The sequence below is a fragment of the Bos taurus genome, chromosome 8 (assembly GCF_002263795.3).
Source record: "Bos taurus isolate L1 Dominette 01449 registration number 42190680 breed Hereford chromosome 8, ARS-UCD2.0, whole genome shotgun sequence".
In the NCBI taxonomy this organism is placed as follows: domain Eukaryota; kingdom Metazoa; phylum Chordata; class Mammalia; order Artiodactyla; family Bovidae; genus Bos; species Bos taurus.
This window is the reverse complement of record NC_037335.1, coordinates 104,709,827-104,781,915: the sequence shown is the minus strand read 5'-3', so window position 1 is coordinate 104,781,915 and position 72,089 is coordinate 104,709,827.

The window sequence follows — 72,089 nt, the reverse complement described above, 5'->3', positions numbered from 1 at the left end:
TCTATTCCTTTGGTGTATATGTTTAGCTTTGTATCAGTGCCACACTATAGCTTTATGGTAAGCTTTGAAATTGGAAAGTGCATTTCCTCTAGCTTGGTTCTTCTTCTACAACATTGTTTTGGTGACTCTGCATGCTAAGTCGCTTCAGATGTGTCCGACTCTTTGTGACCCTATAGACTGCAGCCCGCCAGGCTTCACTGTCCATGGGATTCTCCAGGCAAGAATACTGGAGTGCGTTGCCGAGCCCTTCTCCAGGGAATCTCCCTGCCCCAGAATCAAACTTGCATCTCTTACATCTCCTTTGTTGGCAGCGATGTTCTTTACCACTAGCGCCACTTGAGAAAACTTTTGTAACTCTATATGAATCTGAGGATCAGTTTTTCCATTTCTTCAACAAACACTGTCAATTTTAGTGGGAATTGAATTGAATACGTAGATAGCTTTGGACAGTAGTGCCATCCTAACACGGAGAAGGCAATGGCACCCCACTCCAGTACTCCTGCCTGGAAAGTCCCATGGACGGAGGAGCCTGGAAGGCTGCAGTCCATGGGGTCGCTGAGGGTCAGACACGACTGACCAAACTTCACTTTCACTTTTCACTTTCATGCATTGGAGAAGGAAGTGGCAACCCACTCCAGTGTTCTTGCCTGGAGAATCTCAGGGACGGGGGAGCCTGGTGGGCTGCCGTCTATGGGGTCACACAGAGTCGGACATGACTGAAGCGACTTAGCAGCAGCAGCAGGCATCCTAACAACATTGTCTTGTAATCCATGAGCACAGGATCTTTGCATTTGTTTTGTCTTTTAAAATTTCCTTCAGAAAAGTCTTGTTGATTTCAGCGTAAAAGTCTTCCACATCCTTGGTTAAATTTATTCCTAGGTATTTTGTTCTTTTGAATGCTATCATAAATGAAATTGTTTTTATCATTTCCTTTTGGGGTTGTTCATTGTTAGTATACAGAAATACAACTGATTTTCATCCATCTATCATACTGTCTTCCAAAATCTTGTCATTAGGGACACTTCTGTGGCAGAGAAGGTTAGAAAAATCGTAGGATTTGGGGCCTTGAAAAAATATCCAATTAAAGCAAATTATTCTTTTCTTTTTTTTATTGAAGAATAGTTAATTCACAATGTTGTGTTAGTTTCAGGTATACAGCATAGTGATTCAGTTATTTTTTCTGATTATATTACATTATAGGTTATTATAACATGTTGAATATAATTCCCTGTGTTATACATAAATCCTTGTTGCTTATCTATTTTATGTGTAATCGTTTGTATCTGTTAATCCCATATTTTAATTGGTTCCTTCCCACCTCCCTCTCTTCTTTGGTAACAATAAATCTGTTTTCTATGTCTATGAGACTGTGTCTGTTTTGTATATAGATCCATTTGTATTATTTTGTTAGATTTCACATATAAAAGATACCGCATTCGCTTGTGTCTTTCTCTGACTTACTTCACTAAGTGTAATATTCACTAGGCCCATCCATGTTGCTGCAAATGGCAATATGTTATTCTTTCATTGACTAATATTCCATTGTGTGTGTGTATGTATATCATCAAATCTTCTGAAGCGAGTCATCTGCCAACAGGCGCTTACGCTGTTTCAATGCTTTGCCTGTTGTAAATAATGCTGCTATGGACATTGGGGTACATGTGTCTTTTTGAATTAGTGTTCGATTTTTTTTTCTGGATATATAACCTGGAGTGAGATTGCTGGATCATATAGGAGCTCTATTAGTCTTTTAAGGAAACGCCATACTGCTTTTATGGCAGCTGCATCAATTTACATTCCCACCAACAGTTTAGAAGGGTTCTCTCTTCTTCACACCGTCTTCAGCATTCATTATATAGACTTTATGATGATAGTTATTCTGGTATGTGATTTGTGGTTTTGATTTACATTTATCTAATAATTAGGGCTTCTAAGATGGCACAGTGGTAAAGAATCTGCCTGCCAATGTAAGATACACAGATGTGAGTTTGATCTCTGGGTTGGGAAGATCCCACGGAGGAGGAACGGACAACTGATTCCAGTGTTCTTGCCTAGAAGCCTGGTGAGCTACAGTCCCTGAGGACACAAAGAGTGGGTCAGGACTGAGTGATTGAACACAATAATTAGTGATGCTGAGCATCTTTTCATGTGCCTGCTGGCCATCTGTATGTTTTCTTTGGGAAAATATCTATTTAGGTCTTCTGCCCATTTTTTTGATTGTTTTATTGATATTGAGTTGTTGCTACAATTTATGTCAGAGAGTGTTTTGCCTGTAAAACTTCCAGGAATTTTATGGAGTCATGACGTATAGTTAAGTTTTTAAACCATTTTGAGTTTATTTTTATATATGATGCAGGGGAGTGTCCTAATTTCATTGATTTACATGCAGCTGTTCAGCTTTGTCAACACCACTTTGTTGGGTAGACTGTTTCTCCATTGTATATCCTTGCCTTCTTTGTCATAGATTAGTTGACCTAGGTACATGGGTTTATTCCTGGGCTCAAAGCTAATGGTTTTTGAATTCACCAGTATAACAGGGCAAGGTTCAGTTCCCAAGAATAAGAGGGAGGTAGGAAGAGGAGGGGAATGGTGATAGGGGCATTGCAGGTGTGTGTGAATTATCTATTTCTCTCTGGTACCAACAGAGGTAAGCCTTGAAGATAGAAAGTTTTATCAAGTCCTGCCTACATGGCTAGAGGTAAATCTCACTTAATATTTGGAACATTTATTTTAAAAAAATATCTCTGTCTCCTCTCTTACCTAGAAAGGGCTGGACATTTTCCTTGAAATTAGTTCACATTGCCAAGTAGTATTTTTAAAAACTATCTTTTAAGGTCATTTTTTTCCTGTTGAAAGTCCATCATAGGAAAAAAAATTTCAGATTTCAAATAAATAGATATATAAAAATACACATTTCCTTATGGAAGAATTCCAAATAATAAATGTATTATAGGAGGAAAGCAAGAAGTAGAAAATAACCATTAGAACATCACAGAAATAATAGCAACAGGCAAGATCCATCAAAGTTTGCTAAAATGGGTCATGGACTGTTAAGCAGAAATGGGATATTTGCACAATGTCAAAGAATCTACCAAAATGTTACATGATTATAAAGCAAAACTATTATGTTTGCAAGAAATAGTTCTGTCATCACTCACCATAGCCAAATGGTGGTGTATCACTCTAGCCAATAATACATATTGACATTGTACCCCTTGATGTATGATATAAGAATCTTGTAGAGTATGAACCATGTGTATTCCTTTGCTTTAAGTTTGAGGAACGCCTGACAAGATGGAAAATTTCATCAGATCCTACTTGCGTGGTTAGAGATAAATCTCACTCAAAGTTTGGAAGACTCACTAAAAGCAAAAATATTTCTGTTTCATGGAAATAGAAAGAAAATTTCCTTGAAATTTCATTTACAAAAAAGTAAAGTATGTTGGAATAACATAAACAAAAAGTTAAAAAGATACACTGAAAAGGGGTAAGTCACCTCTGTGGTTTTCTTATTGGGAAGTAATACAAAACCTGAATATAATCACAAGAAAATAAAAAAACCAGGTAGAGGGATTTTCTACAAAATAACTAAACTGACCATTACTCTTCAAAAGTATTAAGGTCATGAAAAACAAGCAAAATCTGACAAATTATCAGGATTAGAGGTGTCTATTGAAACAGGACAACTAAATGTGATGTGGAAAACTGGATTGGCTCCTAGAGCAGAAAAGGAACTTTAGTGTAAAAACTACTGAAATCAGTAAACTCTGGTGAATGATATTATGAAAAGTGAAGTGAAAGTGTTAGGTGCTCAGTGTGTCTGGCTTTGCAAACCCTTGGACTGAAGTCTGCCAGGTGTCCCTGTCCATGGAATTCTCCAGGGAAGAATACAAAAGTGGGTAGCCATTCCCTCTCCAGGCGATTTTCCTGACCCAGTGGTTGAACCCAGGTCTCTTGCATTGCAGGTGGATTTTTTACTGTCTGAGCGTCAGAGAAGCCAGCTTAATAGTATTCAGTTCAGTTAACTTCAGTCACTCTTTCATGTTTGACTCTTTGCAACCCCATGGACTGCAACATGTTGGACTTCCCTGTCCATCACCACTCGTGCAGCTTTCTCAGACTCATGTTCACTGAGTTGTTGGAGATGCCACGCAACCATCTCATCCTCTGTTGTCTCCTTCTCCTGCCTTCAATCTTTCCCAGAATCAGGGTCTTTCCTAATGAGTCAGCTCTTCGCATCAAGTGGCCAAAGGATTGGAGTTTCAGCTTCAGCATCAGTCCTACCAGGGAATATTCAGGGTTGATTTTACTACTGACTGGTTTGACCTCCTTGCTGTCCAAGGGACTGTCAAGAGTCTTCTCCAATACCACAGTTTAAAAGCATCAATTCTTCAGCACTCAGCTTTCTTTACAGTCCAACTGTCACATCCATACATGACTACTGGAAAAGTCATAGCTATGACTAGACAGATCTTTGTCCGCAAAATAATGTCTCTGCTTTTTAATATGCTGCCTACGTTTGTTATAGCTTTTCTTCCAAGAAGCAAATATCTTTTAATTTCATGGCTGCAGTCACCATCTGCAGTGATTTTGGAGCCCAGGAAAATAATGTCTGTCACTGTTTCAATTGTTTCCCCATCTATTTGCCACAAAGTGATGGTACTGGATGCCATGATCTTAGTTTTTTGAATGTTGAGTTTTTCTTTTTTATTTTTTTAATTGAAGGATAATTGCTTTACAGAATTTTGTTGTTTTCTGTCAAACTTCAACATGAATCAGCCAAAGGTATACATATATCCCCTCCCCTTTTGAACCTCTGTCCCATCTCCCACCCCATCCCACCTGTATCAATCCTAGATTGATACAGAGCCCCTGTTTGAGTTTCCTGAGCCATACAACAAATTCCTGTTGAATATCTATTTTACATATGGTAATGTAAGTTTCCATGTTACTCTTTCCATATATCTCACCCTCTCCTCCACATCCCCATGTCCAGAAGTCTATTCTCTATGTCTGTTTTTCCACTGTTGCCCTACAAATAAATTCTTCAGTAGCATTTTTCTAGGTTCCGTATATATGCGTTAGACTATGATATTTATCTTTCTTTTTGTGACTCACTTCACTTTATATAACAGGTTCTAGGTTCATCCATGTTATTAGTACTGACTCAAATGCATTCCTTTTTATGGTTGAGTAATATTCCATTGTGTATATGTACCACCACTTCTTTATCCATCCATCTGTCAGTGGACATCTAGGTTGCTTCCGTGTTCTAGCTATTGTAGATAGTGCCACAGTGAACAATGGGACACATGTGTCTTTTTCAATTTTGGTTTCCTTAGGGTATATGCCTAGGAGTGGGATTGCTGGGTTATATGGGGGTTTTATTACTAGTTTTTTTAACAAATCTCCATACCATCTTCCATAGTGGTTGTATCAATTTACATTCCCACCAACAGTGCAAGAGTGTTCCCTTTTCTCCACACCCTCTCCAGCATTTATTGTTTGTAGACTTTTCCTGATGGCCATTCTGACTGGTGTGAGATGATATCTCATAGTTTTGACTTGCATTTCTCTAACAATGAGCAATGTTGAGCATCTTTTCATGTGTTTGTTAGCCATCTGTATGTCTTCTTTTGAGAAATGTCTGTATAGGTCTTTTTTCCACTTTTTGATTGTTGTTTTTTTTTTTTTTCTGGGATTGAGTTGTATGAGCTTCTTGTATATTTTGGAAATTAATCCTTTGTCAGTTGTTTCATTTGCTATTATTCTCTCCCATTCTGAGGGCTGTCTTTTCATCTTGCTTATAGTTTCCTTTGCTGTGCAAAAGCTTTTAAGTTTAATTAGGTCCTGCTTGTTTACTTTTGTTTTTATTTCCATTACTCTAGGAGGTGGGTCATAGAGCATCTTGCTTTGATTTATGTCATCGAGTGTTCTGCTTATGTTTTCCTCAAAGAGCTTTAGAGTTTCTGGTCTTATATTTAGGTCTTTAATCCATTTTGAGTTTATCTCTGTGTATGGTGTTAGGAAGTGTTCTAATTTCATCCTTTTATAAGTAACTGTCCACTTGTTCCAATACCATTTATTGAAGAGGCTGTCTTTGCTCCATTGTATATTCTTGCCTTCTTTGTAAAAAATTAGGTACCCATAGGTGCATGGGTTTATTTCTGGGATTTCTATCTTGTTCCATTGGTCTATATTTCTGTTTTTGTACCAGTACCATATGTCTTGATGACCATAGCTTTGTAGTATAATCTGAAGTCAGGAAGGCTGATTCTTCCAGCTCCATTATTCTTTCTCAAGACTGCTTTGGCTTTCAGGGTCTTCTGTGTTTCCATATGAATTGTGAAATTTTTTGTTCTAGTTCTGTGAAAAATGCCACTAGTAATTTGATAGGGGTTGCACTGAATCTGTAGACTGCACTTGGTAGTATAGTCATTTCCACAATATTGATTCTTCCTACCCAGAAATGGGATATCTCTCCATTTGTTTATGTTTTCTTTGATTTCTTTCATTAGTGTCTTATAATTTTCTGTGTACAGTTCCTTTGTCTCCTTAGGTAAGTTTACTCTAGATATTTAATTCTTTTTGTTGCAATGGTGAATGGCATTGATTCCTTAAATTCTCCTTCCGATTTTTCATTGTTAGTATATAAAATTCAAGTGATTTCTGTGTATTGATTTCCTATCCTGCAACTTTACTAAATTCACTGATTAGCTCTAGTAATTTTCTGATACCATCTTTAGGGTTTTCTAATACCATCTTTAGGGTTTTCTATGTACAGTATCATGTCATCTGCAAATAATGAGAGCTTTACTTCTTCTTTTCCAACCTGGATTCCTTTTATTTCTGTTTCTTCTCTGATTGCTATAGCTAGGACTTCCTGAACTATGTTGAATAATAGTGGGGAAAGTGGACACACTTGTCTTGTTCCTGATCTTAGGGGAAATGCTTTCAGGTTTTCAACATTGAGAATAGTATTTGCTGTAGGCTTATTATATATAGTCCTTACTATGTTGAGGTAGGATCCTTCTATGCCCATTTGTTGAAGAGTTTTATTCATAAAAATGGGTGCTGAATTTTGTCAAAGATTATTTTCTGTGTCTATTGAGATTATCATATGGTTTTTATATTTCAATTTGTTAATATGGTATATCACATTGATTGATTTACATATATTGAAAAATCCTTGCATTCCTGGAATAAACCCAACTTGATCATGGTGTATGAGCTTCCTGATGTGTTCCTGAATTCTGTTTGCTAAAATTTTGTTCAGGATTTTTTCACCTATGTTCATCAGTGATATTGGCCTGTAGTTTTGTTTTTTTGTGTTTGTGTTGTCTTTGTCTGGGGTTGGTATCCGGGTGATGGTGGCCTCATAGAATGAGTTTGGAAGTGTTCCTTTTTCTGGAATTACTTGAAAGAGTTTTAGAAGGATAGGCATTAGCTCTTCTCTAAATGTTTCATAGAACTCTCTCGTGAAGCCATCTAATCCCAGGCTTTTGTCATTTGGGAATTTTTTTTTTTTTATCACAGCTTCAATTTCAGTGCTTGTAATTGGGTTGTTCATAATTTCTATCCTTTCTTGGTTCAGTCTTGGAAGATTGAACTTTTATAAGAATCTGCACATTTCTTCCAGGTTATCCATTTTAGTGCCATATAGTTGTTCATAAGAGTCTCTTATAATCCTTTATATTTCTACATTGTTTGTTATAACCTCTCCTTCATTTCTAATTTTGTTTACTTGATTCTTCTCTCTTTTTTTCTTGATGAGTCTGGTTAGAGGCTTGTCAATTATGTTTATCTTCTCAAAGAACCAACTTTTAGTTTTATTAATCTTTATTATTGTTTCTTTCTTTTTCACTTATTTCTGCTCAGATCTTTATGATTTCTTTCCTTCTACTAATATTGGGTTTTTTATGTTCTTCTTTTTCCAGTTGTTTTAGGTGTAAAGTTAGGTTATTTATTCAATGTTTTTCTTCTTTCTTGAGGTAGGATTGCATAGCTATAAACTTCCCTCTTAGAACTGCTTTCACTGCCTCCCATGGGTTTTGAGTTGTCGTGTTTTCATTGTCATTTCTTTTTTGATTTCCCTTTTGATTTCTTCAGTAACCTGTTAGTTATTTAGAAACGTGTTGTTTAATCTCCATGTATTTATATTTCTTACAGCTTTATTCTTGTAATTGTCATCTAGCCTTGTGGTCAGAGAAGATGATTGATACTATTTTGATTTTCTTAAATTTATTGAGGTTTGATTTGTGACCCAAACTATGGTCCATCCTGGAGAATGTTCCATGTGCACTTGAGAAGAAGGTGTATTCATCTGCATTTGAATGGAAGATATCAGTGAGATTCATCTCATCTAATGGATCATTTAAGACTTGTGTTTACTTATTAATTTTCTGTATTGATGATCAGTCCACTGGTGTGAGTGGGTGTTAAAGTCTCCTACTATTATTGTGTTACTGTCAATTTCTCCTTTAATGTCTGCTAGTGTTTGTCTTATGCATTGAGGTGCTCCTATGTTGGGTGTATAGATATTTACAATTGTTATATCTTCCTCTTGGATTGATCCATTGATCCATTGATCCATTGATCATTATGTAATGTCCTTCCTTATCTCTTGTAATCTTCTTTATGTTAAGGTCTATTTTGCCTGATATGAGGATTGCTACTCCAGCTTTCTTTTGCTTCCCATTTGCTTGGGATATATTTTTCCATCCTCTCACTTTCAGTCTATATGTGTCTTTATGTCTGAAGTTGGTTTCTTGTGGACAGAATACATATGGGTCTTATTTTTGTATCCAGTCTGTGTCTTTTGGTTGAAACATTTAATCCATTTACATTGAAAGTAATTGTTGATATAATTGTTCCTGTTGCCATTTTCTTAATTGTTTAGGGTTGATTTTGTAGATCTTTTTCCTTCTCTTGTATGTCTTGGCTATATAAGTCACTTTAACATTTGTTGTAAAATTGGTTTGGTGGTACTGAATTCTCTTGACTTTTGCTTGTCTGAAAAGCTTTTATTTCTCATCAATTTTGAATGAGATCCTTGCCAGGTACAGTAATCTTGGTCGTAGATTTTTCCCTGTAAGTACTTTATGTATATCCTGCCAATCCCTTCTGGCCTTCAGAGTTTATGCTGAAAGATCAGCTGTTAAGCATATGGGTTTTCCCTTGTATGTTACTTGTTGTTTCTCCCTTGCTGCTTTTAATATTCTTTCTTTGTGTTTAGTCTTTGTTAGTTTGATCAGTATGTGTCTTGGTGTGTTTCTCCTTGGGTTTATCCTGTATGGGACTCTTTGTACCTCTTAGACTTCATTGATTATTATTTCCTTTTCCATGTTGGGGAAATTTTCAACTATTAACTCTTCAAAAATTTTCTCATATCTTTTCTTTTTCTCTTCTTCTTCAGGGATCCCTATAATTCAAATGTTGGTGCATTTGATATTGTCCCTGAGGTCTCTTAGACTGTGCTCAGTTCTTTTCATTCTTTTTACTTTATTCTGCTCTTCAGAAGTTATTTTCACCATTTTATCTTCCAGGTCACTGATTCGTCCTTCTGCTTCAGATATTCTGCTGTTGATTCCTTCTGCTACTGCTGCTACTGCTAAGTCACTTCAGTAGTGTCTGACTCTGTGTGACGCCATTTCAGTAATTGTGTTGTTTGTATGTTTATTCTTTAATTCTTATAGGTCTTTGCTCATTGATTTTTGCATTTTCTCCATTTTGTTTTCAAGATTTTTTATCATCTTTACTACCATTATTCTGAATTATTTTTCAGGTAGTTTGCCTATTTCCTCTTCATTTATTTGGACTTCTGTGTTTCTAGTTTGTTCCTTCATTTGTGTAGTATTTCTCTGCTTTTTCATTTTTTTTTTTAACTTATTGTGTTTGAGGTCTACTTTTCCCAGGCTTCAAGTTTGAATTCTTTCCTCCTATTGGTTTCTGCCCTCCTAAGATTGGTCCAGTGGTTTGTGTAAGCTCCCTATAGGGTGAGACTTGTGCTGAGTTTTTGTTTATTTGTTTTTCCTCTGATGGGCAAGACTGAGTGAGGTAGTAATCCTGTCTGCTGATGGTTGTGTTTGTATTTTTGTTGTGTTGTTGTTTAGATGAGGCATCCTGTACAGGGTGCTGCTGGTTGTTGGATGATGTGGGGATCTCTTATTCAAGTGGTTTCCTTTGTGTGAGTTCTCACTATTTGATACTCCCTAGAGTTAGTTCAGAGAAGACAATGGCACCCCACTCCAGTGCTCTTGCCTGGAAAATCCCATGGACGGAGGAGCCTGGTAGGCTGCAGTCCATGGGGTCGCTAAGAGTCGGACATGACTGAGCGACTTCACTTTCACTTTTCACTTTCATGCATTGGAGAAGGAAATGGCAACCCACTCCAGTGTTCTTGCCTGGAGAATCCCAGGGACGGGGGAGCCTGGTGGGCTGCTGTCTATGGGGTCACACAGAGTTGGACACGAGTGAAGTGCCTTAGCAGTAGCAGGGTTAGTTCTCTGGTGGTCTTGGGTCTTGGAGTCAGTGCTCCCACTCCAAAGGCTTAGGGCTTGATCCCTAGTCAGGAACGAAGATTCCACAATTGGTTTGTTATGGCATTAAGTGAGATTAAACCAAATATCCAAAAATGAGAAGCCAAAGATGAACCCCAGACAAATGGCAGTTACAAAATCAGGCAAATAATAATTAAAATAATGGAATATACACATATACATATACACCCATGAGCAAAGTCAAAACAGTCCAACAAAAATAAAGTACAGTAGATTGACCTGGTGAACAAAGGAAATCAAAAATTGTATTTACCAGTTAAGAACAAAACTAACTAAAGCACAAACTTGAAAACAAAACTAAAGCAAGGTGCCAAGTGGAGAATAAAGCAATGAAAACAAAACTAACAAATATGTTGAGAGGAAAGGAAAGAAAGAAAAGAAAGAAAGACTAGATATGCAAAGTTAAGTAGAGGTAGATGAAGAAGATTTATATACATTAAAGAGTAATTGCAAGGGGAAAAGAACAGTAGGGAAGCAAACAAAGGAAGAAATGTGGAAAAATATAATAGAGTTTAAAAATTAAAAAATATTAAAAAGAGAAAAGGAAAAAAATGGAAGAAGAAAGAAAAAAAGGAAAAAAGGAAAGCTCCACAGAACCACAAAAGCCCAACATAGAGGCAGAGGTTTATAACAACAGTAAAAAGTGTGACTGAATATACACATATGCATACATGGGAATAAGCAAAATCAAAACAATCCAACAAAAATAAAGTTCAATAGATAGACCCACCAAACAAAGGAAACCAAAAATTATATCTACCAGAAGAAAACTAACTAAAGCACAAACTGGAAAACAAAACTAAAGCAAGGTGCCAATTGGGGAATAAAGCAATGAAAATAAGACTAGCAAAATGTTAAGAGGAAAGGAAAGAAAGAAAAGAAAGAAAGAATAGATATGCAAAATTAAATAGAGGCAGATGCAGAAGATTTATATGCATTAATGATTAACTGCAAGGGGAAAAGAGGAGTAGGAAAAGAAAACAAAGGAATAAATGTAGAAAAATAATAATAGGTTTAAAAAAATAAAATTAAAAAAAAGAAAAGAAAAAAAAAAAAAAAGGGAAACTCCACGGAACTGCAAAAGCTCGACATAGAGACAGACGTTTATAACAACAATTAAAAATGTGACTGAGGAAAAAATTTTAAAAAAGAAAAAATCCAAAAGAATCTATAGAACAAGTCAAAGCATACGAATAATAAATATTTTTCTTGAGTCACTGCTGTCAGAGTCCTTTTCCTCCCTGGGAGCCACAGTCCTCCTCGCCTCCCTAGGATGCACTCTATCACTGTACCGATCTCTGGACCTGCTGTGGGGGCAGCTCAGGGTCTAATCTGGTCCTACTCCTGTGTGTTCTTGCCTCCAGTGTCCACAACTATCAGAACTAGTGCATTTTCTTCTGTGGGAGCTCTCAATGACCCCTCATATATTCCATAGGTACAGAGTCTGGCTAGTTGATCGTGTGGATTTAATCTGCAGCTTGTACAGCTGGTGGGAAGGGTTTGGGTCATCTTCCTTAGCCACACTGCCCCTGGGTTCCAATTGTGGTTTTATTTCCACCTCTGCGAGTGGGTTGGCCACTGGGGTTTGCTCCTGAGGCTGCCCTGGAGGACTTGGGTTTGCCTTGGTGAGGCCCAGGTGTGGAGGTGGTGCAGCTGCTGGGGTTGTAGGGGTTCTGGCAGCACCAGGTAGGGGAGATGATGGCTGGGGCAGCAGGAACTATAGTACTCTAGAAGGGTATGGCAACCAGTATTGGCCAATATGCTCCAGTATTCTTACCTGGAGAACCTGCCTTCCTGACAGAGAAGCCTGGCAGGCCACAGTCTACAGGGTCGCAAAGAGTCGGACACTGCTGAAACAACCCTGTGCACATAGACACGAGACCTCCTTTTCCTGTGACAGCCCTGCCTCCGTGAGAGTTGAGGGTGAAGGTGGCACAGCTTCTTGGCTTGCAGGGACCCTGGCAGCACTAAGTATGCAAGGACACAGACTGCCTCCAACCCAGGGCCCTGTCAGAGCCTTTTTTCAAGCCTCCTGTGACTGGCGATCAGAAGGCCTCTTTGGCCAGTCTTTCTCCATAGCTCCGCCCATCAGGCACTTAGAGGGCTCCCTTGCCTGGGGTCCTTCTCTGCTCTTCCATGCATCAGGCACATAGAGGGGACCCCCTGGCTGGGGTTCTACTCTATAGATCAGTGCATCAGGCATTCTAAGGGGCAGCTTGGTGGGGTCCTACTCTAGTTCAGTGCATCAGGCATTTGATGGGCCAGCCTCTCTACTGTTCAGCTGCCAGTGCTGTCCTTTGGGAAGAGAGAGGCTATGGTGATGGCTCCACCCACTATGTGTGACTCAGCAGTATCACCTTGCTTCCATGGCTGCCTGGCTTTCCTCCACAGGCATGTCCCACCACAATCTCCTCCCTCACATCTCCTTGATCCATCTCTCCACAGTCAACAACAGCCCTTGGCCTGGGATTGCTCCACAGTCCCTACACTCCAGCTCCCAGCTGCTGCGCCTTCCAGGGGAAGGCGTACAGGGTATGCATGTGTCCCTGTACAGGGTATGTATGGCTGTGGGAAGGGCTGTCTGATTCTCATTCCACTTAGGCTGCCATAGATCAGCTGTTTCACTCTCAGCCTTAAAGATTTCTCCTCTGACTCAGACAGTTGCCCAGATGTGGGGATCAGACCCCTGCTTCAGTTGCCCTACCAACCAAGGGCAGGTCCAGTCCTACAGACACTCCTGTTTCCCCCCAGTTCCTTCTTCCTACCGAGTTTTGCGTGGCTCTATATATTCTTTTCCTCTGGTAGGGTACTCCTGTCTGCTCTCAGCTGGTGATCTGCATGAACTTCTGTGTCTGAAGGTGTATTCCTGATGTATCCGTGGAGAGAGATGTACTCCATGTCCACCTACTCCTCCACCGTCTTGTTCTCTGAATGTTGAGCTTTAAGCCAGCTTTTTCAGTCTCCTCTTTCACTTTCATCAAGAGGCTCTTTAGTTCCTCTTTGCTTTCTGCCATAAGGGTGGTGTCATCTGCATATTTGAGGTTATTGATATTTCTCCTGGAAATCTTGATTCCAGCTTGTGCTTCATCCAGCCCAGCATTTCGGATGTATAGTATTTATATCAAAGTTAATTTCTTAGTTTGGGCTATGTCCTCTAATAATGTAATGTAGCTTACATTATTAGAGGACCTTGCATTGCATTACATTACATTACAAAGGAATCTGAGTGAAGGATTTATGAAATCTATGCTGCTTTTACAACTCCTCTGTAAGTCTAAAATGATCTCAAAATAAAAAAAAAATTAGTCACTAAAAAATAAGCAAATATTGTACTGAGTGCAGTTCACTGTATTCCCTTAGCTTACCTAGGATTAGACTTTGACTGAAAGGGATTAACTATAACTCTACTGTATATTGCCACCCTGCTTATTTAACTTATATGCAGAGTACATCATGTGAAATGCTGGGCTCGAAGAAGCACAAGCTGGAATCAAGATTGCCAGGAGAAATATCAATAACCTCAGATATGCAGATGACACCACCCTTATGGCAGAAAGTGAAGAGGGACTAAAGAGCCTCTTGATGAAAGTGAAAGAGCAGAGTGAAAAAGTTGGCTTAAAGTTCAACATTCAGAAAACGAAGATCATGGCATCTGGTCCCATCACTTCATGGGAAATAGATGAGGAAACAGTGTCAGATTTTATTTTTTTGGGCTCCAAAATCACTGCAGATAGTAATTGCAGCCATGAAATTAAAAGACGCTTACTCCTTAGAAGGAAAGTTGTGACCAACCTAGATAGCATACTGAAAAGCAGAGATATTATTTTGCCAACAAAAGTCCGTCTAGTCAAGGCTATGGTTTTTCAGTGGTCATGTATAGATGTGAGAGTTGGACTGTGAAGAAAGCTGAGCGCCGAAGAATTGATGCTTTTGAACTGTGGTGTTGGAGAAGACTCTTGAGAGTCCCTTGGACTGCAAGGAGATCCAAGCAGTCCATCCTAAAGGAGATCAGTTCTGGGTGTTCATTGGAAGGACTGATGTTGAAGCTGAAGCTCCAATACTTTGGCCATCTGATGCAAAAAACTGACTCATTTGAAATGACCCTGATGCTGGGAGGGATTGGGGGCAGGAGGAGAAGGGGATGACAGAGGATGAGATGGCTGGATGGCATCACTGACTCAATGGGCATGAGTTTGAGTGAACTCTGGGAGTAGGTGATGAACAGGGAGGCCTGATGTGCTGTGATTCATGGGGCCGCAAAGAGTCGGACACAACTGAGCTACTGAACTGAACTGATTGGAGCATAAGATGTCAGGCTCTTGATAACTTTCTCACTACCCCTCTGAAACAGTAAAAGAATAAGACTGTTTACAATGGTGTGTAGGTTGGGTTGATCGCTCATGTTGCTGTTGCTTTCATTTTGAGCGCACAGGAGTTGTGGAGAGGTTGCAGGGCTTCTGAGGCGCTAAAGTCAAGAGAAGGTGGTGTATCTCCTTTTCTTCCTCCTGTAGGGGCACTTTTAAAAATAACATTGATCTGGATTGAATCCAGAATCTCCCGTTTGCTGATGTGTAACTTTGGGGAAAGTTACTAAGTTTCTTCATCATCCTTCATTGGAAAATATGGAGAGCAATGCAGACTTTATAGGGACTATTAGAATTGCATGAATGCACGTCACTGATTACTGATTATTATTATTAGTTGTAAGAATATGGAGAGAGCATAAAGAGCTTTAGTGAAAATAGGAGATCTCTCAAGGGAAATGCAGCCAAGAGTGCTTGTCCTGGTGAGTGAAGAGCAAACTGGATTTTAGCACACACTTGCCTACTATCTACTGTCAGACAAGCACGGACATACAAAAAGGAGATGCTTTCTGACTGTGTTGTCTTAATGTCTCAAAAAATATATTAATAGAGCTATTTTAAAATGAGGTTCATAAGTGAGTTGGACACAACTTTCCATTTATTTAGGCTTAATTTGCTTTCAGGTGTGTTCTGTCATTTACATTTTGATGTCTTGGGAATCTGTTATGTTTATTTCTTGCAGTCTGTTGCTTTTACTTAATCAAATGCATTGTTACGTATTTTAACAACTTTGTTGAGGTGTAATCGGACTATAATAAACTTCCCGTACTTAAATGGTACTATTTCACAAGTTTTAACGTATGTATGCAACTATACAACTATCACCACAGTCAAGATAATAAAAATATATCTCGTCTCCCACAAGTTTTCCAGAATCCCCTTGTAATCCTTCCCTCTTGCCCATCCCCTTCCTGTCCCTAACCCACATACCAATGAGCTGTTTTCTGTCATGACATTAGTCTGTGTTTTCAGAATTCTACAAATGGACTCCTGCAATGCATGCTGCATTTGGGCCTTATTTCAGTATAATTATTTTAAGATGTATCCTTATTTCAATGTATGCCAATAGTTTATTCCTATATATTCCTAAGTAATATTCTATATCATACTGATACCATAATTTATCTATTTATCCTTTAATTAATATTTGGGCTGTTTCTACGTTTTGACTATTACAAGTAGAGCTACTAAGAATATTTGGTTACAAGCCTTTGTATGTGCATATGCTTTCCTTCCTCCTTGATAATACCTAGGAGTGGAATGGGTAGGTTATATGATAAGTGATACATGTCTACATTTTAAAGAAATTGGCCAACTGTTTTCTTAAGCAGATGTGCTATTCTACTTCTTACCAGAAGAGTATGAAAGTTATCCCATGTCACTGTCAATACTTAGTTTGGTGTGGATGATCTGTTGTTTTAATGTTAGTCAATATAATGAGTATAGTTAGGTTTATCCTGCCTTTTTAAGAGTTATGCTACTTTCCTTTTACAAAAGACATATGTTAGTACTTGTTTTCACTAACTGAAAGAAATTCAAATAGGATTTTCCCTTTTATAAAATCACCACACTAATGTGGGTCTTTCCAAAAAGCAAAATGACTGAACTCAAATTGTCAGAAAGCAGTGGATACTCTTTGCTCTATGCTGTTTTGACTCAGAAAAGGTTTCATAGGAATGTGCTGCTTTGAGATAATGGGAAAACCTACATCTCAACGTGGTTTTGCTTTCCCTTTCTTTCAGGAGTAACAACGGTGTGCTTATTTACCAGATGTGTACATTCTCTGATAATGTCTTTAAACAGTTTTTTGCTCTTTTTTTTTTACTGTATAACTTGTTTTCCTACTATTTGAGTATTTGAAAGACTGTTAAATACTATGAGAAAAATCTTTTATCATATATGTGATTCATAATTGTTTTCTGGAAGGTCATATCTTGCCTTTTCATTCTCTTAACAATGTCTTTCAAAGAATAGACCTTAATAACTTGATGAAATTCAATTTGTTCATTTTTTTATTCTGCTGTATCTAAGAAATCCTTGCATAACCTGAGACCTCAAAGATGTTCTTTTATATTTTCTACCAGAAACTTTATACTTTTAGGATATATATGTAGATATATGATCATTTTGAGTTGATTTTAGTATATGCTATGAGATGTGGATCAAAGTTAAATTTTGCATACCCAAATCTAACTTTTATAAGGCATTGGTTGAAAAAATTGTTATTTCTCCTTTCAATTGCTTTTGAAACTTTGTTGAAAATCTATTTATCATATGCTTAAACTCCCCATCTTAAAAATGCATAGTGTGAAGTTTGTGGGTTAAAAATTATCTGGGGCAAAATGAGGACAAAGGCCCCGGAGACAGCATTACAGAGAGCTCTTAGATACTGCTCCAAAGAGGTCAGGGGCAGTCAGTATAGCATGGGATTTTGGTGAAGGGGGAGTACACACAATAAGGCACATATTTTTTTGCAGAAGAGTTCTGATAGTCATGAGGAGCAGTCATCACCATGAATGATTTGAGAGCATTTCTATATAGGAGGAGATACAAGAATTGTCCTCATAAAATCATCTCCTAAAACTATCTAACTATCTGAAGACCTGTTCTGCCAGTTGCTCACTGAGCACAGACTGCCTCGTTTTCTGCAGTCCACCCTGAACTCTTTTTAGAGGCTGTTGAGGTCAGCAGCTGCACTAGCATGTGATTTTATCCTTGCAGAGGTGGATTGTGAGTGCCAATGGCAAATGCCAATATGTAGTTGACAGACCTATTTTTGAATTCTTTGTTCTGTTCCATTGATCTGTCTACTATGCTAGCAATACAACATTGCCTGAAACAGTGCAGCTTTATAATAAATCATGAGGTAAGATAGCATGCTGCTGCTGCTGCTAAGTCACTTTAGTCATGTCTGACTCTGCGTGATCCCACAGACCGCAGCCCACCAGACTCCCCCATCCCTGGGATTCTCCAGGCAAGAACACTGGAGTGGGTTACCATTTCCTTCTCTAATGCATGAAAGTGAAAAGTGAAAGTGAAGTCGCTCAGTCGTGTCTGACTCTTAGTGACCCCATGGACTGCAGCCTGCCAGGCTCCTCCGTCAGTGGCATTTTCCAGGCAAGAGTACTGGAGTGGGGTGCCATCGCCTTCTCCATAAGATAGCATAAATGGTCCAAATTCATTCTCTTTTGAAGTTGTTTTGACTATTCTGGGTCTTTTAGGTCCTCTGCCTTTCCTTATAAATATAGAGTTAGTTTGTTCATTTCTAAAAGAAAAAAAGCATGATGGGATTTTTGCTTAATAGATTGAGAAATATACCATGTTCATGGATTGGAAGAATCAATATAGTGAAAATTAGTATACTACCCAAAGCAATTTATAGATTCAATGCAATCCCTCTCAAGCTACCAACAGTATTCTTCACAGAGCTAGAACAAATAATTTTACAATTTGTATGGAAATACAAAAAACCTCTAATAGCCAAAGCAATCTTGAGAAAGAAGAATGGAACTGGAGGAATCAACCTACCTGACTTCAGGCTCTACTACAAAGCCACAGTCATCAAGACAGTATGGTACTGGCACAAAGACAGAAATCTAGATCAATGGAACAAAATAGAAAGCCCAGAGATAAATCCATGCACATATGGACACCTTATCTTTGACAAAGGAGGCAAGAGTACACAATGGATTAAAGACAATCTCTTTAAACAAGTGGTGCTGGGAAAACTCGTCAACCACTTGTAAAAGAATGAAACTAGAACACTTTCTAACACCATACACAAAAATAAACTCAAAATGGACTAAAGATCTAAACGTAAGACCAGAAACTATAAAACTCCTAGAGGAGAACATAGGCAAAACACTCTCTGACATACATCACAGCAGGATCCTCTGTGACCCACTTCCCAGAATACTGGAAATAAAAGCAAAAATAAACAAATGGGACCTAATTAAACTTAAAAGCTTCTGCACAACAAAGGATACTATTAGCAAGGTGAAAAGGCAGCCTTCAGAATGGGAGAAAATAATAGCAAATGAAGCAACTGACAAACAACTAATCTCAAAAATATACAAGCAAGTCCTACAGCCCAACTCCAGAAAAATAAATGACCCAATCAAAAAATGGGCCAAAGAATAAATAGACATTTCTCCAAAGAAGACATACAGATGGCTAACAAACACATGAAAAGATGCTCAACATCACTCATTATCAGAGAAATGCAAATCAAAACCACTATGAGGTACCATTTCATGCCAGTCAGAATGGCTGCGATCCAAAAGTCTACAAGCAATAAATGCTGGAGAGGGTGTGGAGAAAAGGGAACCCTCTTACACTGTTGGTGGGAATGCAAACTAGTACAGCCACTATGGAGAACAGTGTGGAGATTCCTTAAAAAACTGGAAATAGAACTGCCTTATGATCCAGCAATCCCACTGCTGGGCATACACACTGAGGAAACCAGAAGGGAAAGAGACACGTGTACCCCAGTGTTCATCACAGCACTGTTTATAATAGCCAGGACATGGAAGCAACCTAGATGTCCATCAGTAGATGAATGGATAAGAAAGCAGTGGTACATATACACAATGGAGTATTACTCAGCCATTAAAAAGAATACATTTGAATCAGTTCTAATGATGTGGATGAAACCGGAGCCTATTATACAGAGTGAAGTAAGCCAGAAAGAAAAACACCAATACAGTATCCTAACGCATATATATGGAATTTAGAAAGATGATAACAATAACCCTGTATACGAGACAGCAAAAGAGACACCGATGTATAAAACAGTCTTATGGACTCTGTGGGAGAGGGAGAGAGTAGGAAGATTTGGGAGAATGGCATTGAAACATGTATAATATCATGTATGAAACAAGTCACCAGTCCAGGTTCAATGCACGATACTGGATGCTTGGGGCTGGTGCACTGGGACGACCCAGAGGGATGGTATGGGGAGGGAGGAGGGAGGAGGGTTCAGGATGGGGAACACATGTATACCTGTGGCAGATTCATTTTGATATTTGGCAAAACTAATACAATTATGTAAAGTTTAAAAATAAAATAAAATTTAAAAAAAAGAAAATAATAAAAAAAGAAAATACAATTTCCAATGCCACTTATATTTGATAAATGGAAGCCCATGGCATCACTCACAGAACTACTTGATTCAAATCTGCAATATGTTCATGCTCTGTACTAGCAAGAACTTGAATGTTATATTAAGGTCTTATTTTATACACTATTATTGATTTGTTATAATTATACTTGAAGTTCATGATTATACTGGATTTTGGAAACACATATCTACACACATAGATACACACAAATATTGAAAACAACAAAACCAGAAATCTAGCAAAAAAAAAAAAAAAGAATTGCTTTGAATCTATAGATTTAGGGATCATCGATATCTTAACTCATAGATATCATTTGATCAATAAATATGGACTATATCTACATTTACTTAGGTCTTCTTGAAGTTATCTGCAACCAACATCAGTAGAGGGTTAAAAGAATGCTTAAAATCATCTAGCCTTCTTTTATTCCTAATCTTAGAAGGAAAGCAGTCACTCTTTTTTGATTAAGTATGATGTTAAGTATAGATTTTTCATTGGAAGTACTGATGCTGAAGCTGAAGCTCCAGTACTTTGGCCACTTGATGTGAAGAACCAGCTCATTGGAAAAGACCCTGATGCTGGGAAAGATTGAGGGCAAGAGGAGAAGGGAGCAACAGAAAATAAGATGGTTGGATGGCATCACTGACTCAATGGACATGGGTTTGCACAAACTCCAGAAGACAGTGAAGGACAGGGAAGCCTGGTGTGCTGTAGTCCATGGGGTTGCAAAAAATCGGACATGACTGAGCAACTGGACAACAAATAGAGCAAAAGATTTTGATAAATGTACTATTGTTATAAACATGCTTTCCTTGATTTGAAGAAATACACAGAAGTAATTAGAATAAAGGACCACAACAATAAAGTCCCAGCCTACTCTCAAATTGATCAGAGATAAAATAACCATTTGTGAGTCTCATATTTGGGAGTGTCTTGTGCTATCCTTGCAACATTTCTACAAGATGAAAATTTTACCCCAAAAAAAGTTATCAAAAACTCAAAAGAATAAAAAGAAAGCAATCAAAACCACATCCCCAAAAGAAACCATAACACAAAAGTCTGAGGTTTTTATTCTGTGTACCCAGAATACTACCTCTTATGTAGTTGCTCATTAGTATTTTTCAAAGAAAGAGCTTGAGACCTTGAGTTAAGAGGCCCAGAACATATAAAGACTTGTCCAAAACGGCATAACCATTCAGTGACAGAGCTAGCTCTCATATATAGGCCTCATCAAATCCCCTGCATCCCCCAGTTCTCCCTTATGTTCTTGTTACATGGCCAACCCCCTTTTTCTTCTCTTTTGGTATTCTCCATCCTGTAGTGTTTCAAATATTCAATTCCAAAATAAATACTGTCATTTTAAAAATATGTAGGGAGTTTATCTGCCAATAGATATTAATTTTCTAAATTCATTCATCCTGGTGCACATTTAGAAACCAGAAAGACACGCTAACTTTAATCAGAATCAGTATTTGATGACCATATAAGTTATCAGTTGGTGTCAGATTTCTGAGATAATTTCTTATCAAGATAACATTCTTGTCTAGGGGAATTCAGAGTCTGAGGAACTAGGGCCAAGTTCAGGAAATAGAAAACTGGAAGCTGCCCACGGCACATGCTACAGGTGGGGAGAAGATGTTTAAGATGACTGCTGTATGACGCAGAACACTGGGTCTTTCTCCTTCATAAATTCCTTTGTGTGTGGATGAGAAACGACTTGCTGAAAGTACTTGGAACATCCTACCTACCTTGGAACCAAAATAGAGGCTCCATAAGGAACGCTCAGCTGGTCAGGACGATTTTGTTTGTTCTTGGCTAATCCCTGAAATATGCAGACACAACACAGAAGGTAAAAGTTTGGAAATACTGGGGCTTCTCAATTTAAAATCCTGCGTTTGGGGATGTCTACAACGAATGACTTCCATACAATTTTGCAAACAAAGCAGCGTCTATCATTTCCACACTATCTGACTGAAACTTCCCATGTTTCAAAATCCAATCTCATAATTTCTGGAAGGTATTAAACTGGATATCATTTTTAAAATGATTCAGGACCTGGACAGGGTAAGCACTGTCTCCAGACTGACAGCAGTGTTCTGATGAGCAGTCTTTGCAAAAGTGAGGTGGCCCGTTGTAAATCTACCTTGTATTTCATAGCAGCCCCCACTTTGTTCCTTTCCAGGCCTACTTAGAGTTAATAAATATTTTGAATCCTCACTAGGGCAGAGGTATTGCAAGAGGTCTTCTCTATTATCGCAAGTTTCTCTATTTCATCATCTTGTTTATTTCATTCAGAGCACTAATTACACGCTGTAGGGAGTTCTTTATTTCTCTCTAAGATTATTGTCTGCATTCTACATTAGAGGGTCATATTGCTGAGATCAGGCCTGCATCACTGCTTTACGCCCAGAATTTAATACAAAGCACACCTTAGGCACTTAGTAAACCTTTGTTCAACAAACAGTGGCAGGACCATCTGTGAAAAGGCAGGCACTGCGTGTCTGTGAAACCGCAGTGCCGTGGTTAGCCGTGTTAGCCTCAGCTGCCTGAGGCTCAGGTTTAACTGAACTACTTTTCAGTTCTGTGGCTTGGATGATCTTCTGTTGGATATCTTTCTGTGTTTCAATGTATTCATCTCTGTAAATTGGTAATCACAATACTAACTTTCTTTTTCTCCCAAGATTTACTGAGATACTACTACCATAGGTGATGTTGTATTAGTTTAAGGTATATATCACATTGATTTCACCCACTTACATAATATAAAATGATGACCACTGTAACATGAGCTAACACATCCATCATGTCACCTGAATAACATTTCTTTTTTTGTGATGAGAAGGTTTAAGATGTACTCATTTAGCAACTTTCAAGTACACCATGTGGATATGAGGCAACCCTATGCACTTCCCTAGTGGCTCAGGTGGTAAAGAATCTGCCTGCAATGCAGGAGCCCTGGGTTCAATCCCTGGGTCAGGAAGATTCCCTGGAGAAGGGAATGGCAACCCACTGCAGTATTCTTGCCTGGAGAACTACAAGGACAGAGGAGCCTGGTGGGCTTTAATCCTTGTGGTTGTAAACAGCAGCACATGACTGAGCGACTAACACACTATGCACTGCTGCTGCTGCTGCTGCTAAGTGGCTTCAGTCATGTCCGACTCTGTGTGACCCCATAGACGGCAGCCCACCAGGCTCCCCCGTCCCTGGGATTCTCCAGGCAAGAACACTGGAGTGAGTTGCCATTTCCTTCTCCAACGCATGAAAGTGAAAAGTGAAAATGAAGTCGCTCAGTCATGTCTGACTCTTAGCGACCCCATGGACTGCAGCCCACCAGGCTCCTCCATCCATGGGATTTTCCAGGCAAGAGTACTGGAGTGGGGTGCCATTGCCTTCTCTCTATGCACTGCTAGCAGGCACAAAAATGTGTTCAGCCAATATGCAAAACTGTACAGAGGTACGTCAGAAATTCGGGAACAGAGCTATCATTTGATCCAGAAATCTCACTCCTGGGTGTACCTCTAAAGGATATGAAAACAGGATCCAGAAGAGATAGTTGCATTCCCGTGTTTGTCACAGCATTATTCACAATAGCCAAGACGTGGAGACAACCAAAGTGTCCATCAACAGATGACTGGGCAAAGATACAGTAACATATATATATATATATATATATATATATATACACATAATTGAATATTATTCAGCCATGAGAAAGAAGGAAATCCTACCATTTGTAACAACTTGGATAAACCTGAGGGCATTATTCTAAGTTAAATAAGTGAGACAGAGAAAGACAAATAGTGCATGATACCACTTGTGCGTGGAATCCAGAAAATGAACTCGTAGAGACAGAGTAGAATGGTAGTTATCAGGAGCTGGGAGGTGGGAGAAGCAAAGAGATGTTAGTCAGAGTACAGACTTCCACGTGTAGTCTCTTTTTATTTATTTTAATTGGAGGCTAAGTACTGTACAGTACTGTGGTGGTTTTTGCCATACACTCACATGAATCAGCCACGGGTGTACATGTGCTCTTGTATTATATACCTGATAGTACCTTTACCATGGAGTGATCTGATGCTTTACCTGAAACAGACGAAAGTGAAAGTGACGGTGAAAGTCACTCAGTCATGTCCAGCTCTTTGCGACCCCATGGATAGCCCATGGAATTCTCCAGGTCAGAATTGTGGAGTGGGTAGCCTTTCCCTTCTCCAGGGGATCTTCCCAACCCAGGGATCGAACCAGGACTCCTGCATTGCAGTCAGAATTCTTTACCAGCTGAGCCACAAGGGAAGCCCAACAATACTGGAGTGGGTAGCCTATCCCTTCCCCAGTGAATCGGCCCGACCTAGGAATCGAACCGGGGTCTCCTGCATTGCAGATGAATTCTTTACCAACTGAGCTATCAGGGAAGGCCAAAACAGAATGAATGGTAATAAATGATTATCTATGATACAAGGAATGACGTCACTAGCTCAGGCTCAGAGATGAAGAAAGTGAAGTTGAGAGGGAGCAACTCAGAGGGGTGTCTGAACACACCCTCCTGTTGAGAGGCAGAGCCAGTGCTTGTACTTATGTTGGTCTGATGCCAAAGTCTAGGTAGTTTGTGCCACCCTCTGTGGTCTGCCAGCCTCCTAAGACTGAGAACACTGACCTCCAGCAGCTCAATGCAGGAGGATGTCATGAACACATCAAGGACTCAGTCACAGGGCAAGCTGCCATCTCTCCTGAAGAGGAGAAGGACTCCTGGCACTTAAAATAGTGAGGGAATAATCCCATGCAGGGGCTCCAGGAGTTATCTGGAAAGGAAGAGATTTGAACTGGTACAGGGGGAGAACCCTATCAAGTGCTTTTCAAAAATCAAGACTCTCTGCTTCCAAAACCATCCCCCATCCATCAGTCTAGCAACCCTATCAAAAACGGAAATGAGACTGTCTTTATAATGGTTTCCACATGTTCTCTTTTTATATGATTGTTAGGTGCCAAACCACAGGCATAGGCAGAGAAGTAGGATGAGGTCATCATTTTCATTTGCTCCTTTTTGTCTCTGCAGCTTGATTATGTGTCCATTTTGTATATAACTGCCCAACATGAGTAGCCAGTGACAACTGTCCATATTTATTAAGCCTCTACCTATGTGCTGGGCACAGTTGTAAGATATTCATGTGTAGTAGCTCATTTATTCCTCGTAACTACTAAATAAGACAGGTACTTAGTAGTATCCCTACTTCACAATGAGGGAACTGAGGTCTGGAGGAGGGTAGGCAACTTGTTAAGATCATACAGATAGACAGTAGGAACCAGGGTATGAATTCAGGGAGCTGGCTGCTAAAGCCTGTGTGTGTAACCCTAAGCACTTTCTTCTGCCTCTGGTGAGCTCCTGAATCTTTAGGAGAATTAACAAATGCTCCTGAAGTTCAGTTCAGTCAGTTCAGTCGCTCAATTGTATCAGACTCTTTGCAACCCCATGGACTGCTGCACACCAGGCCTCCCTGTCCATCACCAACTCCCAGAGCTTGCTCTAACTCATGTCCATTGAGTCAGGGATGCCATCCAACCATCTCATCCTCTGTCATCACCTTCTCCTCCGCCTTCAATCTTTCCCAGCATCAGTGTCTTTTGTAATGAGTCAGTTCGTCACATCAGGTGGCCACAGTATTGGAGTTTCAGCTTCAGCATCAGTCCTTCCAGTGTTGCTGCTACTGCTACTGCTAAGTCACTTCAGTCGTGTCCAACTCTGTGTGACCCCATAGACGGCAGCCCACCAGGCTCCCCCGTCCCTGGGATTCTCTAGGCAAGAACACTGGAGTGGGTTGCCATTTCCTTCTCCAATGCATAAAAGTGAAAACTGAAAGGGAAGTCGCTCAGTCGTGTCCGACTCTAGCGACCCCATGGACTGCAGCCCACCAGGCTCCTCCATCCATGGGATTTTCCAGGCAAGAGTACTGGAGTGGGGTGTCATTGCCTTCTCCGCCTTCCAGTGTTAGAGGCAAGCAAATGTAAGGAAAGTTAAGTCTCCTTGAAAGTTTCTTATGGTGGGACAGCACCTGTCCTTTCTTTTGGCCCCCTGTTCCTTAATCTTAAACAATGAGTTGACAATTCTTTGGGAGTAACTGAGAATAACTGAGAAAGAAAGTAACTGATGTGAAGAACTGACTCATTTGGAAAGACCCTGATGCTGGGAAAGATTGAAGGTGGGAGGAGAAGGGAACGGCAGAGGATGAGATGTTTAGATGGCATCACTGACACGATGGACATGAGTTTGCGTAAACTCTGGGAGTTGCTGATGGACAGGGAGGCCTGGCGTGCTGCAGTTCATGGGGTCGCAAAGAGTTGGACATGACTGAGCGACTGAACTGAACTGAACTGAACAGTTCAGTCTGAGAGAGACAGACTTTGTATACTAGACACATTATTGTCTGAATCATCATTAGAATTTGCCCCCATTCTCTCACTCAGGTCACATGGGAATCCTGTAAGGACCAGCCTACCTGTTCATATTCAGTTTTACCCCCCTAACTCATCCCTGAGTCTTCATTTGAGTTACAGCAAGGAACAGTTGACATACTCAAAAAATGACTTGAAAGTGAAAATGTTAGTCGTTCAGACATGCCCATCTCTTTGCAAGCCCATGGACTGCAGCCCACCAGGCTCCTCTATCCATGGGATTTTTAGGCAAGAATACTGGAGTGGGTTGCCATGTCCTCCTCCAGGGGATCTTCCTAACCCAGGGATCAAACTTGGGTTTCCTGCATCGCAGGTAGATTTTTTTTTTTTTTTAACCATCTGAGCCACCTGGGAAGCCCCACAAAAAGTGACTTAAAGAGAGTTAAGAGAGCAAGAATTTAGGGAGAGAAACCACTATACCCCAAGCCTACAGAGAAAGGGGAACAGAACATAGTTACTAGGATCTGAGGAGAGCTGTGGTTTCTTAATAGAGATGACCTTCCTAAAGCTGTGGGCATGGCAGGGATACACAACCACTGTGAAGACTGAGCACCTGTGGAGCAAGGACAAGGCAAGGGATAAATACCCCAACCTCTCTCTCTTCTCCCATATTCCAATGCCTGCTGGAAACCAGAGGGCCAGGAGCCCGATGAGATGGAGTCAGTAGAGACTGAAAGTGGAACTAGAGAGGCAAAAGGAGACTAACCAACAGAGGCTGCATTCGTGCATGTGTGCTAAGTCCCTTCAGTCGTGTCTGACTCTTTATGATCCTATGGATGTAGCAAGTCAGGCTCTTCTGCCCATGGAATTATCCAGGCAAGAATACTGGAGTGGGTTTCCAGGCCCTCCTCCAGGGGATCTTCCCAATCCAGGGATCAAACCCATGTCTCTTATGTCTCCTGTACTGGCAGGTGGGTTCTTTTCCAGTAGTGCCACCTGGGAAGCCCAACCAACAGAGGTCATTCCTCTTAATTTTTTGTTCTATTTGACTTCTTACAAAAAAATGTTATAATGTGGATCTTCGCATACTGGGCTTTTAGTTCTGCTAGATAGGTGATTACTTGTAGAATGGTCAACTCGGAGGGTGTTGGAAGTCTTAAATGTTTATAGTTGCTATCTAATTACCCCCCAAAACTGTAGCAACTTGACAACACTGCATATGCACCATTATTAGCAATAGATGCTTTTAATGCCTTAAATGTGTTGATCAGATGACAGAAATTATTGCTTACTGTTTTATTCTGCATTCATTAGGTGACTAATGAGATCAGAAATGATGTCATAAGTATGCAATGGGATCACCTCAGTCAATTTCCTGTTTCTATTAGGGATATTTGGTTCCTTAATTGCCAATCTTTATTCAACTTGCCTTTCTTCTTTGTTTATGTAGCCTTCACCATACTCTAGTTCGGGGTACTTTTTGTTTTTCTTACAGTCAGATTTCCAAAACATAGTGCAAGTGCGAGTCATTTAGTCGTTCCGACTCCTTTGTGACCCCATGAACTCTACAGTCCATGGAATTCTCCAGGCCAGATTACTGGAGTGAGTAGCCTTTCCCTTCTCCAGGGGAACTTCCCAACCCAGGGATCGAACCCAGGTTTCCTGCATTGCAGGCAGGTTCTTTACCAACTGAGCCACAACATAAATCTGACCTTTATGTGAAGACTCAACCGTGGCTGCTACCTGCCTTCAGGATAAAGTCTAAATCCCTTTGCTGACTGACAGGGCTTTGAATGTTGCAGTTTCTAAAAGCCCCCAGTTTTATCTCTTGGTCCTGTGCACCAGCTCTGCATCCACAGCCCAGGTACAAGTACAAAGCCAGCATGCTCGTGCCCTAACCCTCAGTGCATTGGCGTGTGCTGTTTTCTCTTCCTGAGATGCCGATCATCACTTCCTCTTGGCCGGTTAACTCCTGTCCTTTCTCAAAGATTAACTTCCCCAGTGTCTCTTCTGCAAGGCTATGCTTGTTGCTTCCTCTGTTGTCTTCCTAGACTGAATCTCCGATGGCTGACAGGCATGGTGAACTGAATTAAAGGCAACTGATAAGCAGTATGCCAGGAGTGGAAAGTATCAAGATGAATAAGTCCCAGTACCTGTGTCCCAGAGCTGCACGGTCTAGTGGCTGAATCCTATCACCCACATGGAACAGAACAGCACTGGCAAAATATTAGCAGGGCTCTCTTTGAGTTTTCCTACTGGCAGTCTTTCCAGAAAAGACTCAAGGAGGTGATTTTTCTTGGAAAAGCCACATACCATTTGTCAAAGTCCCTTCATCGTGACCTCAGTAGGCCAGCTGCAACATTTGAAGGTCACTCTAGGGAACCATGCAACTGCAATGAGATGTCCTCCAACCACCACTACCCAATATTACACTTTGGTAGCCTGGGATCTTGGGGATCCCCCATGACATAATGAACAAGGTTTTGCTGCATAAAGAAGCTCTATTTTCAAGCATCACTTTCTCAGCTGGCCCATTTCACCACTGCATGGTATGTAAATATATGCTGGACATTGTAGCTCTGTTTTTTATCCCTATTTATCTCTCCAGAAGTCCAATCCAAGCACTTCCTACCACCTCCACTTTAAACAAACCTCAGAATGAAAGTTCAGAGCAGTATGATATTCTTTCAAAATTAATTCAAATAAAAATTAATTTAAAAAAATCCTTCAAATAGCTAGTGCCCTATTACACTTAAACTAGGATTTGAGAAGTGCTGTGTCAAAGCGCACAATGAGAACAGCATGGGAGACCTATATAGATAAGGGGCCCTACCACTCTGAGCCTCAGTTTCCTCACCTGTAAAACGGAGATGATGTTTGCATTTCAGGTCAGTGGTGAGAAGTAAAACAGCATGTTTATGACATACCTAGCACAGTCAGAGAGAAAATAGAAATAAACGGTAGACAATTATTTTTTTCATTGTTTATCTAGTTTCTACTTTCTCCACTATTCAATATGTGAAACAAGACACAAGAGTATCAGACCACCTGCTTTCTAGTCTCACTTTTGACATTCACTCACTTTCTTTATCTAACCTTTGTGTATTTAGAAGAATTTAAGATGATTCAGAAGCCAACAAGTAAGACAGTCCAGTGAGAAAATATTCATGTAATCAAATGTGGGCAGCCACATTTACCAAATCCTGCCTTGGAGAAAGTATTATATTTCTTAGAGAAAAAAAATACTGAAGAGCCCTGGGTGAGGTGGTTAACATGCCATCTATAAGATAAACACAGCTACCCATATTTAGTGAGTACCCTGATGGGTATAGGTCTGTATTTTGGAAGAGTGGTAAAAAGTAGAAGATTACGAAGTTGTTTTTAAATAATACAAAGGTATGAAAATTAAAGTTCAGTTCAGTCACTCAGTCGTGTCCGACTCTTTGCGACCCCTTGAATCGCAGCACGCCAGGCCTCCCTGTCCATCACCAACTCCCGGAGTTCACTCAGACTCATGTCCATCAAGTTGGTTGTACCATCCAGCCATCTTGTCCTCTGTCATCTCCTTCTCCTCCTGCTCTGAATCTTTCCCAGCATCAGGGTCTTTTCAAATGAGTCAGCTCTTCTCATCAGGTGGCCAAAGTATTGGAGTTTCAGCTTCAAAATCTGTCCATCCAATGAACACCCAGGACTGATCTCCTTAAGGATGGACTGGTTGGACTTGCAATTAAAGTTCAATTGGGACTATTATTGAAGGAGAATTAGGTGAAGAGAGTGTCTGAAAATTGTTATTTACTGCTTGCAAAATAGAATAAAAAGAAAAACATCCTGGTAGCGACCTAAAGGCAAAAGGACTTTGGGGAGAATAGACCTATATAATGAGAAATTTTGGGGGCTTCCCAGGTGGCACAGTGATAAAGAATCTTCCTACCAATGCAGAAGATGCAAGAAACGCAGGTTTGATCCCTGTCAGCAAGATCCCCTGGAGTAGCAAATAGCAACCCACTCCGGTATTCTTGTCTGGAGAATCCCAAGGACAGAGGAGCCTTAAGGGCTACAATCCATGAGGTCATAAAGAGCTGGACACAACTAAGCGACTGAGCACAATGAGAAGTTTCAGTCATATGCAATGTTTGTGTCTATCTTGAGAGCTTCAGTAAAGTCTACATCGCTTTGCAGCTGGAGAAGTCACGGTGGAACCCTGCTCCTGTCTGGTTTGGCATGGGGCTAAGGACAGCTGGTATAAATAGAGTAGTGGCCCCCTGAGAAAAGGGCAGCTGATCTAGGTTGTGTGCATTAAATAACAATTTACTGAGCTCATGCTGGGTCTCTGGCACTGTACTTGGGGTTTCAATAGGAGGGGAAAAAAAAACACAGTATGCTTTGATATACCATATAAGATATACAACAGACAAGATGCTCATCCTAAGGATGTACAGATGAGGGAAACATGTATTCTGTGTGGTGGTGATGATCCAGGGAGAGCTCCAGAGAGTAAAAGCATCTTACTAAGACCTAAAAAGATGAGTAAGAGTTTGCTTAAGCTGGTGTAGTGGAAAAAGACCAGCCTGGCAGAGGGAAGAGCTGGAGCAAAAGCAGAGAGCCTCACAAGTGGGGAGAGGGTGATAGAAAGACAAAGAAATGAGTCTCTCTGATGTGTGTGGAGACATGAGAAGGAGGAAAGATGGAAGAGTCATCCAGGGCTGTATTTTAAAGAGTTTTTCTCTGTTTGTTATTCTTTTTCTCCCCCCTCTGTTTTTCATTCTTACTCAGTAGGTCTGGAGACACAAACATTTTTTGAAGTTTGTTCCTTAGTCTAATCCTTTAGACAAATACAGCCGGTTTCTGATACATAACAATTATAAAATGTCTATGAAATTGAGCCAAACAAAGCCTTCCGGGCTCAAGGATCAATTTCTATGTGCACTTAAGCCATTTAAGATAGAGTTAATTGTCCCGTGGTCTTTGTCTTCACTCTGAGATGTTCTGTATGCCAAGACTTACACTATCCATCACTAGCCTCACAAGTGTTGTAATTCCCACCATTTTCAGGGCACCGATTGCCTCTGCAGGAGAAAGGGTGAGATGAGATGAAGAGAGAAGGGACTTCCTCAGGTCTTAAAAGTGAGTGAGTGAAAGTCACTCAGTCATGTCCGACTCTTTGCGACCCCATGACCTATACAGTCCACGGAATTCTCTAGTCCAGAATACTGCAGTGGGTAACCTTTCCCTTCTCCAGGGGATCTTCCCTGCCCAGGGATTGAACCCAGGTCTCCCACATTGTAGGCAGATTCTTTACCAGCTGAGCCACAAGGGAAGCCCCCTCAGGTCTTACAGGACTGACTGTTTTATAGAGCTCCGTGTCAACAGTTGTTGTTCATCAAGAGTGTAATGGGAAGAGTGGCCGTAAACCATAGAAGAGAGGGATTATAGTTGTGTCTCAATGCTTGGGAAACAAAATACAAGAAGAAAATGTTCCGTTGAGGTCATTCTTGGATAAAACAAGCCAACTCGTGTGGACTCAGTTGCAGTAAACCTCTCTTTCCATTTTAAGAGAAAGAACCAGAGGTGACAGGTAGAGTCACAGAGCATCACATTTGAAGGGAACTTGGTCAAGGTGGTTAAATAGAAAGCATGTGAGGTTACGACTCCAAAAATGTAGGTTAAAAATCTCCATTTAAGAACATGCTAGTTTTTTTCTTTTTTTTTTTTTGAGGTTTTATAAATTTTATTATTTGTTCATGTTTATTTCCTTCTTTACTTGGTGTTTGGGGACTGTTCCAGGTCTTCTTTGCTGCGTGTGGGCTTTCTTTAGTTGTCGCGAGGTGGGCTACTCTCTCGTGTGGTGCCCTTCTCACTGAGGTGGCTTCTCTTGTTGCACAGCACAGGCTCTAGAGCATACATAGCTGTGGCGCACGGGCTTCGTTGCTCTGCAGACTGTGTCGTTTTCCCAGACCAGGAACCCATGTCTCCTGCCTTAACAGGCAGATTCTTAGCCACTGGATCACGAGGGAAGTCCAAGCACGTAAGTGTTTTTAAAAGTATTCTGAAGGTCATCTGCTCTAGCTACAAAGTGGAAAGCAAAACAAGCTCTGAAAAGATATAGTGAAGGTTACAATAAAATGAATAAAGGATCCAGTTCATGGTGGGCATTTAGTAAAAGACAATTACTACTAAATTGACTTCTTCTATTTACTCTGTTCCAGGACTCCTCATCTGAGTGTAAATGTTGAATTACTAGGAATAAGTGCTCAGCACACATGGATCCTTTAAAAAATTGTTTAAACCATCTGAATCCCATGCAGATGCCCTATGTCACTTGGACTAAAAAGGTCATATCCCACACTACTGAAATGTTCCTTGGATTTGGTCTCCGTTGTAGGACAAGCACTTGGATTTTTTCAACTTTCATAGTCTGGACATCTTTTTAACCTTCTAAAGAACTTAAAATGAAAAATAGGTTCTGGGATGAATTTCTTCTTGATTTGTAAATATTGTGCTTAGGGAAATAAGATTAAAAATGACCAAGTAATTAATCTCTTTGTTGTGCTAGAGTAACATAAGATCTATATGATCTAAACAACACTGTTATAAGCATAATTTATCTGATTAACATTAATATTAACAGTTTGTATTCTTTTAACATTTTGCACTTTGCAAGTCATCTTTGAAATACATCTTAAGGAAAAACAAATATTTTAAAGAAACTCACTTGGACTTGCTTCACAAATCATAGAGCTTCATTATCTATAATAATACTTTTTCCTGTACATCTGGAAAATCTTGAAGTAAAATTTATTCTGTTTGATTTCAGATGGAAAAAATATAGATTGATATCAAACAAAATGTTGGATTTAAATATTATCTTTTCCTCTGATGGATGACTATAACTGAGGCAGGTGATTTGACATCTGAGCCTCAGTTCTCTCATGGAAAATGAAAATAATATTCTCCATTTCATAGAATAATTGTGATTATAAAGCCCATAATACAGTATTGCATCTTAAGACAGGTTTCCTAAAGCACTGCTCTTTACACCTCTCACTTTTCCTTTGCTGTTTTCAGAAACTCTTTCTTGCTATAGACTAAAAACTCTGCTCCTTATGTGGCCTTCATATTCTCTCTATATTCTGACCTTGGCTATCTTTTAAAAAATTCTTATTTTATGTGTCCTACGTACACCCAAACTAAACTAATCACTCTCTGCCTCATATATCCCAGAAGGTCCTAACTCATGTCTTTGCTTTTTCTATTTTCTCTGACAATCATTCTCTATCTCCAGCATGTCAAAATTATGCCTAACCTTCAAGATTTAAGTTGAAATGTTTCTACTTCCTTGACATTTTGAAATTTCCCCTGACATCTTCAGACTGGAAATTCCTGTTATTCTCCTCTCAACCCTCACAGATGTCAAGTCAGCAACCATTTATCATGTGCCAACTGTGTGTCCGGCTCTGTGCTAATCACTAGATATATAAAGACAAGTAAGACACAATTCTTCTGTAATAATGAATAAGAGTTGATTTCACATCAAAGAACTTAAAAGAAAATCCTGACAATAACAACACATCACATTTCCCATCTTCTTATTTTATTATATATAATTGCTAATTATTGCCTGGACTGAGATAAACACATTTATAATATTAAAGTTAAACTTCTTCATGAGGAGGATTATTCCCATCTTAACAATGACAAAAATAATGTAAACTTCAGAGAGATTAGAAAACTTAACCTCTAGCTTTTATAACTGAGATCTGACTTCATGACTCATACCTAAACCACTCATATATGAGTTCATATTAAATATGAAGATGGCATGTTTTCTGGACGGAGGGAGAACTCATTTCATTACAAAGAAGGAACTGTGAAATTATGAGGTATAGTAATTTGGGAGCTACATTTAATTAATCTGTATGTGCTTCCATAGCACTCAGCGCGTATTTGATACTGGGTTAGTTAGTGAAAGTGAATTTTGGACGTGATCATTGTATTAGTTAGGATGAGTTAAGTTATGTTGCTGTAACAAAGAACCCCCGAATCTTGGTAGCTTACAGCAACACAGGTTTAATTTTGCTCCCACTGCATGGTTGTTCATTATAGGCTTCTTCTGATCAGTACCTTGGTTGACAGAGTAACCACGTCAGCTGCATGTTGTAGTTTAGGTATCAGAAGAAAAGAAATTTGGAAAGTTCTGCATTGAAAAACATTGGCCCTTCAAGACTTAGCTCATTCTTTGCTGTTGTTGCTGTTAAATAAGAACCTGTTGATCATCCATTGATCATGCCATGAATAAAACGGCAATCACTGGTGATAAAGCAAAAGTGCAGATGATAGTTGCTCAGTCGTGCCCAACCCTCTGTGACCCCATGGACTGTATCCTGTGAGGCTCCTCTGCCCATGGGATTCTCCAGGCATGAGTACTGGAGTGGGTAGCCTTCCCTCCTCCAGGGGATCTTCTTGACCCAGGGATCAAACTCGGGGATCTCCTGCATCGCAGGCAGATTCTTTACCACTAAGCCACCAGGGAAACCCGATAAAGCAAAGACTAGAACAAACAAGGCACCTGCACGCCAGCAGATGAATTCAGTGTTAGAGAAATAGTTATCCTCAGATTCTTTATTACAATTGTGATGTTATGGAGCAAATTGTGTGGAACCATAAAAGTATAGAATAAGGATACCTCATAGTCTGAGAGTTCAGAAAAGAAGTGTCTAAAATCATATTTAATCTGAGACCTGAAAGAAATTAAAATAAGCCAGGTAAAATTGAAGGTAATGGGAGGGAAATGTAAGGAGAGTGAGGAATTTTAGAATCTTGCCCAATATATTCCCACAGAACTGGGTTAGTGTCCACACACAGCTATTGATATGTTCATAACCCATTGTTTCCATGTATTAGCATGTAACATATCCTATTAAAATGACTATTGCTAGTATGGTTGTTGGTCCCCCTACCCTAGGCTACATATCTTCATATAATTTTATTTTCATTTCTGTATTTTCAAGGTTTGAGAGTCAATAATTTTCAGAAATCTTTGTCAAAGTGATAAAACATGATAGCTTGCTAGACCTGTAGAGTAAGCAGGTGTTGAATGAAATTTTAAATTTTTAAAAATATGTGTATTATATCATGTTGACACATAAAGATAATGTAATGTGAGTCAACACCAAAAGTTCCACCAGCACTTTACTTACCTGTCTTCATCTTGTTTCATTCTCCAATATATCCAATATTGTGCAAAAACAAAAGAATAGCTTCCCTGTTTATATATCTATCCAACTGTGGGCATCAACAGATTATTTCAGCTGTGTGTTCCTGCTAAGCAATGTCAAAATAAAATGAAGGTTATTAAGTTTTGAAAACGATTAGAAGGAAAGTATAAACTAAACTAACTGTATCTCTAATTTCCCAGGAAAAAAAGAGATCTATACTCAGAAATGAATAACTCGACCAATGAAAGACTAAACATATGAAATCAGTTAATGCTATTGAAAAGCTGGGGTGTTGAGCTATCAGGAAATTAATGTTCCACTCATTTATTTTTGAAAAGTGTTTGGTAGGACTTATTCCATTTATAGCAAGAGGAAAAGAGGGCTTACGCATTTCTGGCAAGAAAAGGGCTTCCCAAGCTGCAGATAAATATTGATATTGGCTTTAAGGCAGCAATAATCACATGCAAAATCAAATAAAATAGACATATGGAAGATTTGAAAAACCTTACAATATTGCATTCAGTATCTTTCCATTTAAGTTAGACTTTAATCAATATTTTTGCTATTGAAGGTGAACCAAGCCAGCAATTTGGCTGTCAATTCAAGAAGCATACAGACTTTTTTTTTTTCTTAATACACATTTTTAAAGATAAAACTGAATTCTAGGAGATGCACAATCTTAAGTTACAATTCCATTAGTTTTGACAAATGCATCCAGGCATGCAACCTACATACCTATCTATAGAGTTTAACTGTCAACCTAGAATTTTCCCTTCAGTCTCTTCCCAGTTTAACTGTCCCCCAGAGGCACAGCTATTCTGAATTTTTCTTCAACTTAGATTAGTTTTGCCTATGGTAGGAATTCCTATAAATGGAATCGTGTATAACAGTGCCTTCTCTGTTGTGTCTGGCCTCTGTGCTCAGCATAATGTCTGTACAATCCAACTATATTACTGAATATACAAGTAAGGTGCTGGTGTTGTTACTTAATATTATTCCATTATGTGAATATACCACTGTTTGCTTATCCATTTCAGTTTTAGACTATTATGAATAAGGTTACTGTGAACATTTTTTTTGCAGGTCATTTTGTAAAAACAGATTTTCATTTCCTTTGGCTAAACACTTAGAATTGCCAGGTCACACAGCAGAGGTTTGTTATAAAAAAATATCAAAACATTGTCCCAAAGCAGTTGTGCGATTTTACACTGCCACCAGAAACATTTTAGAGTATGGTTCTCCCAACCTTACCGGTATTTATGTTACTGTTCTCTTAGTGGCACCTCATTGTGGTTCACGTGTGTGTTTATTTCCCTGACGACTAGTGGTGCTAAGAACTTTTCATGTGCTTAAGGCTGTTTACAGTTTAACCTTTGTTAGTACTGCTATTGGAGATGCCTTTAACATATTGATAAAGGTGTGTTCTATTCCTAGCTTGTTAAAAGTTTTTATCATGCATAGATATTAAATTGTTCAAAATAGCTCTTTTGAACTTCCTAAGATATTATTGGGCTCCCAGATGGCAGTAGTAGTGAAGAGGCCATCTGCAGACTCAGGAGACGTAAGAGACGTGGGTTCCATCCCTGGGTCAGGGAGATCCCCTGGAGGAGGGCATGGCACCCCACTCCAGTCTTCTTGCCTGGAGAATCCCATGGACAGAGGAGCCTGGCAGGCTACAGTCCATAGGTTTGCAAAGAGTCAGATACGACTGAAGGAACTTAACATACAAGATATTATTAGTTTTCTCTTTTACTCAGTGTAATTGATATATGTTACATATTTATATATTTTATGCATATTAATATATATTAACAATGTAATTAATTTAATTGTTTGGTTTTTTAAATATGAAAGTGACAGAGGCCTTGGAACAGAGGTCTCTTAATTCTTTTTATGTGTTTTAGATTTAATTTGGTAGTGTTTTGGATGTTTCTCCTAGGTTCATTCCTGGAGGGCTTTAAAAAAAAACTGTTGAACATTGTTTTCACGGTTCCTGGTTCACTAGTTTTGAGGTGAGAGTAAAAAATTTTCATTTTAATACAGTCAGGTATGATATTGATAGCTCTGGTTAGGTGAGGGGCATAAAACCACAGTTTTAAAAGATAACTATTTAGTTGCAAATAATGCAACTGACAAGGGATTAATTTCCAAAATTTATAAACAGTTCATGCAACTCAATATCAAAACAAAATAAAACACCCAATCATAATTTGGCAGAAGACCTAAAGAGACATTTCTCCATAGAAGACATTCAGATGGCCTAGAGGCACATGACAAGATGCTTAACATCACTAAGTATTAAAGAAGGACAAAGCTAAGCTACAATGAGATGCCATCTCACACCAGTTAGAATGACCAACACCAAAAGACCTGCGAATAATAAATGCTGGAGAGGGTGTGGGGAAAAGGGAACCTTCCTACACTGCTGATAGGAGAATTTATGGGAATATATGGAGGAGAATTTATAGGAATGGATGAAGGTTCTTTGATAAACTAAAAACAGATCTGCCATGAATGCTAAATTACTTCAGTCATGTCCCACTCTGTGCGACCCTATGGACTGTAGCCTGCCAGTCTCCTCTGTCCTTGGGATTCTCCAGGCAAGAATATTGGCATGGGCTTCCATGGCCCCCTCCATGGGACCTTCTTGACCCAGGGGTTGAACCCACATCTCTTATGTCTCCTGTATCGGCAGGCAGGTTCTCTACCACTAGTGCGTATGACTCCTGGACATATATCCACAGAAAAACATGGCTCAAAATGATACACGCACCCCAATGTTCATCGCTGCACTGTTTACAATAGCCAAGGCATGGAAGCAACCTAAATGTATATCAAAAAATGGATGGATATGGAAGAAGGGGTACAATGGAATATTCAGTTCAGTTCAGTCTCTCAGTCATGTCCGACTCTTTGTGACCCCACAGACTGCAATATGCCAGGCTTCCCTGTCCATTATCAACTCCCAGAGTTTGCTCAGACTCATGTCCATTGAGTCGGTGATGCCATCTAACCATCTCATCCTCTGTCATCCATTCTCCCCCTGCCTTCAATCTTTCCCAGCATCAGGGTCTTTTCAAATGAGTCAGTCTTCTGCATCAGATGGCCAAAGTATTGGAGCTTCAGCTTCAACATCAGTCCTTCCAATGAACACCCAGGACTGATCTCCTTTAGGATGGACTGGTTGGATCTCCTTGCAGTCCAAGGGACTCAAAAGAGTCTTCTCCAGCACCACAATTCAAAAGCATCAGTTCTTCGGTGCTCAGCTTTCTTTATCATCCAGCTCTCACATCCATACATGACTACTGGAAAAACCATAGCTTTGACTAGACGGACCTTTGTCAGCAACATAATGTCTCCGCTTATTACTCAGCCATAAAAAGGAATGAAATAATGCCATTTGCAGCAACATGGATGGAACTGGAGATCATCATACTAAGTGAAGTATTCAGAGAAAGTCACATATCATATGATATCACTTATATGCAGAATCTGAAAAAATAGATATAAATGAACTTATTTACAAAACAGGAACAGACTCACAGACTTAGAGAATAAACTTATGGTTACCAGGGGCAACGGGGAAAGGGGGCCGATAGACTGGGAGCTTGGAACTGACATGTACACACTGCTGTATTTAAAATAAAATGCCTTTCCATGGGAAAAAAAAAAAAGATACAGAGCTCTTTAGATTTCTTTTTCTTCTTGTATCAGTCTTTTACTAAGTTATGTATTTTTTTAAAGATTCTTTTTTCCCATTTCACATAAGTTGGTGAGTTTATTTACATAAAATTTTAATAATATTATTTTACTTTTTCTTCCCCATGTGGGGAATATTTAATGACATCCTCTCTCTTATGATAAAGAGAAATTTATGTGTCTGTATTTTTCTTAATGAATCCTTGAGATTTATCAATGTTTTGTAATTTTCTAGAAAGCTACATTTGGCTTTATTAATTTTCTCTGTTGTTTTCTATTTTATTGGCTTATGACCTTAATTTCATATACTTTTTTTCATTTACTAATTTGAAGTTTAGTTGTTTATCTTCTTAAGGTGGAAATTTAAGTAATTAATTGTGACATAAGCATTTAGTACTTTAAATACATCCTGACAATATTAACATGTGTTCCTTCTAGGTCCTTTAGTTGATAATAATTTCTAGTTTTTCTCATTATTTTTCACTGGCCTATAAGTTATGTAGAAGCATGCTGTTTAGTTTCCATATATGAAATACAGCATTATTTATCTTATCTTTCAGATTCTTATTTAAATTTGCTGAGATCAGTGAATAAAGTCAGTAAGAAAGCAATTTCTTTCTATTTCATAGAGATTTTCTATGACCCAATACATTGTTTATCTGGGTGAACATTCCAAATACAGTTGAAGAAAATGTGTATTATGCAGTTGTTGGATGCAACTTGCTATAATGCCAGGCCAGTGGTGATTGACAGGGCTTGAATATTGTATAGCTTTAGTGATCTTTTGGGTCTAGTTCTTTTTTATTTTTTGATATTTACTTTATTTGACCGTGCTGGGCCTTAATTTTGGCACATGGAATCTTCACTCTTCAGTTGAGGACTCTTGAGATGCAGCGTATGGGGATCCAGTTCCCTGATCAGGGATAGAGCCCGGGCTCCCTGCAGGACTGAGGAGTCTTAGCGACTGGACCACGAGGGGAGGCCCAGGCTTTGTTCCTTAATGCTAAGGGAAAAGAGTTAAAATTCTTAAATCTAGTTGTGGATGTTCTTGCTTCCTTCTTCAGTACATACTCATAGATGAGTCCATGTTTTTCCAATGAACTGAACCTTTTATCATTACCAAGCATCTCTAATTCCTCTGGAAGTACTCTTTGCCTTAGGTTTATTTTAATATTTATATGACCACTCCAGCTTTCTTGTAATTAATGTTGGTAAGTTATACATTTTTTCCATTACTTTTTCCTTTTATTGTATAATTAGGCAACAATTTAACCTCACTTTCTAGCTTTACATGTATATACATTAGTAAAACCATATGGACTTGTTTTCCATCCATAGGTTTGGACATAGTATCCTGTAGACTAGAATATGCATCCAGCATTATTTTATCTATTTTTTGCTGCTCTGGACTGCAGCACACGGGCTCTCTAGGTACAGTGAGCAGCCTTCCCACAGCAGTGGCTTCTCTTGTTGCAGAGCCTGGGCTCTAGGGCTTCAGTAATTATGGTGTACATGGGCTTAGCTGCCCCATGTCGTGTGGGATTTAGTTACCAGAGCAGGGATTGAACCTGCATACCCTGCATTGGCAGGTGGCTTCTTAATCACTAGAACACCAGGGAAGTCCCCAACATAATTTAAAAATAATCACAATGATTTTATTAGAGTACATCCCCATCTATCATCAATCCTATTATATATGCTTTTACAGATTATTAGATTGTGTTTAGTACTGGTCCTCTCAGTTAAAAACTATTGAGTAGTTATTAACACGATATTCAGTTCAGTTCAGTTCAGTCGCTCAGTCGTGTTCGACTCTTTGCGACCCCATGAATTGTAGCACTCCAGGCCTCCCTGTCCATCACCAACTCCCGGAGTTCACTCAGACTCACATCCATCGAGTCAGTGATGCCACCCAGCCATCTCATCCTCTGTCATCCCCTTCTCCTCCTGCCCCCAATCCCTCTCAGCATCAGACTCTTTTCCAATGAGTCAACTCTTCACATGAGGTGGCCAAAGTACTGGAGTTTCAGCTTTAGCATCATTCCTTCCAAAGACATCCCAGGGCTTATCTCCTTCAGAATGGACTGGTTGGATCTCCTTGCAGTCCAAGAGACTCTCAAGAGTCTTCTCCAACACCACAGTTCAAAAGCATCAATTCTTCGGCACTCAGTTTTCTTCACAGTCCAACTCTCACATCCATACATGACCACTGGAAAAAACATAGCCTTGACTAGACGGACTTTTGTTGGCAAAGTAATGTCTCTGCTTTTCAATATGCTATCTAGGTTGGTCATAACTTTTTTTCCAAGGAGTAAGCGTTTTTTAATTTCATGGCTGCAATCACCATCTGCAGTGATTTTGGAGTCCAAAAAAGTAAAGTCTGCCACTGTTTCCACTGTTTCCCCATCTATTTCCCATGAAGTGATGGAACCAGATGCCATGATCTTCGTTTTCTGAATGTTGAGCTTTAAGCCAACTTTTTCACTCTCCTCTTTCACTTTCATCAAAAGGAACTCCTTTTCACTTTCTGCCATAAGGGTGGTGTCATCTGCATATCTGAGGGTATTGATATTTCTCCCGGCAATCTTGATTCCAGCTTGTGCTTCTTCCAGCCCAGCGTTTCTCATAATGTAGTCTGCATAGAAGTTAAATAAGCAGGGTGACAATATACAGCCTTGACATACTCCTTTTCCTATTTGGAACCAGTCTGTTGTTCCATGTCCAGTTCTAACTGCTGCTTCCTGACCTGCATATAGGTTTCTCAAGAGGCAGGTCAGGTGGTCTGGTATTCCCATCTCTTGAAGAATTTTCCACAGTTTATTGTGATCCACACAGTCAAAGGCTTTGGCATAGTCAATAAAGCAGAAATAGATGTTTTTCTGGAACTCTCTTGCTTTCTTGATGATCCATTGGATGTTGGCAATATGATATTAGGTGCTGCTTAAAGAAATTTATAAGTAATAAATTAATTTAATCCCTTTCCAACCCTATGAGGCAAGAATTTATAACTTTCTCTAGTTTTCAGTTGAGACACAGAGAGTATTGAGAAACTTGCCCAAGGTCACATATTTGGAAATGGCACAGTGGGCTTTGGACCCAGACATTCTGGTTCCAGAACCTTCAGTCAAGACTTAGGGGTCATGGTGCATAATTCTTTTTTTAATGAATAAAGAAGAATGGAGACATATGAGACTGAAACAAAGGGAATAAAGAAGAGGAGGGGTGGAATGAAGCCCATGGAACAAAGTAAGGAAGGAGAGAAGTGTCAGCAGCTGCCAATGCAACTGAGACACTAATCACATAGTAACAGAACGTTAGCCATTGGACTTGGCAATTGAAAGATGACATTCATTAAAAAGTCTTGGTCAGGGACAGGAGGAGGAGGTCCATGATGGCGGCATGAGGAATAAAGCAGAGGTGATGAATGCAGGGTGCAAGCTTCTGAGATGCTGGTGTGGAAATGTGTTTGAGGATGAATAGGGGTGGGAAAGGAAATTGTGGTTTGTGATCCTTTTGTTGAGAGGTGACTTAGCTCTTTTGTGTTTTAGAATGGGAGAAATGTGAGTGTGTTTATGGGCAAATGAAATGGAGCCAGCAGAGTGGGAAAGATATGTGCCTAAGCCCTATTACAAAATCATTGGGAAGACAACCAGAGCTGCCTAAAACAAAGAGAAAACAGCAGAGGGCTGTGCACAGCGGCAGAAGTGTGAAGCCACTTCACCTGCTTCTCTGCAGTTTCTCACAGGCCGCCTCGCCCTGGCATTCCCGACAGACCCCGATTCCATAGTCAAATGCTAGAGGCACATTGGAATCTTTTTTCTCTGACAAAACTGTCTGCTGATGAATTAAGTGTGAATGAATCAGATACAGATGGAGTGAGTTTCACTGAAAATAAACATGAATTACAAAACTGGAAGAGGAAAATGCCCAAGGAAAAATCACTCTGTGCCAAATGAAAATTGTCTGGAATGTTTTTTTTTTTTTTTTTACCTTGGCTCAATTTTCCCATCCACCCTTCTGCCGTCCTTTAACTTGTTCCCAATTTATCTGCAAAGATGACATTTTCAGTCCTTTGGGGACGTTGGGAACAGCTCTGGGGAAACCACGGAGGCCAGGACTGATGGGAAGCAGTGATACAAGATGTGTATAGGCATTTTTCAGTCAGCACGGGGCCGGTGGGGATGCTGGTGAGAAATTATTCTGGCATGCTTCAAGGATGCCCTTCCTCCTTTGCTAGACAGATTCAAATGTGGCAACACATCAGAATGGAAAACTCCGTGAGCTTCAGAGTCAGAATGACTCAGGTTGGAATGCTGGAAATGCCATGTATTAGCCATGTGCCCTTAATCAAGTGACTTGATCCCATAAGCCTCAGTTGCATTATTTGGAAAATGGGAATAACAAGTGATCTCTAGCTCATACAAATATTAGGCTTCAAGGAGGCTGTGGCTTCACAAAACAAACAGAATGAGCCTGAAAAATGCTATGAGTGCAGGAAGTATTTCCACCCAGAGGGGGATCACAGGGATCTCCAAAGGCATTTAAAAAGTGACTTTATACCTACAATTCATAGGTCTATTCCAAGGGATAAATGAAATAATACAGAGGGAGGACATTGACATCACTGACATTCAGTAAATGATGGCTTTGGTGTGACGATATCAGCAATTCAACTAAAACCATTAACAGGGAGTGGCCATGTGACTAGGTTCTAGCCAACCAGACATAAGCAGAATATTTGGTAGGGTTTTGGAGGATGGTCTTTAAAAGGAGGCTCTTCCCAGGTGGCTCAGTGGTAAAGAATCCACCTGCCAGTGCAAGAGACATGGGTTCGATCCTTGGGTTGAAAAGATCCCCTAAAGAAGGACATGGCAACCCACTCCAATATTCTTGCCTGGAGAATCCCATGGACAGAGGAGCCTGGCAGGCTATATAGTCCCTGGGGTCATAAATAATCAGACACAACTGAGTAACTGAGCACGCACACGAGATTTAAAAGGAGCCCACTCGGCCAGCATGTACCTTTTATTCATGCTCTTCCCCTCTCTGTCTAGGTCATGATTGTATTACTGAAAGTGGTTCAGCCATTTCGGTGGGATAGCATGTGATAAAGAAGGGCTGGGGAAAAAGACAGAAGCAGCCTGTATTCCTACTGGCATCTCAAAATAGCTATAGAAGCCCTCGATTGCTGACTTCCAGATTTTTGTTGTTGTTGTTGTTGTAATATATTACATGCGTGCACGCTAAGTTGCTTCAGTCATGTCTGACTCTTTGCAACCATATGGACTGTAGACCACCAGGCTCCTGTGTCCATGAGATTCTCCAGGCAAGAGTACTGAGGTGGGTTTCCTACGTCCTTCTCCAGGGGATCTTAGAGACCCAGGGATCAAATGCAAGTCTCTCATGTCTCTGACTTGACAGCTGGGTTCTTTACCACTAACACCACCCAGGAAGCCCTATATATACATATATCCTATTATATTATTATAATAGGAAGAACACATTTCCTGATTTATTTGTGACATGTGATTTTCAGTTTCTCTTACTAAAAACCAAAGCAAGTCTTATTACATGAACTGACACAAAGCCATAGAAAACACGGAGTTCAAAATACTGTAGGATTAATACCGCATGCTGACACTTGTCTGTGGGATATAAAAAAGCCAAATTCATAGAAACAGAGAGTAGAATGGTGCTTACCAAGGACTGGAGGTGGGAGAGAGGGAAAGATTTTGGCCACAGGGTACAAACTCCCAGTTTAATAATGAATAAGTTCTGGGAAAGTAATGTACTGTAGGATGATTATATTTAGTAAAACTCCAGTACTTTGGCCACCTCATGCGAAGAGTTGACTCATTGGAAAAGACCCTGATGCTGGGAGGGATTGGGGGCAGGAGGAGAAGGGAATGACAGAGGATGAGATGGTTGGATGGCATCACCGACTTGATGGACGTGAGTCTGAGTGAACTCTGAGAGCTGGTGATGGACAGGGAGGCCTGGCGTGCTGCAATTCATGGGGTCGCGAAGAGTCAGACTGAGTCAGACTCAGTCTCGACTGAGCGACTGAACTGAATTGAACTGAACTGATTATATATTTTAAAGTTGTTTATAGAGTACATCTTAGATGGTCTCACCAAAAAAAAAAAATGGTAATTATGTGAAATGTTGGAGGTATTAGTTAATACTATAATGATGATTATTTTGCAACATGTGTTTCAAATCAATTATATCACAATAAACCTGAAAAGAAAGGAAAACACCATAGGATAGATTTCCCTATATATATTGGGACTCACCTTATAAGACCCTGAAGTAGGTTGTTTCTGATTTCTAGATAAGGGAAATGACGGTCCAATGCTGTTTGACCCAGGCTGGCTTACACGTGAGTTAAGTAGAAGCCACGGACACAGTGATGGTCAAGCTCTGGTGTCTGGCTTTGGAATGGATGATGAGTAGAAGGCTATCCACTGGGGCCAGAGGCAGATGCAGCAGTAAGACAGATGGGTGCCTGAACAGGTAGAACGATATGGTGTCAGGAGAGTTATCAAGAGAGCATCCAGAGCTTCAAAAATTGGGAGAGGCAGGCTACTAGGTGAAAACTCTCATTGACTCAGTGTCTACATTGTTGAACAACTTCCATGAGATGCCATGTGGCATAATGAGAGTCAGAGCATATAGTTGTGGGGAAAATGTAGGCCCTGAAGAATATTCTAGACAAGTTTGCATCCTGGCTTACTCAACTACCAACAATACCAAGTGATACCATCTCCCTGTATTCTAGTCTTCTAACCTCTCAGTTGACATGGCAATGGCTACTTGAGTGTGTCATTCACAGTATTATTGAATATGTATAAACATTATATATATATATAGGTTTGTATATATTGAACATGTATATACATACATATGTATATGTATATATATATGCCTACTTCATTATTTCAGAAACAGCCCTGAGTGCCTACTATTATGCCATCCATAAAGCTAGATGGTCTGACTTCAAGTAGTGTGGAGAATTCTCTAAAAAATGAGACACTGATATTTTAAAATAAAATTCTGATCAATTCATACTTCTCAAGTTATGTTGGGGATTCCTATTGTTCCTAGAATAAAAACATGAGATGCTTAAAGTGACACATAAGAACGTGTATGATGCTACGTTGCTCCTGCTTAAAATCAATCTACTCTAAAGCCACCCTCTACTATCTCACTCCAGCATCTTGGTTTTATATATATATATATGCTGTGCCTGCGTGCTTAGTCATGTATGACTCTTTCTGACCCTTTGGACTGTAGCCTGCCCGGCTCCTCTGTCCATGGGGTTTTCCAGGCAAGAATACTGGAGCAGGTTACCTTTTTATTCTCCAGGGATTGAACCTGTGTTTCCTGTGTCCCCTGCATTGCAGGCAGATTCTTTACCTGCTGAACCATCGAGGAAGCCGATATATATATATATATATATATATATATATATATATACGTGTTTATGGTTATCTATTATGTTTGTCTCTTTCACTAGATCTGAGCTCTGTTTGGCAAGAACTCTTATCTGTTTCCCTGATGGCTCAGATTGTAAAGAATCCACCTGCACTGCAGGAGTTCCAGGTTTGATCCTTGGGTTGGGAAAACCCCCCAGAGGAGGGAATGACAACCCACTCCAGTATTCTTGCCTGGAGACTCCCACAGACACAGGAGCCTGGTGGCTATCTATGGTCCTTGGAGTTGCAGAGTCGGACACAACTGAGCAACTAACACTTACTTACTTACTTACCTGTTTTGCCTGCCAAAACCTTAAACTGAGCAGTATTCCTGATAGTTAGCAGCCAGTCAATAAAAAGTTCTTAAGTAAATGGAACAATGAATGACCTCTGAAAGCTACTACGGCAGATCCAGTTATCCCATGCAATGGGAGCATGGAGAGAGGAATGGCAAAGTCTGCTTTGGAAAGAGGAAATGGATAATCCTTCATGGAGAATAGGACAATGAACGTGGCTTTAAAGCACACCACACAAAAATTATCCAAGTAGAGAAGCTATTTGGTGGGAAAACTCCCAGAAGCTACTGATTGAATAAGCTTCATTTTTTTATCTATAAAATAAGGTATTTGATATCTATCATAAATAGAGGTTATGAGTATCAGCTGAGATACATGATGTAAAATTGTCCAGCCAGCATATATAAAGTATTATGATCAGTCTGTACTTTTCTCAGAAATCCTGCTTCATGAGTATCTTAAAAAACTGAAAAGTCTAACAAAAACAACAACAAGAATTACTCTGTTGATTGTCTACTGTGTACCCAACACTGGATATACAGTTTGTTACTCTAACCCTACAACAAACTCTCACAGTAGCTAATATTTTCTTCATTTTAAAAGTAGAAAAGCTGATGTCCAGAGAGTGCAAGTGACCTATGTAGTACCACAGAGTACTGATATCCTCTGTGAGATTTCGCCTTAGAGTGAAGTGTTAATACAATGGCCAGAGGTAGAGGCATTCAACAAGTAGAGGTTCGTACATATTGTGGAGCAGTCCATTGTGCTATGAGCTGGGGAAGCAATGTATATAAAAAAGACAAACATTCTGCTTCCATGGAGCGTACCATTCACTGGGATAAAACCTATGGTCGAGATCTGACTCTTGCTGTTTGGAGCCACACCATCAGGCTGTCACCTCTTCTCTGCGTGGAGGCCTATTTCTCCAGATTGACGGCCACTCATTTCAAACTGATGAATGTCTTGGTATTTCACCTTGATGCTTAATCTCCTCATGTCAAGAAGCCAGTAGGATAAAGGAGGAATCAGAACTGAACATGGTTAATTGGTGAGACCATTAGCAGAATGACATCCTCAATTCTCAGGTTGTATTATCCAGACAAGAAAGAACAAGGCTGGAGTCAGACCCAGATTGTGCACATTTCCTCCCAATCCATGTTCAATGAAATAGACCATGTAAGCTATATAAAACTATGTAAATTATGGGCTTCCCTTGTGGCTCAGCTGGTAAAGAATCTGCCTGCAGTGTGGGAGACCTGGATTCCATCCCTGGGTTGGGAAGATCCCCTGGAGAAGGGAAAGGCTACCCACTTCAGTATTCTGGCCTGGAGAATTCCATGGACTACAGTCCATGGGGTCGCAAAGAGTCAGACACAACAGAGCGACGTTCACTTTCTTTCAAATAAATTATAGTATTTATAATTTGTATAGTGAATGTTCTAATTTATAGAGCAAATGCTATGAAATTAAACTGACACCACTACCACCACCCTGAGCTGGTTTTAAACCCCGACCAGCACACCACTGGTGTAACATCTCTCTTCAAGTCTCAGTTTCTCCACTTGTAAAAGGGGTAGAAGAATGAAATAATTTAAAAACCCCAAGAAGCCTGGGTGATGTATTTGGAGAAACCATGGTTTGAAACAGCACAGAACTAGATAAGTTCTAGATGCTGGCCCTGTGTTAACTATGGACATTCAGAGAGTCATTTGCCTCTCTGAGGCTCAGTCCCCTCCTGTGTAGAATGAGGCTGCTAACTCCCACATCATTAGGTTTCTCTGTGCATCAAATGTAACAAAACTTACAAAAACATGGGACCTATCAGTTTTTCAGTTCAGTCGCTCAATCGTGTCCAACTCTTTGTGACCCCACGGACCGCAGCAGGCCAGGCCTCCCTGTCCATCATCAACTCCTGGACTTCACCCAAACTCATGTCCATTGAGTCAGTGATGCCATCCAACCATCTCATCCTCTGTTGTCCCCTTCTCTTCCTGCCCTCAATCTTTCCCAGCATCAGGGTCTTTTCAACTGAGTCAGCACTTTGCATCAGGTGGCCAAAGTATTGGAGTTTCAGCTTCAGCATCAGTCCTTCCAATCAATATTCAGGACTGATTTCCTTTAGGATGGACTGGTTGGATCTCCTTGCAGTCCAAGGGACTCTCAAGAGTCTTCTCCAACACCACAGTTCAAAAGCATCAATTCTTCAGCACTCAGCTTTCTTCATAGTCCAACTGTCACATCCATACATGACCACTGGAAAAACCATAGCCTCAACTAGACGGACCTTTGTTGACAAAGTAATGTCTCTGCTTTTCAATAATGATAGAAGCTAATAAATGTTAGACTTTCCCTATTCCTGCCACCTCCATGAACTATGAATGAAAAATAAATGAATGAATATTTTTTCAGAGTTGCTTTGCTTCTTCTCTACTTTGATCACTTTTAATATATTGATTTTGCTTAAAACATACCCATCATTTACTGATAATGTTTTGTTGTTGTTCTTATATGCTCTAAATTCCTGTTCTACAATTCTAATATTTTAAAGGATCTTCTAAACACAACAATCTGAAGCCAGTTTCCTTTGGAAGGGACAGGTGAACATGAATTTATGCAATAGCTATTTGGTAGCAGGCATTGTGTTGGCAGTTACATATTTTGCTCATGAAGCCTTCCAATAAAGAAAGAGAGAGATCTACATTTCAGAAAAACATTTTCTTTGGGCATCTGCAGAATCCTCCTTATACCACCAGGGAGCAGTAAACAGCCACAGTTGAGGATTTTGAAAACCAACTGCTCAGTATCAGATAACTGCACTTCTCTTGGGATACAATATGCTGACATACCTTGAGTAAGTCTCTCCTGGCCAAGTTGTCACCTGAGGGTAAATGATGAAGGTAGAGACCTGTGAGCCAGAACAAGGTCACTCCCAACCATAGACATGGAAACCATAAGAGCTTCAGGGAATTAAATACAATGTTTCAACTGAGAGAGGAGATGATATATACAAGCCCCTGTTTGTTAGAGAAGGGGAGACTGAGGCTCAGAGAGAAAGAGATTTATTCAAGGTTATCCAGTGAGTAGACAGCAGAGCTGGAGCCAGAACCCATGAACCCATGTTCACACACAAACTTACTCATTGACAAGTAGGTACATATGTGTGAGAGATTCTGATACCACTCGTATCTTATTAAAGAGGAGACTGCAACTTTTCTTCCTGGTGGAGCTTTCCATCCTGGGACTTTGTAAAGGACTTTGCATGTAGCACTTCCATCTGCATTGTTATTAGGCAAGCCTGGGTTTACGGCATCTCTGTAGAAGAGCCACAGATCCAGGTAACATAAAAATGGATCTACTAAAGGAAAATACAAATGTCTTTTTTCAGAAATTTAATTATTGTGGCCACAAATAAAGGCTCGTCCTCATTTTGAATGCGGTACACAGAAAGGATTCTAGCAGGAGATCAATGCACTCATTTATTCTTTTTCCTTTCATTAAATAATACTGGAGTCCAACTCTGCCTTAGGATCTATATTAGAAATTATGGAAATGAATACAAATAAGAAGTAATGCCTTGTGGCTGAACACGAGATATAGTTCCGCAACCTAGTGGCAAACCCTGGCAAGAAACTACATAGCTGCGATAGAGAATCATAAATTTTGTTTTGTTAAGATACATCCCAGAGGTTATGTTACTGTTTTCCCTTCTTTTGGCTAGCAAAATATCTACCAGGAGTCCATTTCGATTTCCCAAGAGTGGTCTCTCTTACAGGAAGTCACGAGCAGAGTAAGGCGTTGGAATCAATTGATTGGAAAGGGCAGTCACTCCTGAATTACCTAGATTGCTGGTGTTGCTGCTGTTCAGTCTCTAAGTTGTATCTGACTCTTTGTGACTCCATGAACTGCAGCACGCCAGGCTTCCCTGTCCTTCACTGTCTCCTGGAGTTTGCTCAGATTCATGTCCATTGAGTCTGTGATGCCATCTAACCATCTCATCCTCTGCCACCCCCCTTCTTTTGCCATCACAAAAGAAAATTGGAAACTAAAGCACATCTCTTGGAAGGATGAATGTGGAGCTACAACAAATGGGGAAGGATAATCGGATCCTATGTACATGAAAAAAATCTGCCTTTCTTCTTAAACTGATTCCCAGGAAAAGGACACGGGGATTCCAAAGTGGTGAAATATCAGATTTCATACTCAATTTGACCAGAATTTTTATGCATAGCTGATAACCTGAGAAGGGCTGAGTATGTACTTGAATGAACTTAGCATGAGGGTTTTCAAGCAGAGAGCCAGCCATGGAGCCTCTTGGCCTTGGCTTAGTTCAGAGGGTGAGTGCATGTTCTTCTTGCAAGAATCGTAGCAGGTGGCACAGAGTTTGGACAAGGGAGGCCTCATGAGAAGATTAGCCCAGGATGGCCTGTCAGAGTAGAGATAAGGGATTTCCCAAAGGAAAGATTCAGCAGCTCTGCAAACAAAAACGTTCCTATCTGATGCCACTCCTCTTATTTTTGTTAATTTTATTGAAGTATACAATGTCATGTTCTTCTTATTGGTTGTCTATGTTATTCATAGTATCAATAGTGTATACATGTCAATTCTAATCTCTCAATTCATGCCACGCCCGTTTCCCCGTTGGCATCCATACTTTGTTCTCTGTGTATGTGTCTCTATCAGTGCATGCATACTTTATTTCAGAAGCTAAACCGACCTGCATTTTGGATTTTATAAGCCCAAATTGTGTTTGTTTGTTGTTGCTGTTGTTCAATTGCTAAAGCATGTCTGACTCTTTGTGACCCCATGGATTACAACATGCCAGGCTTACCTGTTGATGTTATTGTTTGCTTATTTGGGGGAAAATAAGTCTTTGGGAAAGGGTATTCTAAAAAATCAATTCTGTGTAATAATGAAGTAATACTGGGTTGTTATAACATCTTATGGAAAAACCCTAGCAAACATTTTGGCTAACCCAGTATAATGGAGTAGTATGCAGTAATGAATCAAATGAGGAACTGAGGGTCACATATGTGACCATTTTTTAACTTTGCATTTGAGAAGCAATTAGTAGAAGTTAAAATGATACTGAAGGTGCAGTTTGCTGTGGACATGTAAGGAGGGACCCCAACAATGGCTGTACCACATGTCAGGAAAAGCTTCACAAGGAGAGAGGCCTGCAAATGAGTGCAGATGAACTCAGGAAAATTATCATAAAGAAGGAGTTTGGGCGGTGAGTAGTTTTCCATCTGAAAATCAGATCCAGGTCTCAAGTCTTTTTCATTAACCTTGTATTGTTGGGGGGAATCAAACTTTTAGACTAGTGGAGAGTTTAATTCTATTCTGCTTGTTTGCTTTGTTTTGTTTCTGGCACACTAGCTTTGGAATTTTGTATGGCCAAAGCATAGGGTTCATGAGCAGAAAGAACAGCGGCTACTGGCCTTGCTCACTGGGTTAGAGTCAGAGGTTATCTTCCAGGCTGTGGAAAACACCAAAGTGGAAGAAACTCTTGGCTTCCAGAATAGCCTCCCCACCCCCAGAACATGGGGCACTGATTAGTATCTCCAACCTGTGCTGGAGACCTGCAAGGACAGAGCTGGTCAAGGAGTGCACCATCACTTTCCAGGCACTGTTGACTTGCTCCTCATCACCATCCAGGAGGTCAACAGGGCAGGGCTACTCCCCTTTGATGGGGGAGGAACATTCGCTCCAGAACATACTGTGCCTGGGAGGGAAGGACAGAACCCAGACTCACACCAGGAGCTGCAGGTGATAAAAGCAAACTGTGTTCGGATCATGCTTTCTGTCATCTCCCCTCTGTTATCCTTATTGCTTTCTTTAGTCTACCTCTCCCCTGGAGAAGGAAATGGCAACCCACTCCAGTACTCTTGCCTACAAAATTCCATGGATGGAGGAGCCTGGTGGGCTACAGTCCATAGGGTGGCAAAGAGTCGGACATGACTGAGTGACTTTGTCCATTTTGTTGCAGAATCTGACTCCAAGCACTTTCTCCTGCTGCTTCGTTTCCTGATACTCATACCCTGCCACCCCACTCCTAGTACCCCACCTAAGCCTAAGTCATGAATACCTTTAAAGTCTTTGCAACCATCAGGTGCAAATCCAGTCTTCCAACCTTAGCACATTTTCACTTCATCCAGAAAACAATCCTTTCCATTCCACATACCATTACTGGAGAATTCCCATTCTTTGCTCCAGTCTTGGGTTAGACATCACCTCCTCCAGAAATCCTTCTCCGACTCAACGAATAGACCTGCTTCTGCATCCTCCCTGTGCTTTCCTAGTGTGCTTCCTTCTTCCCTTGCACTTAACCATGATGTACTGGAATTGCCTGGCTATTTACATCTTTTTCATCAGAGAAATAGACTCTAGCAACTGTAGGGAGACCTCTCCTACTCTCCATCATCTCTCCAACACCAAGTGTGGCATTTGATAATCATGCATGTTCAAAAAGTATATATTTATTAGATGAGTAGATAAATGGATGAAGAAACTAGCACGGACAATTTGCAAGAATTTAAAGGGAGAGGGGAGGAGAAACATACCAAGTTTCCAGTGGAATACGCGCCTGTTTCCATGGCAGCTTGGAGTGCCTCTGTTCTGTCTCTCACAGCCATGTTCCCACATTCTGCCCTTGCTCAAGGGGTCAAGCAAGGTCTACTCAAGAAAGAAGCCCGTTTTCCTCTGAAAAGTGTTCCCTGCTTCTACTTTGCATTCTTGCGTCTCTGATGTTGTCGGTGAAGCCAGGAGCGTCTGGGATCTCTATTAGCACCAGGCTGTGTGAACAGACTCCGGGCCAGAGCTGCAGCTGGGAAGAACGCCGCTGGTGCGCAGGGGCTGCTCTGAATACACGTGGAGAGAGCAGGAAGGATACGCAGGTGTAAAGGACAATGGATGAGAGCCGAAGACAGGGGGCCCCTCAAACACAAGGGGACTCTGTAGAACAGTGAACTTCGAGTGTGGAGGGAGGCACCCTTCCTGGAGTGAGAAGGCAGGTCTGCACTAACGATCAGGATGACCTTGGACAAGGGATTTATCTTCTGAACTCCAGCTTCTTACCTTAATAGGTAAGTCAGACTAATTAAGTCAGACTAATCTCAGTCCCCAATTCTTAGGCATATTCAAAAGATGAGATGAAATGATTCCCATGGGCTGCTTCAGTGAGGGTTGAGTAGTCAGTAAGCTTAATCTGTCTGTCTATCTGTCCATGTTCTCCAAGAAATAGAGCCAATGGGGCAAAGGGAAAAAGACAGAGACAGAGAGAGAGACTGATTATAAGAAACTGACTCATGTGCACAGGGAGCCCAAGAAGTCCAAAACCTGCAGGGCAGGCTGGTTACCTAGAGACCCAGGGAAGAACTGCTGCTGCAGCTCTGGTCCAAAGTCAGCCTCCTGGCAGAATTCTCTCTTTCTTGGGAAAGGTCAGTCTTCTTCCTTAAGGTCTTCACTTGATTAAATGAGGCCCACCCACATGATGGAGGGTAATCTGCTTTAAAGATAACTGATCTAAACACCAATCTCATCTAAATAATACCCTCACAGAAACATCTAGAATAATGTTTGATCAAATATCTAGGTACTGTGGCCTAGCCAAGTCGACCCACAAAATTAACCATGACCCTATCTATCTATCCAGCTATCTATCATCTATTTATTACATCAAATGTATGAATGAATGGGGAATTCTACATCCCTTAAATATAGTATGAGCCCACAATTCTTAAAATTAACACACAAAAAAGAACAAAAGCAGGTCATGTGCAGAGACATAGATAAACCTAGAGACTGCCATGCAAAGTGAAAAGAGAAAACAAATATTCTATATTGACACATATATGCAGAATCTAGAAAAGTGGTGTGGATGATCTTATTTACAAAGCAGAAGTAGAGGCACAGACATACAGAGAACAGATGTATGGATGCCAAGGGGGAAAGTGGGCGCATGGGGTGAATTGTGCGATTGGGATTGACATATATAGACTACTATGTATAAAATAAATAACTGATGAGAACCTACTGTTTGCAGAGGGAACTCTACAAAAAAAAAAAAAAATTAAAACAGCATCAAGGGCCTTCATTCTATTTTAATCTTCCACTGTAAATGCCCAGGAAACAGTGACTTTGGTCTCAAAGGCAGTGCCAAGCACTCATTGTATTAAAGGAGTCTATACATTACCTGTAGCCTGGCGTGCTGAAGTCCATGCGATCACAAGAGTCGGACACAGCTTAGCAACTGAAGAGCAACAGCGTCTTACCAGTTCTCTGCCTCCAAAAGATGCACATCAGCATCCATTAAAAGAAATGCTTAATCTGGTTTTCTGGAAATGTAGGCAAGTAGCAGCCCATGCAATAATGGTGCCAATTACAGGCTCTCAGCTTCCAGAAATGGAGACATCAGAGAAACTCTGATTATTCTTTCTTCTCACCCTGCCTTCATCTAGGGAGAGTAGGCAGTAGTGAGATAAGGAAGTCAGACATGTGCCATTACCATGACTGCTGGTTGGAAAGCCTGCATCTATGTCTCCAGCAGGCAAGCCCAGTCTCCCTCTGTGTTGGCACACTGTCGCCAAGGTACACAAAGTACATTCTAAGGAGACTCTACCTGCACTGAGCTTCCTCTTGGGCCAAGGCCGGGGGAGCGACCCTGGGTTGGCTGTTTATTTTGGACTTCGGTCCAGCAGCACACATCTTATCCCCGCTCTCTCTCTAGATGTAAATGGGGCCATACTTGACTTCCTAGCCAACTCAATGGGAGTCATTTCAAGTTTTCTGTGCTGCTAAGTTGCTGCTAAGTCACTTCAGTCGTGTCTGACTCTGTGATACCCCATAGACGGCAGCCCACCAGGCTCCACCGTCCCTGGGATTCTCCAGGCAAGAACACTGGAGTGGGTTGCCATTTCCTTCTCCAATGCATGAAAGTGAAAAGTGAAAGTAAAGTTGCTCAGTCGTGTCCAACTCTTCGCGACCCCATGGACTGCAGCCCACCAGGCTCCTCTGCCCATGGGATTTTCTAGGCAAGAGTACTGGAGTGGGGTGCCATTGCCTTCTCCGTTTTCTGTAAATCTTGCTAAAAATCTATTTTGCATCAGACAAGAGATATCCCTTAGATGTAGATATCAGGAATGAAAATCACTAGAAGTCCCCGTTTTTAGCTCATTGGGTTATTGTTGTACTGACACAAGCTAAGAAAACAGAGTAGGAACAACATACACCGAGCATGCTCTACTGTGGTATTCATATTTTTCTTCTACCCAGTCTGACTGTTCAACCCGCTCTGCCTGATAATGACATCTCTTCCTATAGTAAAAGTGTTCCTCAATCTGTAAGGCCCTGGTGGAGGAAGGAACCTTTTAGCTCCCAACTACCCAGTCACAGGGAGCTCTAGGTTGCATCAGGAATAATACTTGATCTCCTTGATCAGAGAACATACCAAAGAGGGATGTGTACGTATGAGAGAGAGAGAGAGACAGGGAGACAGAGAGCAGAGAAGAAAAAGGAGGAGGAGGGGAGGTAAGGTGGGGGAGGAGAAGGAAAAAGAGGAGAAGAAAGGAGATTATTTAAGACTTAGAACCTATAGAATCTACCATAACTGAAGTCAGTTACACTCCCTGGACAGCACAGATTATTACGTGTGTGTGTTGGAATTATAGATAGTTCATGTTTTCTTTGGCTTTTTAAAATTATTTTTTGAAAAATGCAAACAACAGAAAAAAAAAAGGCTAAACTAAAGTATTCTGACAGAAGGAATTCAATGTTGCAATTCAATAAATGGTATTTGCAGCATAGTTAAAAATAATGATAATGGTAAAAAACACTAATAGGAGGAATCCCACAAATATAATGTCGAGGTAAGGAACTCAGACCCCAAAAAGTACATGATGTATGATTCCATCAATGTAAAGTTCAACAATAGACAAAATGAGTGGATTGGAACCTATGGTATCAGCAGTGAGGAGGGTGATCTCGCTGGTAGAAGTCCTGGAGGGATGTAGGAGAATGTAAATGGCAATATTCTGTATTTCTCCTGGCTACAGATGTGTGTTCCATTTGTGAACATTTATTAATCTGTGATTTGTGTACTTTTCTATACGTATGTTATATTTCCATGGAATCTAAAAACAATTTATTTTTTTAAGTAAACCTTTCCCTGAATTGCCTACATCAATTGCTTAGGAAAGATAGCTAAGTTATTCCCATAAATGTACGGTGATATAATATATATCGTTTTTTTAAAAAAAATTCTGAACTAGTCCTTACTGGTTTGAAAATTAATGACTTTTGCCCTTGCATTCTTCCATGCTTCCTCTCTTGCAATCTCTCAGTGGAATGCTTCTGAATCCACGCTTCTCACAAATTACCGTGATATTAAAGGCATGTTTTTCTGGGCCTTAGCCGTGCTCTGTGTTCTGAAAGGGTCAAGAGACACCAGCTCTGCTTTCTCTGAATGATAACATAGTCTTGCCTGTTTATGGAAGGAGGGAGCAGTAATTACTGTGCTGCTCCTTTATTTACAGAAAGCAAACTGAAATTCACCTATGCAAAACATTCCCAGATGTATTATGTGTATGTAACTAGTAAAGCAACATATTGTTGTTGTAGGAACCAGCACCATTTGCCTCTTTGGGAGTAAATTTTCTTTTATCAGGGAAAAGTCCCTTAATATGTGACTGTGATAGAAATTGAAGTACCAAGGGCCTTGATGTTGGCTAATTCTAGGACTTCAGAGAAAAACGGCAAAGTAGCCCATGGAAAGAATGGAAGAGCAGTGGATTTATGGTTCTTTAGAGAAAGAGTGAAAGCTCAGAAAAGATGAGAGAAGGTCTTTGGTGGTATGAAAGAATATTTTATTTCATTGGAAGAATATTTTTAAAATGAAGATACTCCTATATTTCAGTTCACTACTTGAATTAATCTCACATGAACCCTAACTTTAAACTCTACTGGGTCGATAGCTGACTTGTGTGAATATGGTTTTATGGAACCTGAAGATAGGGCTGAGTTTCTCATTTTATCAGAGAATCAGACCAGAAAAATAAGGAGTTCAGGAGGCAGAGGAGACCCTGAGAAATGAGCTGGGTGTCTACTGAATATTTGGTTAAGCCTTTGACTTCCATGGAAATACACAAATCATGGAATCAGAAAGGGAGGAAGATGGGGGTTCAGGCAGGAGATCAAGTGACAAATGAGTTATATAAACATGCGTGCCCACTTGTGAAGTCACTTCAGTCGTGTGTGACTCTGTGACCCTATTGACTATAGCCTGCCAGTCTCCTCTGTCCATGGGATTCTCCAGGCAAGAATACTGGAGTGGGTTTCCATGCTCTCCACCAGGGGATTTTCCTGACCCACGGACTGAACCCACCTCTCTTACATCTCCTGCATTGAAAGGTGGATTCTTAACAACTAGCGCCACCTGGGAAGCCGCATATAAATGAGAAAGTGAGTTATCTAGAAATTATGCTTCTCACCACACGGTGGGTAGAGTTTTGGGGTCGCAAAGAATCAGACACAACTGAGCGACTATCTCTTTCACTTACTGTAAATTAAATACACAAACAGTTCCCAAGTGGATCAGTGGTCAAGAATCCATCTGCGAGTGCAGGAGACACAGGTTTGACCCCTGGGTCAAGAAGATCTCCCGGAGAAGGAAATGGCAACCCACTCCAGTATTCTTGGCTGGGAAATGCCATGGACAGAGGAGCCTCGCAGGCTACAGTCCACAGGGTGGCAAAAGAGTCAGGCATGACTTAGCAACTGAACAACAGCAAGGGTCCGCAAAACTTCTGTAGAAGGGAGAGTTTTGCTTCCTTTCACGAAAGTAAATGACTCATCACAGATTGGAGAATTTACAATTTTCCAAAAAGAAAAAGGTGTTGGGGATACAGTGATGAACAAATCAGACATGGCCCTGGCTTATGTTCTAGCAAAAGCAACAGAAATGAAAGATATTACCATGTAAGTGTCATGTTCTATTAGGGAATCAAAATCCTATGAAAGTCTGTAATAGGAAGCAAAAACTTCATCTGGGAAATAAAAATCACATCTTGAGGAATAAATCAAGAAGGCAGACAGTGTATATCAAGTTGCCCTAAAGACCAAAGAGAACTGTTAGGAAAAGGTAGATAGCCATTGATATAAATCTAATTGACATCGATGTAAGATCTGATCTGGTTCCTCCTAATCCATCTTAGGTAACTATTCAATAACTTAATAGTCAATCACATTCCTTAGCAGACCTGTCTTCATGGGTGTGTAGTGTTATACTTGACAAGTTAAAAAATTGCTCTAAAGTTTTATAAATAATTCTTTTGAAAAGTTAATGTCATTGGCTTTTTCTTTCTAGAAACAAAATGTTACTTTAAAAAGTGGTAAAGAGTTTCTGCCTGATTTAATATGAAGGTCAAATAAATAAAATACCATTTGTGTTCTTGCCTGGAGAATCCCAGGGATGGGGGAGCCTGGTGGGCTGCCGTCTATGGGGTCACACAGAGTCAGACACGACTGAAGTGACTTAGCAGCATCCTATACCTTAAAATCTTCCTATACCATCAAATCTTCTTATGAACAGATAAAGTAAACAAGATCTTTAACATAAATATGTCTATGTGTTTAAAGAGCTAAAAATATAACACTACAAAGAGATTTTTCCCACTAGAATGGCAATATTTAAAAATATAAAAAATAACAAATCATGGCAAGATAATGTTGAAAGGGGAACACTTGCAGAGAATTTAAATCAGTACTCTTTTTAAGAGGAAAAATATATTTTTAAAAATTTGCATCAATCCTTTTATCCAACAATTTTATTTTTAGAATACTACATAGAATTATTTTCAATATCACATACAGATATTCTTTTCTATTGTAGCATTTTTGTTATCATTAAAAGTGGAAAGACTAATTCTAAGAGTGGAGAAAAGTTTATATTGCATTAATCCTCAAGGATTCTTCCTATGAGAACAGTGCAGCCTTCACAGAGAAGAGAACATTTCTAAGATATAAGATTAACTGAAAAGAGCATGAATGCCAGTACTATGCATAATCTATGCACCCATCTTTCTGTTTTTCTGTTTCTGATCCTCTTATCCAGGGAATCTCTAACTTACGTGAATCCATAATTGCATCCTGTACATTCTGTGTGTGTGTGTCTATGTACTTTTTTCACACATACGAAAAAGCTCAGAAGGACAGGTATTCAGGGTTGCAAAAATGAGATGATACTTATGCTTTTTCACCTATGTATTTTGACAGAGTTGAAATTTTTTGAATGAGGATGTATTCGTGCTTTATCAGTTAATTGAAATGAAATACAAAGAAAAAAATGTGACTGTATGTCTTGCCTGGTTGTCTTCATCTGCCTCTGGGTATTAAGAGCACTGCCCTGTTTGTGAGCCGTCACCTCTGTCTAGAGAACAGAGGTTGTTTTTTATCCTATGCCTAGAAGGCAATGGCACCCCGCTCCAGTACCCTTGCCTGGAAAATCCCATGGACGGAGGAGCCTGGTAGGCTGCAGTCCATAGGGTCGCTAAGAGTCGGACACGACTGAGCGACTTCACTTTCACTTTTCACTTTCATGCATAGGAGAAGGAAATGGCAACCCACTCCAGTGTTCTTGCCTGGAGAATCCCAGGGACGGGGGAGCCTGGTGGGCTGCCGTTTGTTGGATTGCACAGAGTCGGACACGACTGAAGCAACTTAGCAGCGGCAGCAGCACCTAATAAGGGCTCAGTGGATCCTTGGGGGCTGGAGCAGTGACTTCTCAGCATAGACTACATATTTCAAAAATATAAGGACATCCAGAAACAACTTAAATGCCTATCAATTTAAGAACTGGTATAATGCAAAGCATAGTTTATCCAAATATCCAAAGAGAGAATAACATGCAGCTGTTAAAAGCCATTTTATTTTTTTTTAATTTAATTTTATTTTTAAACTTTACAATATTGTATTAGTTTTGCCAAATATCGAAATGAATCCGCCACAGGTATACATGTGTTCCCCATCCTGAACCCTCCTCCCTCCTCCCTCCTCATACCATCCCTCTGGGTCGTCCCAGTGCACCAGCCCCAAGCCATTTTATAAGAATAGTGAATAATCTGGCAAGGTGTTCCAAATAGATTAAGAAGTAGAAGTTCCAAGATAGAGCTCCCAGCTAGAACTCAGGGTGGCAACTGAAAGAATCTCCCCTTTCCCTCATTCCATCCTTTACCCATGGGCCTTCTCCCTTTGGAGAATGCCAGCAGGAGCACTTTTAGCCTTTGCTGGAAGAAAAGTCTCTGTCTGTCTTATGAATGTAATAAAGAGTCTGACTCCACTTTTTGATGCTTGCTCATGGTGGGCGCTTTTCCCTTCCACGTCTGAGAAGACTGATGAGAACACCTGGCACTCCCTGATTTGGGGCCCATGGAGAATTCGAACCATGCAAGCCCCTGTCCACATAGGGGGGCCTCACTCCAGCCCACCCTGTGACCACATTAACAACCCAAGCCAGTCCCCTTTGTCTGCACCTGAAGTTTATTTCCAGATCAGCCTAGGATCATGTTCTACTCTCCCCAGAAAACTTAATTCTGTGAGTTAAAAAATAACCTGTTGATACCTTCTTGGTGGGCATGGGACCAGCCAGTCCCCTTTGTCTGCACCTGAAGTTTATTTCCAGATCAGCCTAGGATCATGTTCTACTCTCCCCAGAAAACTTAATTCTGTGAGTTAAAAAATAACCTGTTGATACCTTCTTGGTGGGCATGGGACCATCAGCCTCTACATCAAAACCAGATTTTGGGTGGAGGTCTACCCTGTCTCTGCAGAATGGCTGCAATGCCAACCCTGGTGTCCATCTAAACCCTGAACTGTGAGTCTGGGGTCTGGATTTTCCAAGCCACACCTCCCCTTAGCCACTTCTCCTCCCATTAGGCTCTAGAAGCCGCCTTGGTCTGGGAGGGGTAGGCACTTATTCCTTATGGATGACTTACTTTTCTCGTTAGCTTCGCTCTAGCAATGACCCCTTGCCCGAGTAATGATAAGGATCTAGCTTCTGTATTTCCCCCACAACACAGTCAAGAGACAGTTTCATCCTGCACCCTGAGAAAGACTGGCTGCAGCCAGCCCTGCTCTTCTTGAGATCTAAGCCATAGATCTTTAAGTTCCTTCTCCAAGCTCCTGATATTCCAGTACCTGCTTGCCAGAGCCCACAGGATGGGATTAAGCTCAGCCTTTTCTCTTTGTGTCTCTCACTCTGGTATCTGTTTCCTACAGTTACTTTTTTATTACCTTATTTATTTAATTAGTTTTACTTTTTACTTTTCCAATTCCCTCTATTAAATCTCTCTGTTAAAATGACTATTATGTTCTCTGTTTTCCTAACTTAAAAAAGAATATTTATCTGTGTTGCAACTTAGGGTCTTAATTGCAGCTCACTGCATCTTCTTTGAGTCTCATGGGATCTTTTGTTGGGGCAACAGACTCTCTAGTTGTGGTGCAGAGGCTCAGTAGTTGCAGCGCTCAGGCTTAATTGCTCTGTGGCATATGGGATTTTTGTTCCTTGACCAGGGATTGAACTCGTGTCCCTTGCACTGCAAGGTGGATTCTGAACCACTGGCCCAACCAGAGAAGTCCCTGTCTACTTTCCTGATTTGATTCTTCCTGATGCAAATTGGAATCTACACCTGTGGGGGACAAGGTTTTGTACCAAACTTTATAAATAAGCAGTCATCTTTCTCTGAAATATTATTTCTCTGTTTATATTTGGAAGAAGATATGGGTTCCTCTTTGGTTTACCTGCTTTTAATCTAAGAAGACCTGGAGATGGACTGAGGGTCAGCCTCCTATAGATGAGCTGAAGGTACCAATATTCACCCATTTCCTCAGCTGTCCATTCTTTGTGAGGCAGATAGCAGTTCCCGTGCTGCTAACTGTGTGAGTATAGTTGATGTAATTTTGCCCAGAGTAGCCTTGAAGGCACATGTCCCATGGACAGGCTACTTCAGACCTAAGATCCATATCTCCAATCCTGCCTTATAAAGGAGCCCTATAAATAGAGCCACTATTAAGTCTTTATTATATTATTATTATTATTATTAGCTCCACATTTACTTCTTGAGCTTCTTCCTAATCTTCATTGTAACCTGGAAAGGAAGAACATTAAATGAGTGGTACCCTTAGCTTCCACAGGAGAAATGAATAGTAAAAATCAGAGAGAGACTGGAATAGAATTCCCCAAACTACATGGAATGATCCCTGGATGATGTTTATAGCTCTTCTTTCTCTTTTATACCTCTCCACATTTCATTTATAGTGAATTTACAGTATAATTCTGCTAAAGGAAAATTATAATAAAATTCGAAAATGAGGATAAATTAAATCTAGGCAGAAATTATATGAAAAAAAATGAACTTTCAAAAGCATGAAATTTGTAATCAAGTGATGTTGCCTCAACCATGTCCCCAGTTTCTTGTGTGTTCTCCTGGCCACGAGGAGATGTGTTGGTCCAAAGGGCTGCCATTTCCTCCTCCAGGGAATCTTCCCGATCGAGGGATCGAACCCAGGTCTCCCGCTTTGTAGACAGATGCATTGCTGTCTGAGCCACCAGGGAAGTCCAAGAAGAAATTACCGAAGCAAAGGATGTGAAGGGCTCTTTTAAGAAGCATAAGGAAAGGAAAATGATCAGATAGAGGATAGAAGGAGATGTGAGCTGGAGAAATGAGGGGTGAAGAGGAGGAAGGAAAAAGCACAGAGTCGGCATACGGAGACATTCAATTCACCACCATCTATGGAGATTTCCTCTGAAAAGAGGGTTGGCTCCTGGCCCCAGCGAGCAGCGTCTCCAATCTAGCTCGCATGTCAGATGTCTGTCAGCACTCTGCGAGGACCACTGGAAATTAAGGCCATTCACAGTTTGTCTTGGACCTCGTCAAGTCCTCCCACCCCTACCAGCTACTGAAAAGGGAAGGGGAAAAAGTTATAAAGTTTCTCTGGCCTTGGTGAGAATAGCCAAAAAGGAAACGAGAAAAAGGCAGCATTAGCAAAGGAGGCATATTCCCAGGACTCCTCATTGTCAAAGTCCCCCTTTATTCATTCCCCCAAGTATTTGTTGAGCATCACTGCGTGCCAAGTGTTGCAGTAGGCACCGGAGACCATTATCAATGCCAACCTGAGCTAGGTGTTCTTTATCTCGCTGCATGTTCTTCTCCCAAACAAACCACAGTGCCTGGACCTCAGCCTGCTTCCAAGCCCTCTTCAGATGTTTCCTTTCCCCTGAGGGCAGAAGGTAGATTGTACTGAATATGTGCCTAGATGTCTCAGGAGGGGAAACAAGACAAGGAGTCGCATCTCCAATGTGTTACCTCCAAAAGGACACAGAGTCGATGCACAATACTGGATGCTTGGGGCTGGTGCACTGGGATGACCCAGAGGGATGGTATGGGGAAGGAGGAGGGTTCAGGATGGGGAACACATGTATACCTGCGGTGGATTCATTTCGATATTTGGCAAAACCAATACAATATTATAAAGTTTAAAAATAAAATAAAATTAAAAAAAAAAAAAGGACACAGATCTGAGCAGCAATGCTTTCACCTGCTTTTCAGCTGACTCTGAAACTTTCTCCAACCTCAAAGTTGAATATGTAATCTAGGTGTCATTCTTCAAAAGCACATCCATATGTACCTGTTTTTCACATGTTAACACCTTTGTCCATGATGTTACCCGCTGGATTTTCCTTTATCTTTTTTCCCATTTGCTGGCAAACTCCTAGTCAATTTGTATTTACTTTTCCTATAAAATATTATATATATATATATAGTTAGTTAGTTAGTTAGTTCATTAGAGAAGGCAATGGCACCCCACTCCAGTACTCTCGCCTGGAAAATTGCATGGATGGAGGAGCCTGGTGGGCTGCAGTCCATGGGGTCGCTAAGAGTCGGACACGACTGAGCGACTTCACTTTCACTTTTCACTTTCTTGCATTGGAGAAAGAAATGGCAACCCACTCCAGTGTTCTTGCCTGGAGAATCCCAGGGACAGCAGAGCCTGGTGGGCTGCCGTCTATGGGGTCGCACAGAGTCAGACACAACTGAAGAGACTTAGCAGCAGCAGCAGCAGTAGTTAGTTAGTTGCTCAAGCTCAGTCGTGTCTGACTCTTTGTGACCTCATGGACTGTAGCCCGCCAGGCTCCTTGGTCCATGGAATCCTCCAGGCAAAAATATTGGAGTGGGTAAGCCATTCCCTTCTCTAGAGGATTTTCCTGACCCAGGGATCGAAACTTGGTCTCCTGTGTTGCAGGCAGATAATTTACCATCTGTAGCCACTATATAAATATATCTAATGCATGTAGATAGATGATAGATAAATGGATCAATCAAAGAAAATAAAGACCATGTATACTTCAATCAGCTTCAGAAACAGAACATTACAGAGCCTTTGAAGCTGCCTATGTGTCCCTTCCTACATGTATTTCATTATCGGTCCCTCTCCCAACCTCCAGAAGTGACCACTGTTCTAAATTTTGTGTTTTTTTGCACAGATTTTTCCCACCAATATATCCCTCTGTTTAGGCAGGGGGGAAGGTGGGAGAGGAAGGAGAGGGCAAGAGAGTAACATGGAAACATACATTACCATATCCCTCTGTTTATTGTGCCTGTTTTATACCATTACAAGGGTGGAATCCTACTGCATATATTTTCCTCATGAATTACTGTTTTCAATTAATCTGGCATCTTGAAATTAATCTGCATTGATTTTTTGTACTGTAGTTTATTTTCTTTCTGCCGCATGGTATTCTAGTGTAATGACTATGCTACAATGCATCCATTCTACTGATTATGGGAATTTGCTATTTTACAAGATTTTGCTAGTAAAATCAATATTGCTGGAATCACACTTACTGAATGTGTCCTGGAATACATGTACAAGTTTTTCTAGGAAATATTCCTAGGAGTATAATTGCTGAATTCAGGATTTTTGAAGTTTAATAAGTTATGCCAATTTATTTTCAGGGTGTTGGCTTAATTTACATTCCATCAGCCAGATATGAGAGCTGTTTCTCTACACCTTAACAGCAATCAGTATTATTAGACTTTCTTTTTTCACTAATCTCAAGTGTACTAAATTGTTCTCTTATGCCATTTTGGGAGCATCTCCTTTATAACTAATGAGAATGAGCATTTTTTCAAAAAGTACACTTATGTTTCTCTTTTCATGGTGTCTGTCTACATCTTTGTTCACTTTAAATGTGGTTTCATTTTCTATACTTTATATATTCTAGATACTAACACTTTTTATTGTTGCTAAATTTCATGGATAAGTTTTCCAATTTGTAGCTTTTTTTTCTCTTTCTTTATGATGATTTCTAGTAAACAGATTTTTAATTTTAAAATGTACTTAGCTTTATCAATCTTTCCATTTCTGATTTGTATTTATGTATATTTTTATACTTTAAGATCATATATATATTCTTTTCTAATATGTTAACATTTTAATTGATTTTTACATGTAGTATAAATGAATATGTTCTTTAATTTTACCAGTGGCTAAGCCCATTTATTATAATAATTATACATATTTTCCTCTATTGTTCAGCAATGTTGTTTTTGTCATAAACTGTTTATATAAATGCCTGTACTATTGCTTAATTTTCTGTTATTTCCATTAGTTTATATGTCTATATCTGCAACAACCCAAAGTGATTTAATTATATGGTTTCAAACAAGTCTTACCATATGCCCAGGCAAATTCCTCTCTCATTTGTCTTCTTCAGGAGTGTCTCAGCTTCTGTTAGCCCTTATATAAATTTTAGAATTAGTTTGTCAATTCCACAAAAAAATAGAGAAAATCATGCAGAGATGTTGACTGGTATTCCATTAAAATTATCTAGTCAATTTGGGGAGAATTAATTGGGGCTTCCCTAGTGGCTTAGAATCTTCCTGAAATGTGGGAGACCCAAGTTAAATCCCTAGGTCAGGAATATCCCTTAGAAAGGAGAATGGCCACCCACTCTAATATTCTTGCCGAGAGAATTCCATGGACAAAGGACGGCTACAGTCCATGGGGTTGCAAAGAGTCAGTATTTCTACCTGTGAATATGTCATATTGATCAACTTATTTAGGACTTTTAAATATCTTTTAGTACAGGTTCTTTAAAAAATTTTTTCTACACAAATGTCATTTGGTAGATTCATTTCTAGGCAACTTGTCTATTTGTTATTAGAAAATATTTTTAATTGAATTATCTAACTGTTCTTGAGAGAAGAAAACACTTTGATATCATTATTAATTTTATCTTAAGCAAATGTCTTATATTTTCTTATTAATTTTAAACATATTTGTCTATTTCTGATTCATATATAGAATATATGACGAGCACTTTTATTTCTTATTTACTAGTTTAATTGATTAATTGGTTAGTTAATGTTGCCTTTCTGAAATGACTAGGCTTGCTAGTATATCATTGAATCCTGTCTGGTTCTTGGTTTCATGGATAAAGTTGTTTTAATGTTGTACCATTAAGCATGAAGGTAGCTATATAATTTTTGTAGATTCCTGCATCATTATTTAGGGGCTTCCCTGTGGCTCAGACAGTAAAGAATCTGCCTGCAATGCAGGAGAGCTGGATTCAGTGCCTGGGTACGGAAGATCCCCTGGAGAAGGGAATGGCTAACCACTTCAATATTTTTGCCTGGAGAATTCCATGGACAGAGGAGCCTGGCAGGCTCATGGGGTTGAGGAGTCAAACGTGACTGAGCAACAAACACTTTACTTTTAGGTTTATACACATGATAAGGGGTTGAGTTTCCAAAATATGCAAAGAACTCAGAAATTCAATAGCAAAATAATAATAATACAATTAAAAAGCATGTTAAAGACTTGAATATTTTTTTCTAAAGAAGACATACAAATGGCCAAGTACGTGAAAAGGTATTCCAATCATCGGGAGCGTGAAAATCAAAACCACAATGAGAAATCACCAAAAGCCTGTTAAGACAGCTTTAATCAAGAAAACAAAAGATAAATGTTGGCAAGGATGGGGAGAAAAGGGAACCCTTGTGCACTCTGAGTGAGAATGTAAAATCGATACTGTCATTAGAGAAAAAAATTATGGACAGTTTTCAAAACAATAAAAAATAGAACTACTACATGATCCAGCAATCCCACTTCTGGATATACTTCTGAAGGAAATAAAATCAGTATCTGAGAGAAACACATGTATGCCCAAGTTCATTGCACATTATCTGCCATAGACAAGATGTGGAAAGAATCTAAGTGTCTGTCAATGAATGAATGTATAAAGAAAAATATGATACAGCTTTTATATATAATACATAATGCATTACATTATAATAATATTTTGTATATAATAGAATATTATTCAGTCATAAGAAAGGAAGAAATCCTGTCATATATGTTATGGGTGAAACTGGAGGACATTACGCTAAGTGAAATCAACCAGAGAGAGAAAGACAAATACTGTATGATCTCACTTATTTTATTTCTGATTAAAAAAAAAAAAAAAAGCCAAACTCATAGAAACATAGAGGAGAATGCCAGAGGGAGAAGGGTGAAGGGGAAAATGAGAAGACATTGATCACAGGGTAAAATTTTGCAGGTATACGATGAATTAAGTTCTGGGAATTAATGTACAGCATGGAGACTACAGTTAATAAAATGTACTCAGTTCAGTTCACTCGTGTCCAACTCTTTGCCACCCCATGAACCACAGCATGCCAGGCCTCCCAGTCCATCATCAACTCCCAGAGTCCACCCAAACCCATGTCTATCAAGTCGGTGATGCCATCCAACCATCTCATCCTCTGTCAACCCCTTCTCCTCCTGCCCTCAATCTTTCCCGGCGTCAGGGTCTTTTCCAGTGAGTCAGCTCTTTGCATCAGGTGGCCAAAGTACTGGAGTTTCAGCCTCAACATCAGTCCCTCCAATGAACACCCAGGACTGATCTCCTTTATGATGGACTGGTTGGATCTCCTTGCAGTCCAAGGGACTCTCAAGAGTCTTCTCCAACACCACTGTTCAAAAACATCAGTTCTTCGGTGCTCAGCTTTCTTTATAGTCCAACTCTCACATCCATACATGACCACTGGAAAAACCATAGCCTTGACTAGACGGAAAATGTACTATATACTTGAAATTAGTTAAAAAGCTGGATTTGAGCATCTCACCACAGCAAACAAAAGGGTAACTATGTGAGGTGATAGACATGTTAATTAACTGGATTGCTGTAATCACTTCATAACATATATGCATATCAAATAATCAAGTTTGTACACTTTAAATATATACAATTTTGTCAATTATACTTCAATAAATCTGAAAGGAGCAATAGGAAAAAAATTATTACTTTTTATTGCTTCTTGAAAATTGACATTTTTATTCGCTAGTAGAGGTTAACTTATACTGAATATTTTTCTGCCTTTATTGAGGCTTATTTTTATCCTTTAATATCACTATGATAAAGCATCTTAATAGATTTTATGTTGAATCAATTTTGTTGTCTGAATTAGAGTGTGTGTGTGTGTGTGTGTGTGTGTGTGTGATCAGTCATGTCCAACTCTTCGAGTCCCCATGGACTGTAGCCTTCCAGATTCCTCTGTCCATGGGATTTTCTAGGCAAGAGTAATGGAGTTGGTTGCTATGCCTTCCTCCAGGGGACCTTCACCACCCAGGGATCAAACCCGCATCTCTTGCATCTCCTGCCTTGGCAAGTGGACTCTTTACCACTGTGCCAACTGGGAAGCCCCCTGAATAAGAGTGATGATGGATTAATGCTGGGCTTAGATCATGATTTCTTCACAATGGTCATCAAACTGTATGGCTGAATGTTTACTTTTTTTTTTTTTTAAGCCTACTGATTTACTCCCCCAAACATCTTGTATATCACTAGTATTATACATACCTCACATGAAATACTGGGCTGGATGATTTCCCAACTCAGTTTTTTTCTTTCTTTTTTTTTTTTTGTTGCTATAAGACATGTAGTATCTTAGTTCCCTGACCAGGGATCAAACTTGCATTCCTTGCATTGGAAGCATGGAGTCTTAACCACTGGAATGCCAGGGACATCCCTTCCAACACAGTCTTGAATTTAAGAGTCCAGTGAATGGTACAGATGAATGCTGAGTTCAAGAAGAGGGCTTTCTGGAGGTAGTGGGAATTCTTAGCTAAATCAAATCCTGGGAATAGTAAAGAAATGAACTCTATATTCTCTGAGACTGTCTAGCTGAATTCTGGCCAATGAACAGACATAGTATTAGCAAAATAAATATTTATTTGATACTTAAGTTTGCCAGGAGACTTACATTCCTGAACTTTACTCTAGATTTTATGGATCATTAGATACAACCAAATAATCAATCTACATTCACAGTTAGTTGGCATCTGACAAGAAACTCAACATGAAACTTCTTGTGTGTCTGCTGTTACTGTCTCACTAATGTCAAGGTTGCTCATGAGAACGTAGTCAGGATTTTATGGTCGAGTCATCAGGAGCAAGACATTTCTCCAAATAGTGTAGTACTGCACAGGACAGTAAAGTGTGTCCTAAACAGCTTCAGTTCTTGCTTGCCCAGTAGACCCAATATTCGGAAACCCAGTGACCCACTCTTCACCTGGCACCGTACTGTCCCCTGTGGGTGGGAAGCAGTTTGCATGGCTGTTTTTTCCCAGGAGAAGAAGACAGCTTGCTTTTTTCTGTTCCTGTTTATTTTGCAGCAACTGAAGTCTTTCCAAACAGCAGTTAATGAACATTTCAGAGACATCACCCCAGACTGTCTTGGAAAAGCTGTAAAATTCAACCGCCACCTGAGTTAAGACTTGAAGCATGTAAATAGCAAGCATGTCACAGTTTCTGAGGGGTGCGCATCTGATCCATGATGACCCAGCCAGCATCTCTCTGTGTTGCTCAGTAGGAGACATAGAACGGAAGACCTGGTCTTCTCGCAGCCTTGCCTATAAGGTGCAGTGATTTTTTTTTTTCTTTTTTAAGTGGTTATCTGTTAATTTAAAACTGTATCTGACTCTTGAAAATCTGCTTTATAAGCCAAGAAAAAGATGATTTAGATATTAGCTGTTCACTTTTTACAAATAACCGCATATCTCTAGTTTAAATTATTTTAATTCTAGTCTCCGATTTGCCATTAATTTGCTATATTTCTTGGGTTAGTCAATGGCACCCCACTCCAGTACTCTTGCCTGGAAAATCCCATGGATGGAGGAGCCTGGTAGGCTGCAGTCCTTGGGGTCGCTAAGAGTCGGACGTGACTGAGCGACTTCATTTTCACTTTCACTTGGGTTAGTTATTGATTTGTCTGTCTCAGTATACCTATGACAACAAAGAATTAAAATAATACAAAACGATTACCACAAAACAAAAATGGGATTAAGTAATCAGTAGGACTGAAGCGACTTAGCAGCAGCAGCAGCAGGATTACTAAAGATGTGTAGTTCTTGATTGGAAACTAACATCCAACAAGCCTTTTTTTTTTTTTTTTTTAATTGAAGTCCAGCTGATTTATAATGTTGTGTTAATTTCTGCTGTACAGCAGAGTGACTCAGTTATACATATATATATTCTTTTCCTATTTTTCCATTATGGCTTATCTCAGCATATTGAATATAGTTCCCTGTGCTACACAATAGGGCCTTGTTTATACATCCTGTATATGCTAGCTTGCATCTGCTAATCTCAAACTCCCCCTCTTCCTTCCCCACCCACCCTCCACCTTGGCAACCACAAGTTTCAACAAGTCTTCTATCAGCTATCACTCTCTAAACGTCTACTTCCAGGGACAAGTCTTCTGTGGGGATTGATTCTCAAAAACAGTCTCTGATTCATGCCCAAGACACAGGGGGAGCTGCCTGATGTGAACACACATCTTGGGAAATTAGTGAGCCAAGTGAAAATAGGAAGTTGAGATATTGCCCAATTCCACCATTAATGTACCTCCAAAGCATATACA